Raw genomic sequence first — 72,089 nt, forward strand, 5'->3', positions numbered from 1 at the left:
AATTCATGTTTACGTGTTCCAGTAACGCGGCCAGGGGACGTTTTTCGCAGCATAAGGACTATGGCGTTGGATAAAGGCACAAGCCGAAACCGGTCATGCCAAAGGTTCCTGAATAAATTTGTCAGCAAAGAGCCCCTGGTGTCCCTTGCATACTTCTTGACTGAGGAGATTTCGAATTCATATATATATATATATCAATGCTCAAAGGTGTCCACCTTTGAGTAGCACGCGAACAGCAACTTGGTTTATGTATAGGTGAGGACGGGGATCTACTCGTAGACGCCGCTCCGTACGGGATCTGCCCGATGCGTTTTGAAGCTCCATATGCTTCTCTTCAGGGGCTTTAACGGCAGCAGTATGCGCAACCGCCGACCCACTTCCCCATTTTATATATAACACACCCACCGATGGGAGGCTCAAATGAGACTGTGCATTCTGGGAAGTGTGGTCCGGGAAGCACACAATCAAGTCCTGTATGAACTCCACAAGTGGGCCCGTCCTCGATTCCAAGTACGACTGCTGCTTCACTTTCGTGACCCCCAGGGTACCGGGGTGGTGCATACTCCGCGGCTGGACAGCCGCGTATAAATCAATGCTCGAAGGTGTCCACCTTTGAGTAGCACGCGAACAGCAGCTTGGTTTATGTATAGGTGAGGACGGGGATCCACTCGTAGACGCCGCTCCGTACGGGATCTGCCCGACGCGTTTCGAAGCTCCATATGCTTCTCTTCAGGGGCTTTAATATATAAAATGGGGAAGTGGTTTGGCGGTTGCGCACACCGCTTCCGTTAAAGCCCCTGAAGAGAAGCATATGGAGCTTCGAAACGCGTCGAGCATTGATATATATATATATATTTATATATATATATGTTCGAGCAAATGAGCCCTTGAGCTCCGAGAGGGCACATCACACGCTCCCCACCATCCGGTTTTCATGCTCTGAAAGCACGCATTGCTGAACTTCATTATCGTTTTTAAAACTATTTCCGACGCGTTTCAGGGCTAAGACGCCCCTTTTTCATGGACTCTGCATAAGGAGAAAGAAGAGCTCACCATTAATATCTTTCCGACCTTTTATTGTGGGAAATAACACCCCCAGAGTGCGTGGCACAAATCAAGACACCCAGCAGCATGCTGGTAATTTCGGTCCTTAAGCGGCGAGTTTAGTGCGTTTGGTCTAGGGGCTCATTTGCTCGAACACATTTTGCACAACTACCCTTGGCTTCTTCGTGACCGGGAGAATAATGGCTCGTTTCCAGTTCGCTGGCAGTGTGTGTCTACTGAACGAGACATCGAGCACATGCCTAATAAAAGGCTCCAGGGAATGCAAGCTTTCTCCCAACACCTTGGGTGGAGCAGGATCTCTAGGGGAACCAGATTTAACACTAAGGCAAATACTCCTTAGGGTCCCAGAGGGGGGGGACCGTGAAATTATTCAGTCTCAACCCAGTCTTGCTTTCTCCCATCTGTTCTACAAATTACGCACCTTTCATAGCCGTCCCTGAGAAAGATGAGTAGATTACCTTCACCTTTTCTGAGAAGTAATTTGCCACCCAATTACATTCCTCAACCGAGCTCCTGACATATTTTAAAAAGTTCTTTAGTGGAGTTCTCCGTAGTACCAATTCTGGTCTTATAATGAGTGGCTTTAGCCCGTCTTAGCAGACCTTGATATTTCCTCTGTTCCTCCCTGTATGTCAGCCTATCCTGGATACGGAAACCTTTCCTCCACTGCCTCTCCAAACGTATGCATTCTGCTTTTACCCGATATAAGTGTAATAAGAAACAATGTCCCACTGGGTATCAATGAAGAAGGCAGTTCAAAATTATGCATACAGTACGTATTACAAAGGAAGGACAACAGGGAGTCTCAGTACATTTTGTGATAGGGTTATTAATTACCAATTGCATCAAACACGGGAAGCACAGTTAAAGGCAGCACTGTACATGAAAAGACATCATGAAACAACCCAAAGAACACTTGGTGAGAATGTGATGACGTAGGTGATGGTGACGACGCAAGTGAAAGTGAGAAAAACAGCGTGGTCGGCGCAAAGTGATAAAAACAATCAATTAAAGGCTTTCACATTAGGTATGTACAATCAGACAGGTTGAATTTGAGATAGTGATAAGCCTATTGGTAGTGCGCCGTGAAATTGCGCTGTTGTAGTCGACGGCGTTTCGATCCTCTGTAAATCGGGATCCTCTTCAGGACAGGGTTGGCGTTGAATTAAGGTGCTGCATGAGAAGATAATTTAAGATTAGGGGAAGGCAAGAACCGGAGGCTAAAATGGACGGTGGGAGTGTGCCGTGTGAATTGGCATTTTTATGGTTGTCACGAAATTAAAAGGAGAGGGGGGGGGGGGGGGGGGGGAGGGAAAAATTATATAAATTAATTAAATTGGTGAGGCCTGTGCGGGATAGCATGCTGTAATACGTGCTTAAGGAGGGTGATATTCGAGCGGAGGTAGTGTGGGGGACGGGAGGGAGGGGGGGGGGGGGGGCGGGGAGGAAATGGGGGGGACGAAGGTTAGATGAGACCAACCTGGTAGATAGGTGCATCGACAGGATCCAGAGATAAATAGTGGGTCCAGGACCTAATACACACTGAAGGTGTATAGTGATTGCAGCGCCTGAAATTACACAAGAGGGTGCATAGATCAGTCTTCGGGTTTTAGACCATCGGTTGGAACAGGATGACAAAGGGTGTCTGATGCCGGCGAGTTTAGGGTCGGTTTAATGAGTACCTGAATCGCTGGAGGCAGAGCGTTGTCCGTTAGAAATCGGGCCGTAACGCTGGGCGATTTGGAGATTCTATTCAGTTTGCTGAGCCTAAATGGTGGAGGGAAAGAGCGGTTAGACGCTGGGGTACGTGGCTCTAATCGGCGCTGACAATCGTAGCGTGGGGAGAACTAGGGGGCAATGAGTTACCTGGATGAGTCAGGCAGCGGTAGCCGGTTGGATCAAGGCATTGTCATCCCGTGCAGAGTAGCGGGTCGACTGTCGGTCGGCAGTCAAACCAGGAAGTAACCGATCCGAAGGGGGCGGGGCTGTATGGAGGTGAGGGCGGGAAGGGGTGGGGACGGGAGAGGTAGTGACGCCCATCGGCTGTGAACGATGGTGGGCGCTGGGGAACGGGGTGAGAGTGTTACATGTCTCGCACTGTTACACTTGCAATTACATGAATATTAACAGCTCATAGTCGAATGAATACAAGATAACAGTGAAAACATTTGTCAAGAAACACTCATAATTTACACGTTAGGTATGTGATACGTGCACTAGAACATTTGGTATGTAGCAAGTACTAGGAGTTTATGGAGGGATCATACAGGGTTTTTAATAACCATCGGAGTCTGGTTAATAGTGAGGACGGGTAAGGAAGACATATATGAACTTGCAAGTTCAGGTGATAACTGTGCTACTCCATTCATCAAGCGTGTTCAGGCCCCTATTTACGGAGTCTGTGAGTGAGATCCATTTGCATTCAGCTCGGTTTAGGATTGTATTTATATTGCCACCTCTGATGGGAAGTGTGGGATGTTCAATTACTTGCCACCTGATATCCGTGTCCCGGTGACCTTTTTCAATGAAGTGCGCAACAAGAGGGGCTGACAGCACTTGGCAGTTGATTCGGCTTTTATGTTGGATAATGCGCTGTTTTGCCATTTGTGTGGTCTGGCCAATGTACAGTAAGTTGCAGGGACATCGGATTGCATAAATCACGTTAGTGGTTTTGCAGTTGGTATGGCATGTAAGGTCGTATTTTTTCTCATTGTACAGAAACTCCTTGGTGTTGGTAGTGAGTTCGCATACACTGCAACTTTGGCACTTGAAATGTCCAAGAATGGGGGGCATGCCCCAGGAGGAGGTGATGGTGTTCTGGTTTCTGTTAGTTTCCGGCCAGGTAATCGCACGTACCAGATGATTCGCAATGTTGTTATTGCGTTGATAAGAGAACAAAGGTGGGTCTCGGAATTGTTCTTCAGATCTTAATACCGTCCAGTTTTTCTTGATGATGGAACTCACTTTGTTACTGTCTGGTCCAAATGTTGACACAAAGGGAATCCTAGTCATGGGTTCTCTGGTCTTGGGTATTAGTAGATTTTCACGATGGGAGTACCAGGCACGTTTTTTAGCTTGGGTAACCAATCTACGAGGGTGGCCTCTATGTATAAGCTTGTTCATCAGGACATCTGCTTCGCGGAAGTAGTCTTTTTTCCATTTACAGTTGCGCCTGATACGTAAAAATTGGCCAAAGGGCAATCCATCTTTGAGACCTCTTGGGTGATGACTTGAGTAGTGAAGGAGGGTGTTCCGTTCTGTGGGTTTACGATAGAGGCTGGTTCCCAATTTTCCATCCTCGGCATGTATGACCACATCTAGGAATGGTAAGTCATTAGTTTTTGATTCGCTGGTGAAGTTTAGATGTTCTTGACTGTTATTGAGCCACTCAATGAATGATGTTAAATCGTCGGAAGAACCATGCCAGAGGAGAAGGATGTCGTCGATGTAGCGACGCCACAGTCCCACATGTTGGAGGTGGGGGTTAATTGGGTTCAGGAATAGTGCTTTCTCCAGGTGATGTACATAGAGAATCGCAAAGTTGGGTGCGAAGCAAGCCCCCATTGAGACTCCTTTGACTTGTAAGTAGTAAGTCTCACGATACAAAAAGTAGTTGTTTTGTAAGGCAATTCGAAGTAAGTCCATGATAAATTCTGTTGGAATTCTCGCAGGTAATGGTCTGGTTTGTAGTAGGTCCTGAATGACTTGTAGACCTTCTCTGTGAGGGATATTTGTATACAATGATTCTATGTCCAGACTGACCATGAGTTGAACGGTAGTATCAAAATCTTTGTTCTCTATAGTGGTGATGAGATCCATAGTATCTCGAATGTAGGTGTCGGTTAGGGGTACGAATTCCTTTATGATGGCGTCGATGAATTTACCCAAGGGTTCAAGGATTGACCCGCATCCGGAGACAATAGGTCGACCCGGGGGATTGGTGATGTTTTTGTGAATTTTGGGTAGGACGTACAGGACGGGTGTCCTGGGGTGAGAATTGTTAAGGAAGGCATGTTCTTTTTTGGTAATGATGCCAAGTTCTCTGGCTGAAGATGTTGTCCTAAGTATTTTAGATTTGATATCTTGCAGAGGGTCTTTTGTAAGAGGTCGGTAATGTTCCAAGTTGCACAGTTGTCGTTTGATTTCAGTGTCATATTGATCAATGTCCATTATGACAATACCTCCGCCTTTATCGGCCGGCTTAATGATAATTTGGTTATTGTCTTTCAGAGACTGTAGAGCATTCTTTTCTGTTAGGGGTAAGTTATAGGGGACGAACTTCGACGAGGTTTTCAGGTCCAGTACTTCCTTCATAACTAGTTTTTCAAAGGTCAAAATTTCCGGCGACATCTGATTGGTGGGAGGATTGAAGGTGGAAGGAGGTCGAAATATTGATTGATTCTGATAATTGGACTCAGTTTTGTCTGCAAAGAAATGTTTAAGCCGTATCCTTCTAAAGAATTTGAGTAAGTCAGTTTGGAGATTTAGGAAGTTCGTACGTTCCGTTGGGACAAAGGACAGTCCCCTGGATAGTAAACGTGTTTCATCAGATGTCATGATGTGCTTAGACAAGTTAAATATAGGGATTGTAAGGTCCATCTCTTGGGTTGTACTTTCCGTGTTCACTGTTGTTGCCCCCATTGATAGAACCTGTTCCGGGTCCGTCGTTCTCCTGGGATTTGAGGTTGATATTGTCGATTTCTTGTTTGACGATTTTGTGGAGGGGGTTGCCCGCGGCCGCGGCCCCTGGCTAAAAAACCGGGTGGCAAGAGGGGTTGGGGCCTGTTGTTGGAGGTTGAGGCTCCTGAATCAAGTTCTTCTGCCGATGTGTTAGATGAGTCAGAGAATGTGACTCTTTGGTTGTTCCGGAATCTACCCCAATTCTGTGACCTTGGTGGATTGTATGGAGTGTTGAAGAACTCCTCGTTGAGGTAGGGGTAAGTATTTTCCACTTTGTAGAATTTGATATCCTTCTCTATTTTGTTTACTTTTTTGTTGGTTTCAAAGGTGCAGAAGGTTTCAATTGTTTTGTTAATCTTTTCAAGGAGACTTTTTGCATCGGCTAGCGAGTCGTCCGCTGCGATGAGTTTTTCCAGTTCCTCGATTTCCTGGAGTTCCAAACGGCTGTGTTCTATAGCGGTGTCAATTCCTAGAACCATCCAGTGGCGTGAGCATGTGGTGGCGAAGTGGCTGAAGCTGGATCTGAATTTTTGGTCTTGAGTGAAGATAGCAGGGACGTTCCTTATTTGTAGGCCTACCGGTATTACACCAGATCTTAAATAGTCTGTAAGCATTCGTGCATGGAGATCCGTGCGGATTTGTTTTTTCTTTAATTTTTCAAGTTTATCAAGTAAAACTTTGGAGGAATTAGGGGTGGAAGTGGTTGAGGTTGAAGCCGCAGAGCCTGAAAGGAGTGAAGGCCCTGTGAGCTTCGACTGAATGTACTCTTCAGAGTAAGTGAGAGACTCCTTGGACATAGTGTGTATCTAAAAACTACTACACAACTAGAGGCTTAAATGAATGAAGCACAAATGGTTAGTACCGTGTGGTACTACTCTCGCAGCTCAGCAGCTGCTCACTAATGAGTGAAAGAAACAGGAGTATAACCCATAGACCAAAATGGGACTGGGTACGTTAATTGTAATAAGAAACAATGTCCCACTGGGTATCAATGAAGAAGGCAGTTCAAAATTATGCATACAGTACGTATTACAAAGGAAGGACAACAGGGAGTCTCAGTACATTTTGTGATAGGGTTATTAATTACCAATTGCATCAAACACGGGAAGCACAGTTAAAGGCAGCACTGTACATGAAAAGACATCATGAAACAACCCAAAGAACACTTGGTGAGAATGTGATGACGTAGGTGATGGTGACGACGCAAGTGAAAGTGAGAAAAACAGCGTGGTCGGCGCAAAGTGATAAAAACAATCAATTAAAGGCTTTCACATTAGGTATGTACAATCAGACAGGTTGAATTTGAGATAGTGATAAGCCTATTGGTAGTGCGCCGTGAAATTGCGCTGTTGTAGTCGACGGCGTTTCGATCCTCTGTAAATCGGGATCCTCTTCAGGACAGGGTTGGCGTTGAATTAAGGTGCTGCATGAGAAGATAATTTAAGATTAGGGGAAGGCAAGAACCGGAGGCTAAAATGGACGGTGGGAGTGTGCCGTGTGAATTGGCATTTTTATGGTTGTCACGAAATTAAAAGGAGAGGGGGGGGGGGGGGGGGGGAGGGAAAAATTATATAAATTAATTAAATTGGTGAGGCCTGTGCGGGATAGCATGCTGTAATACGTGCTTAAGGAGGGTGATATTCGAGCGGAGGTAGTGTGGGGGACGGGAGGGGGGGGGGGGGGCGGGGAGGAAATGGGGGGGACGAAGGTTAGATGAGACCAACCTGGTAGATAGGTGCATCGACAGGATCCAGAGATAAATAGTGGGTCCAGGACCTAATACACACTGAAGGTGTATAGTGATTGCAGCGCCTGAAATTACACAAGAGGGTGCATAGATCAGTCTTCGGGTTTTAGACCATCGGTTGGAACAGGATGACAAAGGGTGTCTGATGCCGGCGAGTTTAGGGTCGGTTTAATGAGTACCTGAATCGCTGGAGGCAGAGCGTTGTCCGTTAGAAATCGGGCCGTAACGCTGGGCGATTTGGAGATTCTATTCAGTTTGCTGAGCCTAAATGGTGGAGGGAAAGAGCGGTTAGACGCTGGGGTACGTGGCTCTAATCGGCGCTGACAATCGTAGCGTGGGGAGAACTAGGGGGCAATGAGTTACCTGGATGAGTCAGGCAGCGGTAGCCGGTTGGATCAAGGCATTGTCATCCCGTGCAGAGTAGCGGGTCGACTGTCGGTCGGCAGTCAAACCAGGAAGTAACCAATCCGAAGGGGGCGGGGCTGTATGGAGGTGAGGGCGGGAAGGGGTGGGGACGGGAGAGGTAGTGACGCCCATCGGCTGTGAACGATGGTGGGCGCTGGGGAACGGGGTGAGAGTGTTACATGTCTCGCACTGTTACACTTGCAATTACATGAATATTAACAGCTCATAGTCGAATGAATACAAGATAACAGTGAAAACATTTGTCAAGAAACACTCATAATTTACACGTTAGGTATGTGATACGTGCACTAGAACATTTGGTATGTAGCAAGTACTAGGAGTTTATGGAGGGATCATACAGGGTTTTTAATAACCATCGGAGTCTGGTTAATAGTGAGGACGGGTAAGGAAGACATATATGAACTTGCAAGTTCAGGTGATAACTGTGCTACTCCATTCATCAAGCGTGTTCAGGCCCCTATTTACGGAGTCTGTGAGTGAGATCCATTTGCATTCAGCTCGGTTTAGGATTGTATTTATATTGCCACCTCTGATGGGAAGTGTGGGATGTTCAATTACTTGCCACCTGATATAAGGCAGGGGTAAACCAAGGGGCCGTTTTCTGCCCTCTGCCCCTACTTTTGTTCAGGAGCAGCGGAGCCGGCTGGCTTTGTCTAAAAAGGAATATTAAATAAACATTGAAATATACACCAAGACTCAGCGTATATATATAAGGACACTAAGAGAGTCATTTATCTCTCTCATTTGATTGGATTGACTCACCAAGCGGTGCTTTTCCAAACTGGAAGCAAAATTGACATTCACGCTATGTTTGAGGTGGTGCCCTTAGGACAGTGGGCACTTGGAAATAGCACGCTAAGCGTCAAAAATACTTTGGTTTGTGAAAACGTAGGGTTGGTGCCCCTTCTCTTGATTTTCCTATAGGTCCACTGTCCAAAGTGTAAATGTATAAATATGATCGGCATACTGTGTCTGCAAGCATTATCCGTAGGGGGGCAGCAAGCCAACAGTTCTGCCCTATCATAGTGTATTTTCCCCGTAAAACGACCAGGGGTTGTGGTACCGGTCCCCGTACGGCCGCAGACGGGCGCATGGCCATTTAAGCATTCGCCTTATATCCCTAAGGACTAATGAGGGTATGGCGACTAGTGCGCTAACCAACCCCCCAGCCAACCAGAAGTGCCTGTCTCTACTCTTCCATGCCCTCTGCGCAACGGTGCTGTTCACCGCGTCGGACCGGGGCGGGAAGGAGGAGATTGAGATCAGGCCCTGGTTGAGATAAGCAAAGCCCCCCAAACAGTGAGTGAAGCGCAATTCCGAAATAAAAAAGAATAGTTCTATCTTGCGTTTAAAAGCAGTTAAAAAAGATCTCGAGTCACTGTTCACAGCAGTATGAATAGTTTAGCAAAGCGGTAAGAGGCCCTGCCACATCCCACTCACCACATCGCGGCCCAGCTCTGAGTGCCTTAAATCCCTAAGGACTAATGAGGGTATGGCGACTAGAGCGCTAACCAAACCCCCTAGCCAACCGGAAGTGCCTGTCTCTACCCTTCCACACCCTCCGCACAATGGTGCTGTTCACCACTTCGGACAGGCCCTGGTTGAGCTAAGCAAAGCCCCCCAAAACAGTGAGTGAAAGCGCAATTCCGAAATTTTAAAAATACAATAGTTACATCTTTAGGATATTTTAATAAGCATGCCTGTTTACATATGACTGAATTGCCTGCGTCATTGGGCAGGCTGCCTTGGAGGCAAGATAAAGAGTGACCGGCGTGGGACAATATAAGTAAAGGTCTGGGTGCAGGTACGAGGGGTGAAGTACCGGAAGATTGAGACTGGGTAGCAGGGTTCCAAGGTGACGATAGTTCAAGTTGGAGAAAGCCGCTTGTGCAGACTGCAAGTCAGATTCTTGCGCCAGTGTGGTTAGGGAAGATACAGAATGTAAATTTAGCAATGTAAACCAAGCCACGGATGAGGTCACAAGTAGGGTCCGGAGCCATGCGTCTCCAGTCTTCAGTCTGTCACGACATGAGTGTTACCGGTCAAAAGCTTTGGACACTTTGCCACAGCTAAACAGTGTCAAAGTGCAAGTGCTCCCTGCATAAAGTATAATGGTAATTGGTTGTCCATGATTGGTATGTTTGCCTTACTGGTAAAGTCCATAGTAAAGTGCACTATGTGTGCCAGGGCTGGTAATGCAAATGCTACTATTGGGCCTGCAGCACTAATTGTGCCACCCACACAAGTAGCCTTAAAAAGGGAACACAGGCCTGCCATTGTGGTGCCTAAGCGCAGTTTGTTAAACAGTCATGTTGTTCTGGAAAGTGCAACCACTTGCCAGCCCTTCCCCTTCCCTTTCTATGCACATCAGACACCCCTATGGTTGGTCCAGGGTATCCCTTGGGCAGGGTACAGTGCATATGAAAGGTAGGACATGTACTAAGGTGTGTTCCATGTCCTGACAATAAAATAATATCCATTTCGTTTTTCACTGTTGAATGGCATTCTTGCCCATAGGATAGAATGGGAGGGCTGTGTAATATGTTTTCCAGCCTATCTTCCCAAAGGCTTAAGATGGAGAGGTGAAGTTTAGTATACCTGGACTCACAATTTAATAACAAATCTTTCTATGAAGGTGGATTTTGCATTGTGTGTTTATAAGCCACTCTTTTAGAAGTGGCTGGGTTTTTCTACTTTAACATTTCTGTGTGTCTCTGCCTGGTTGTGGATTGATTGTCTGGATTTGAAAGCAATAGGATCTGGGGAATGTCTTGACCCGGGGGGGGGGGGGGAGGTGAGACAGCAACAGGCTGCCCTACATCTGGAGTGTAGGGGGAGGAGTAGCCCCTAGAGGTGAAGAGGCCTGGGTTGCTGCTATAAAACAATTGTCCCATCTCCTGCTGAGTGATTGAGAATCCAGACCCCACTAATCAAAGGAAGAAGGTGTCACTGGTAGGGAGGCACCCAGAACTGGTTTGAACAGGGGTCAGTGCCCCCTGAACACAAAGACTTCAAAGACATTTAGGGGTATAACTATGAGAGCTGAAGCCACTGAACTTTGGAGAAATGGATTGATGAAGATTGGACAAAACTGAAGCTTATACGTGGTCAAGAGGAACCTTTGCCAAGGAAGTTACAACTGAAGAGACTGAAGGAAAGGACTGACCCTTGCTGAGTGTTCTGGGGATGGCCTTCAGTTTGCTGTTTTAACTAAGGAGAGGTTAAAGGGACTTTTGCTGTGTGCTGTGTCCAGCTGCTTGAAAGGACTTTGCTGTGCTATGTCCTGAAGTAACTTATCCTCAAGGGCCCGAGGTGAGCTGGCTCCCTGTTGTGGAAATTCGGAACACAAAAGTTTTCAGGAGAGTCTCAGTGACGCTGTATGTGTGTGCTTTGTGCAGCCTGAGACCCTCGTAAGGAGAGCCCTGTGATCGTGTGCATCTGGAGTCCAAGTGAGTCTCAGCTACGCTGTGTGCATGTGCTTTTTGCAGCCTGAGCCCTTCATTAGGATTGTCCTGTGATCGTGCGCACGGAGTCCAAGTGAGTCTCAGCGAGGCTGTGTTTGTGTGCTTTTTGCAGCCTGAGCACTTCGTGAGAATTGTCCTGTGATTGTGTGCACCGGAGTCCAAGTGGATCTTGGGGACACTGTGTGCATGTGCTTTGTGTAGCCTGAGACCTTTGTAAGGATTGCCTTGTTATCGTGCACCCGGAGTTCAAGTGAGTCTCAGCGACTCTGTTTGTGCTTCATGTAGCCTGAGATCTTCGTGAGGAGCGCCCTGTGACAGTGCACCCGAAGCTGAAGTGAGTCTCAGCAAAGCTGTGTGTCCTGTGGCAGCCTGAGATCTTCATAGTAGTAGCGGCCCCGACCGGCAGCCCCGGGGGAGCTGAGCTGCTGGCTCATGGAGGGAGGGCCCAAAACCCACTGCCCGGAATTCACAAAGATTGCATCAGAGGCCCAAGTCGCTGTATGAGGAGAGGTGAGTGAGGTTGCACCCCCCCAGGTAACATTTGTCGGCGCCTGGGGCGGGGTGCAGGCTCGGAGGGAGATGCTCTCAGCCTCTTTCATCCCAGCAGCTCAAGACTCTGCTTCAGCTCGTATCATGGCCCGTACTTGCCAAGGGAGTGGCAGTACCAGGGCCAGAGTGCCAAGCTGCACTTTCTGTTACACCATACCCATGTTGGGGGCAACTATTGACAGAGGCTGACTGCAAGTCAGCAGGAGTAGCGGAGAGACGCCTAAGGCACCGTGATCGGTGCTGGAGTGTATTATGCATTGCATTATTTCTGCATAACGAAGTACCTGATTGTCTTATTATACATTGCTTCATTTCTGCATAACGAACTACCTGATTAGTGTATAACGCATTGCATTATTCCTGCATAACGAACTACCTGATTAGTGTATTACGCATGGAATTATTTATGCATAACGAACTACCTGATTGTCGAATGACGCATTGCATTATTCCTGCATAATGAACTACCTAATTAGTGAGTTACACATTGCATTATTTCTGCATAACGTAGTACCTGATTGTTGTGTTATGCATTGCATTATTATTACATTGCAGAGTGCCTGATTGTTGTGTTACGCATTCCATTATTCTTACATTGCAAAGTGCCTGATAGTTGCGTTACGCATTGCATTTATATTACATTGCAAAGTGCCTGATTCAAGCATTACGAACTGCATAACATTGTATTAGGACTACAGTGGAACATTTAGAAGTGCTCATTAATATCGCCAGACCTTACAAGGATTGGCTGGCCTAACAACCGGCCAGGAGGAATATCACAAATACGCATATGTTGGATTTATATTGTGTGGTCTTATCGTATAACTTTTTATATAAATTTATACTTGTTTTTATGAAACTTGTGTGGAGTCTGATCAGTGCTCCTAATGAAAAACTGTCTCACAAGCGCTACTTATTTCAACAATACTCACCATTAATCATGAATCACTACCAAGGCCCATCAACTAACGAGACAATTTTTGAGCAACTGAATCACGTGACCTAATTAATCAGATCTAATCACAAACTATTTACAAAATGATATACAACTGCAGTTTATCATTTCTTACCATGGTTTTTTAATCATATGACATTTAATTAAGTCACTTAAGGCGAATGGATCTAATAATGATAACTAGACCATGAATAAACAAGACCAGCTTGTCATTCAAAAATCACATTTTATTCGCTTTATTTATTCAAAGAAAGAGCATTTTTATTCAAAAATCAATATTTTATTAGCAAAGTGAAAGCATCATTCAAGGAAAAGGCTTATTAGACTGACATTTTAAAGGCAAATCAATTAGCATGAATTAAAGCAAAATATGTTTCCATTCCCTAAATTCTATCTCCCTGACTAAAACTCTCTTCACTTAAAAGAATATTTGTTAAAGACTGCTGTCCCTACGTGCGCCAAGGAGTCCAACAGCACGTCACGCCCTTCCGGAATCAGAAATGAGGAGAGAGATTCCCTCCTCTTCGTGAGCCAGGTTTTATACCTTTCTAGCTAGCTAAAGTAACTCGAATCTGCATTCTTCTCCATAAATCTAAACTTGTCATTGGCTGAGCCGTGTCAGTCCACCAGCATGTCGTAATCATCTCCAGACCAAGAACGGGCTATTCTTTAGCCCTATTGTGCTTTGCTTTCGTGTCATTTCGCTTACTCGAAAATGTAACCAAGTTCGAGCTACAGTTCATGACTTCCTTGCCTTGGCAATCCTGCCGCTTCCTGTCCTTGGACAATGAGCACATTATGCACAACTTATTCAACAGTATTTTCTGACAAAATTGTTGACGTGGTAAAACTTTCCACTTGTTCTGTGTGCAAGGCTCCTCTCTGGAGAGGTTTCAAAAACCCCATCTTTTGTAGGCCTGAAGGCCTCTCACGAAAACTAGTATTTAAAAAAAACACAAAACAATAATTAATTAGAGAATTGAAACCCATTCTGTTACCCACCCCCTTTGCTAATTATTACCCCGTTAATTTATGTTACCTAGCTAAGCACAAAAAGCAGCATTTATATTAACCTTCTTCTTTTTGGCCATAAGGATTCTCCACGAGCTTTTGCCACAGAAAAGACATAACATAAAATAAGCACACCAATAGCCACATGCCATTAATTAAACAGCCACATTTAATACTGACAAAGACAATAGACAAGGTTAGTTTATTATTTTTCCACACACTTGCATTTGCAACATAGAGCATAAAAATTTGTCTCACATGTTTTTCTGTGTATATGCATTTTAAAAATAATGTTGGTTAATAAATTTAACACATGCTATTAGTACTATTACATTTGTTATGGCGAGTTTGAACAAAATTTCATTCAACATCTTGCTCCTTCAACTCCCTCATCTGGTGATTTCATAATCACCAAACTACACCCAAAAATTTCAGCAAAATTTTAACCTCACGAACATGTTTTGAACATTCACTGTATTAGTTTTTCTAAACCTTTGATTCAGCTGTTTGTCTGCAACTCTCATATTGGGCTCTACAAAACTCTTCTAGTTCTATTTCCTTTTCTCGTTCTTTTCTGAGCTTATAAATTCTTTTCTTTTCCTTTACATATTTCTTTCTCTTGTGTATCATGCAACTAATTTTTAGAAAAAATGTCACTATAACTATAACTATTAAAGGATAAAGTATTTTACCAATGATTGAACTACCAATCTCATGAAACCAGTTTCTGATTGCTGCAAATCTTTTGCTCAAATGTTCTGAAAAAATATAATCTTCTAAGGGTTCTATCTCAGTATGTAATTCAGTAATATTTCTGATAAACATCTCTATGTTCTGGCTCTTATCTGGAATATATGTACAGCAATGCTGGACATTTAAAATTCCACAAACTCCTCCTTCTATGGCAAGCAGAATGTCTAGAGCAAGACGGTTCTGCATAACCATTGATCTCAAACACTGGTACGGCCAATCCGCGGTGTAAGACACTGCCACTTGTCACTCGCTTTGCTTCTGCTTCTGAAACCTGCCCGGGCTGTAATTTCAAAATCCCTTCTCCCTTTTCATTCACCAGTCCCTCTGCCAATCTCCAGGTGTCCAGGCCCCCGTATCGTATGGCACTGATCAATGCTCGCTCCCTTCCTAAACACTATTTGGAAATTAGGGAGTGCATCATCAACCAGGAACTCGATATTCTCTTCATCACAGAATCATATGGGGATGCGGCCTCTGGTCCAGACTTCTGCGCTGCCACCCCGATGGTTTCTGTGTGGCAAGACATGACAGAGCCTTAGGTAAAGGCGGCGGCCTAGCTATTCTTTATAAAGCTACATATCCTTTTAAAATAGAACCCATTCGTTGTTCTGACTGTGAGGCTTTTGCTTATTCTATCTCCCTTAATAACAACCAAGCCTTTAAAGGCATCCTGCTATATCGTCCCCCCGGCCCACGCACACTCTTTCTCTCCTCTCTGGACCAATTTACTGAATTGTCATTAGGACCCTCAGATTATACCATTCTAGGAGATTTTAACTTTCATTTGGAAGCCACCCGTGATAAAGACACTATCCAATTAATCACTGATCTCCAGTCTGTTGGACTACAGCAACTAGTCGTTGGTCCCACTCATCAAGCAGGGCACACGCTCGATGGTCTGTTCACCAATAACCAGGACATCTTGCTGCTCACTGCCCTCCCTCTAGCATGGTCGGACCACTTCGCAGTTATTTTCACCTTGGGAGCCCACAATCCTAACCCCCCTCAGGCTAAAACCTGCTTTCCCAAGAGCACTAGAGTCTGGAAAAACCTTGATATCCCACTCCTTTCCACCACCCTCACCAAATCTCCCTACGAGGCCTCCTTCCGCCCAGGTTTAGGGTCCAATAGGTACCAGGACTGGATTCAGGAGGCGGTCAATCAGGTAGCCCCGACCAAATCCATTTTTCCTAATCGTGCAGCGCCATCCGCGCCATGGTTCACCAAGGACCTCAGACTTCATAGACAGCACTGTAGGAACCTCGAAAGACATTGGCGCAAACACTATAGTCCTATAGACAAACTAACTTACAAAAATGCTTTCGCGATATACAAGAGATCCATCATCACACACAAGAGTGCCTTCTTCTTATCGCAAATCGAGTCTGCTCAGAATTCAGCCAAGAAGCTGTTCCAAGTTGTTAACACCCTCTCCAATCCCCCCACAGGTTCTTCTATTGAGGCATCTCAAGATCTTTGCAATTCGGTAGCCACTTTTTTTGCAACCAAGGTCACCAATATATACTCCACTTTCTCCCCCCCTAAATGTCCTGAAATTTCTGACTCCCACCCCCCATCTCCATCTCCTAGACCGACCTTCTCCATTTTCCATGCGGTCTCAGCACAACAGATCAGTAAACTCACCACATCCATCAGGTCAGGCACCCCCTAGACCCATGTCCACCTTCCATATCTAACTCCATCACAGAGGTTATTACGCCTCCCCTGTAATACCATCTTACAGACTGGGATCTATCCAGAAATTTGGAAAAAAGCAGTTATCAAACCACTGCTAAAAAAACCCTCTCTTGACCCCGGTGAGTCAGCTAATTACAGACCCATTGCCTGCCTCCCCTTCCCTGCCCAAATTTTTGAATCTCTTATGAACCAGCAGCTTTCAGAGTTCATCGACAATCATCAACTCCTAGATGACACTCAATTTGGGTTCAGGAAGGGCCACGGCACAGGGCCACGGCACAGAAACCGCCCTGATAAAGGCCTCTGATGAAAGAAGGGCCATCCTAGACCAAGGTAGGGCGGCGGTCCTTATACTCTTAGATCTGTCCGCAGCCTTCGACACAGTCGATCATTCCATCCTGATCGACCATGTCACATCCTTAGGGGTCAACCATTTAGCCAAAAATCTCCACGCCTCATTTTTGGCCAACCGCACGCAGGCGGTTAGGCTGGGCGAATTCTACTCACCCTTCTTCACCTTACCTTGCGGGGTGCCCCAGGGCTCCTCGCTAATCCCTACACTATTTAATATATATGTGGCGGACTTGGCGAGGGTCATAAAAGCACACGGGTTGCGTCTAAACACCTACTCAGATGACACCCAGTTGGTGCTGGATGTACATAGGGATGGACCAGCAGTTGCCTTGAGATTCCAGAAAGGGATGTTAGCCATCTGCTCCTGGATGTCGAGTAACTGTTTGAAATTAAACTCTGACAAAACCGAGGTTATGACCTTTGGTAACCTCTCTCCAGACTGGTCCTCCATTTGGTGGCCAAAGGAAATGGGGCCTCCGCCAGTCCCTGTGGCCAAAGTCAGAAACCTTGGAGTCATGTTTGATGACAAGTTGTCATTTAAACAATAGTGAACACAGTGGTCTCATCCTCCTTCTACATGTTGAGGAAAATTAAGAAGCTGCTTCCATATCTGCCAGCATCAGCAGATAAAACACTGATTACCACCCTGGTCTTTTCCAAAATGGATTATGGTAACGCGCTTTTCCTCAACACACAAGAACAAATCCTAAACAAGCTGCAATCTATACAAAACGTGGCCGCCAGAGTCCTGCTTGGCATCCCAAAACACCACTCAACCTCCTTGGCCATACGCCACCTGCATTGGCTATGAGTCAGGAGCCGGATTAAGTTTAACAATGAACAAAAGTGGGGTGCCAGTGCTGATGTGAATGATTTAAATAAACAAATAACCAAACAGAACTTGAAAAATTATTCAAGAACGGGAATTACTAATTAATAGCTTTTTATTTTGACATTTTTTTAAAGAAACTTCTATTTTTTAATACAACATCCAGAAGAACATATTCAAAAAGGACACATGAAAATTGGGGAACTGACTACTACTCATCAATCATTCAATGTTACAGGCGTATCACAGGCGTACAAGCGCATTCAACCACTAGGGGAAAGGGACTACAAAAACATATGATACAGTCTTAAAATATATACAGTCTATACTTCGAAAGAAACAAGAAGCCACAGTCTGCAACCACAGTTTTACAATAGTATTCAAAAAAAGATGATTTCTATTATGTACATTCCTATATATTAGATGAAATGATCAAACAAAACTTTTTTAAACTAATGGTTCTCGGTAATGTACGAGCGGCAGGAAGGAAATCATTTGATAGCCAGTCGCTCTCGCAGACAATATGTGGCAAGAGCCTACGCGTTTCTAATCCCACTGATTCTTTTGGGATTCTCTTCAGGGCCTCATGTAGTATCTGAACAAGGGAAAAGAAAATATAAAGACAGAAAAACAAGTGAGGACAAAAAATTAATTAAAGCATTTCATCGCAGAAAAATGACAAGACCAAACATCAATGAGCCTGCCTGTACTGCCCAAACATATTCCCAGCAGCTTACCAATAAGTAAGGATGCCAGATTTTAGGGAAACATCAAGGTGATTGGAGAAACCTGTTATCCGGATCTGGAATTGAAAAACATGCATCAGAGTCAAACGGGTTGGAAAAAAGTTGAACAGACCGCTCCTATAAAGTAAAAGTCTTCGTCCGCATGAGTGGCAGTAAGTCCTGTTCCTTTGAACATAAACTAAGTTTGATTGCACATATGTCTCCGCTCTGTTAATGTTTCTACATGAAATTCCTGTTTTAGGAATTAAAATTATGCTTTCATCCTCACCCGTCTCCGTCGCCTAGACTCATACAAAAGCGGTAAGCCGAGTAACCCTTTAGCTCTTTTTTTCTGAAGCCGGTTATCATGATTTGTCCTTTAACTCTTTTTCAAGCATATTTCTTATCCTTGTTATTTTCAGAATATAAACACTTTCTATTCCGTGATATTTATCACACTTCTGACCATCGGACACGTACCAACTTAGGTAAGATATCGATATGCTGTCTTGTTTTATTAATAAAACACGTTACTTCTTGCGGTGTAATAACCCCCATCTCATGTTCGTTTAGACGGCTCTTTTTCAAATGATTCCCTCATCTCGCTCACCCATTGAAACCCGCAACTCCCCACCCATGGTAAGAACTATTTTGAACTTCGTCATTTGAACAGATGACAAGTCAAGCCTAGTCTAAAAAGACTTTTCTATTTCTATAAACAGGCAGATGTTCATACTGCCCCCGTCTTTTTGATATATTGACCTCCCTTCTGGCATCTTACTCAAAGAGAAACACCTTCACGATCCATATACAAGGCAAGTAATATGAAAAGATCCCCCACTTAAAAAATCCCCCCTTTTTTTCAACTTTTTTCCAACCCGTTTGACTCTGATGCATGTTTTTCAATTCCAGATCCGGATAACAGGTTCCTCCAATCACCTTGATGTTTCCCTAAAATCTGGCATCCTTACTTATTTTTAAGCTGCTGGGGATATGTTTGGGCACTACAGGCAGGCTCCTTGATGTTTGGTCTTGTCATTTTTCTGCGATTAAATGCTTTAATTAATTTTTTGTCCTCACTTGTTTTTTTGTCTTTATATTTTCTTTTCCCTTGTTTAGATACTACATGAGGCCCTGAAGAGAATCCCAAAAGAATCAGTGGGATTCGAAACGCGTAGGCTCTTGCCACATATTGTCTGCGAGAGCGACAGGCTATCAAATGATTTCCTTCCTGAAGCTCGTACATTACCGAGAACCATTAGTTCAAAAAAGTTTTGTTTGATCATTTGATCTAATATATAGGAATGTACATAATAGAAATCATCTTTTTTTTAATACAATTGTAAAACTGTGGTTGCAGACTGTGGCTTCTTGTTTCTTTCGTAGTATAGACTGTATATATTTTAAGACTGTATCATATGTTTTTGTAGTCCCTTTCCCCTAGTGGTTGAATGCGCTTGTACGCCTGTGATATGCCTGTAACATTGAATGATTGATGAGTAGTAGGCAGTTCCTTAATTTTCATGTGTCCTTTTTGAATATGTTCTTCTGGATGATGTATTAAAAAATATAAGTTTCTTTAAAAAAATGTCAAAATAAAAAGCTATTAATTAGTAATTCCCGTTCTTGAATAATTTTTCAAGTTCTGTTTGGTTATTTGTTTATTTAAATCATTCACATCAGCACTGGCACCCCACTTTTGTTCATTGCTAGTCTGGCTCAGCCTTGCTGATTAGAGCCAACCCTTAGTTGTTTTCTCGGATTAAGTTTAAGGCACTTTGTATCGCCTATAAGGCCATACATGAGACTGGGCCCCATTTCCTTAGGAACGCCTTTCGGATCTATGCCCCTAAAAGATCCCTGCGCTCAGCCTCTACCCTCCTCCTACCAGTCCATCGCACCATAACCTCCACCTGGGGAGATAGACGTTTTCTGGTGGCAACTCCCAGACTTTGGAACTCCCTGCCAATTTCCATCATAACCAGTCCCACTCTCATTGCTTTCCGCAGATCTTTGAAAACCTGGCTATTTGATTAATGATTTCATCAGTTGGTCTTGCCCCATGAAGTTCTTTAGGTGCCGAGACACCTCAGGGTATTTGTCGCGCAATACAAATCACGTAAACATAAACATAAACATAAACAATGAGCTCTGTATCAACTAATTGAAATCCACTTGCAGTATCTGTTGACAATCTGTCCACAAGTGTAGACACTTTTCTGATTTTATTTGCATTCAGGGTTATTCCCACCATAGGTATAATTGCACCAAATATATCTCCCAATATTTCTGAAAAAACTTCCCTCCTGAACCTATTCAGGTGTTTGCCAATTTCAAATGAGCCTTCTAATTTTCTATCTGTGAAAAATCTTTGGAAAAACTAAACCAATATAGCAAGACCTATACCAGGGATCTGGGAGACTGAAGTAAGCTTTGTTCCCACAAACAAATTAAATTCCAGGAAAAGTTGGATCTTTGCCTCCTTTAAATCCCCACCCTCTTAAGATACAATAGGTATCTTCACATTGACTCGCACATACGAAATAGTTATCGAATTGAGTATTATCTCTCCTTATGCACAGTTTTCCACTAACAGGTTTATCTATGTGTATAGCAACATTTTCATTTCTACCATTAAGCTTTTAATCCTTACTCTGCCAAAACTTAGATTTGGTTTGTTTCAGCATCTCTTTTCTTTTATAAATCGCTCTTCTCTCTTCGACCATGTTTAAGAGAGACTTTTCTTCCGTTCTCAATTTACATGTTAAATTGTTTCTAAAAGCGTATTCGTATGTGAGTTCATTAGTCACTATAAAAAATTCCCTCATCTGTTTAGCATGTTTCAGTTCATGTAAGCTATTGTCAATCTTTAAATTTGCAAAAATCTCATCATAATCAGGGTAATAATACTCCAGACGTCCAGTTTTATAAAACAAACTAGCTATTACACTACAAGTAATGCCATAAGTAAGAGGAAGCATATTATACGTTACCCCTTCCGAAACAGAAGCAGGTAGTTTCACACAGATGTAACAATCTTTCACATTCATCACCTTAACATATTTAGATAAAAGTCTAGAAAAGGTATTACTAGAAAAATCACCAACAGATCTATCTTGGTGGATCTCTGGTTTTTGCTCAATGACTCTATCAGTCTTACCTACTACATCATGAATAACTTGTTTAGCCTCAACCTTACTAGTCATATTAGCTTTGTTCCTTTCTTTGTCAATTCCAAAAGGAAAAATGACAGCTAAAATTAACCAAACCAAAATTATTTGAATCACACAAATAGAAGACATTTTGCAACATCTTCTTAAAATAAAGCATCTTGAATTATTGTTAGAATTAGGCATCTTTTACTTGAGACAAGAGCCTTTCAGAAAAAACAAAAACAAAAATTTTACATTTAAAAATCACTAAATATATACCCCCCTTTTTACTTTTTTTTTAATTAAAGAATCCTCTAACAGCTTTTCTTCGACCTTACGTCTTATATCAATGTGTTTTTCCAGCTAACACAAATTTCTTCGACCTTGTGTCACCTAACACAATTTTTTTGAACTTATGTCACCTACAACTTTCAACTTCATATGAAAACAAATTTAATCATTGTCACTTGTGTCATCTATATCTTCTTGGCTACTACTGCTCACTGCCACTACTGGTGGAATAATTATGTAGGTCCACTAAGGTGACTTATACTTTTGATTAGGCTTTAACACTCTCTTTGCTGTACTTTTAATCACTTCTATTTTCTTTCCTGCTTAATTTTTCTTTTCTAAATCATTTTTCTGACTTGAAATCTCATTAATCTGTTCTTTTGATTTGTTCACTAATTTGAATTTCAGGCCCTCATTTTCATTTGGCCAATTATCTCCTTTTCTTGAGAGTTTCTTCTTTGGCTCAGTTTGATTGCACTCAACTCTCCAAGCTCTTTTTCTTGATCTTTTCACATTGAATTCATCATCACTTTCATCTGTTTCACTCTCTGTGATATCAGCTTTAGATTCAGGCACTTCTTTACTCTGCAGCTTCACTCTGTTAGGAACATCATCCTTATAGCTGGTACTTGGTAATTCGTCTTTTTCTTCTTGGATTACTTCCAATCCACTAGTTTCAGAATTTTCGTTCCTTCTTCCAGAGCTTCCAGTCCGCTTTTCAATACTCTCCTGATCTTGATTCACTTCTTGATCAGACTTTTTTTCTGCTTCTTTTTCTAGCAGATCTTCTTCATTTTCAGAGTCTACTATCACAATTTCTAGATCTTTTTCATTCAATGCTTCATTCGCATTTGAATCTTTCAGATGTCGACTTTCTTGTCGATCTTCAGGATCTGGATTTCTTTCAGGTTCTTCTTCAGAATCTGAATCAGTTGTTGTATCACCTTCTTCGTCAGGATTCTCAGGTGGTGGTACTCGAATGGTATGACTTGCATGTATCCACCTTTTCAGACCTCTACACTTTACTGCATTTGTTGTGACAAGAATCACCTGTCTTGCCTTCTGCCACCTGGGTGCCAGACAATTTCTCCTTCAAAGAACTTTTGTCCTCACCCAATCTCCTGGCAAAATATAATGAGCCTGTTCTTTTTCCTTTGTAAGAACTTCAGATCCTACCTGATGGAGCACAGAAGTCACCACGTCAGAAAGGTTTTTACAGTAGTCCATAATTGCATCATTTATACTTAGTACTTTATCAACTGGAACAAATGCTTGTCTCATTACTCTGCCCATCAATATTTCATGTGGGCTTAAACCAGTTTTTCTATCTGGAGTACTTCTCAAAGACATCATGACAAGTGGAAGTGCATCTGTCCACTTCATTCCTGTAGCCAAACCCATTTTCGCGAGCCTATTCCTCATTGTACCATTGACTTGCTCAACAACACCTGATGCTTCTGGTCTGTAAGCACAGTGTAGCTTTTGTTTTATATCAAGTGCTTCACAAATCATTTGTAACAGTCTGTTTTCAAAATGTGTGCCACGATCAGTTTCAACCGTCACCAGAAATCCATACCTAGGTATGATTTCTCTCAAAAGCAATTTTGCCACAGTATTGAATCATTGTGACGAGTCGGGAATGCTTACACCCATCTTGAAAACAGACAGATTATCACTAAGACATATCCTAATCTGTTATGAGGAGGCATATCAATGAAATCCATCTGTAACCTGGTAAAAGGACCATCCTCCCATCCTATGGTTCCCAAGCTTACAACTGTTTTTCTGTTCGGATTGATCTGTTGACAGATCAAGCATCTCTGACAAAAAGATTCTGCGATTATCCTGAATTTTGGATTATACCATGTCTGTCTAAACAACCTAATCATTGAATCTCTTCCTAAATGTCCTGGACCATGATATATTCGGACCATGTCAGCAATCATGCAGTTTGGCATTACTGGTCTGTCATCTTTGTAAACCCAAATTTAATCTTCTTCTTGCTGTCTGCAACCTGCTTTTAACCATGTGTCTTTTTCCTCATCATCTGCCTCATCTTGTAAATCTTTTACTCCTTGCCATGTCTCAATTACAGATGTTAGCATAAGTGAGTTCAAAACATGTTCATTGTCTTTTTCCCGATTAATGGACATACTATTCTTCGCACAAAATTTACGATTTCATCAGCATATGCATTTCCCTTCGTCATATAGTCATCCCCCTTCTTGTGTGCTGTACATTTTACCACAGCAATTTTCTCTGGCAGCTGAATGCCGTCGATCAACCTTTTGATCAATTTTGCATTTCTGATAGGTGTTCCCGCAGAAGTTAAATATCCTCTTTGAGAGCAGAGCTGGCCATAGTCATGGACTACGCCATACCCATACTGACTATCAATCACTATGGTCATTTTCAACCCTGTTGCTCTTTCACATGCACAAATCAAACCAATCAATTCCGCTATTTGAGCTGAACGAATTCCCTTGAGACAAGAAGCTTCAACCACATCTGCAACTGTACAGACAGAATATGCTGCACTCAGAATGCCTTCATCTGTTCTCAAGCATGAACCATCAACAAAATAAACAAAATCTGATTCTGTCAGCGGAACATCTTTAATGTTCTGCCTAGGTTTGGTGCAATATTCTAAAACATCCAGGCATTCATGATCAATGTCATTTTCATTTCTGATTTCTGTCACAGTACCATCAGGCAACAATGTGGAAGGATTTAAATTCATACATCTCGCAATAGATACGTTATCTGATCCCAGAATAACTTTTTCATATTTTGTCAATCTGTTACTCGTCAAATGTTGAGTTTTGCTTCTGGTAAGGAGAATCTCAACTGAATGGGGCACATATACTTTTACAGGAAACCCCATTATTATCCCTTCACTTTGTTCCAGACTCACACTTGTTGCAGCCACTGCTTTTAAGCAACCTGGTAATGCTTTTGTAACAGGATCAAGAACAGCTGAGAAATAGGCTATAGGCTTTCTCAGTTTCCCATGTCTTTGAATCAAAACTGATAATGCACATCCTTCCCTTTCACTGCAAAACAGCTCAAATTCCTTCTCATAGCCTGGCATTCCTAATGCTGGAGCTTCACACAAACATCTTTTTAACTGCTCAAAAGCCTCTAACTCAGTTTCTGTTAGGGTAATCGGGTCTTTTATGTCTGCTTTTGTCAGTCTCTGCAATGGTTTTGCAATCACTGAAAATCCGCTAATCCATTGACGGCAATAACCTACCATGCCTAGAAACATTCTGACCTGTCTCTGTGTTTTTGGAGGTTGCATTGCTTGGATAATTTTTATTCTTTCAATTGTCACTTGTCTACTTCCTTTTGCAATCCTGTGCCCAAGATATTTTACTTCCTGTTTACAAAACTGTAATTTTGCAGGAGACACTTTATATCCCTCAGCTGCCAAATGATTCAAAAGAGTAATGGTATCTGTCACACAGTTGTCTCGTGTTTTTGCAGCAACAAGGAGATCATCAATGTATTGCACTAATGTTGATTTTCCAGGCAAATCTAGATTTTCCAAGGATTTCTTTAGCAACTAGTTAAAAATAGATGGACTTTCTGTATACGCTTGAGGGATACGACACCATGCTAGAATACGCTCTTGGAATCTGAACGCCAAAATTTGTTGGCTCTCTGGATGCAGTGAAGTAAAGAATGCATTACAAAGGTCTATAACTGTATACCATTCTGCATCATGCGGAATCTGATATAGAATTACTGCTGGGTTTGGTACAACTGGGCAACATGGGACAACTATTTGATTAACCTTTCTCAGGTCCTGAACAATCCTGAAAGTTCCGTTTGGCTTTTTGATTCCCATAATTGGTGAATTACATGGACTGCTCTCAATTTCTTTTAAAACACCTTGCTTTATGAATTTTTCAATTACAGGTATGACACCTTCAATAACTTCGGCTTTCATTTTATACTGAGGAATGTTTGGATAATTTGCTCCTGGTCTCACTGGTATTTTTACTGGGTCTACATGTTTCATCAAACCCATTTCGTCGCCAGATAAATCCCAAATTTTTGTATTGATTGTTTCTTTTAATTCTTCAGGTAAATTATTTTTGTCAAAAGCAGGAAATAATTTATTTTCTTCTGCCTCAACCATTAACATTGTTAATTTATAAAGGCCATCCTCTTCTTCTGGAGTTTGAAGCTCAATACCATCCGGTGAGCAATATATTTTGCAATTCATCTTACAAAGGGTGTCCCTTCCTAATAAGTTTACAGGACTGCTATCACAGACTAACTTTAACTGGTTCTGTTAAATCTGTTTTAATCTGTTGATTAGCTACGCCAACTACTTGGATGGTGTCCCCAGAGAGAGGTAGGTTTTCTATTTCCACTGATCTAACAGTAGAACGGGTAGCACCTGTGTCCACTAGACAAGTGATTTCTACATCATTCACTTTACCATTAACAAATGGACCAGATTGATCTACCTCAAGAGTGGCTCCAAGCACACACTCTTCCTCCTCTCTCAGGCACCTTCATAAGTAATCCTCAGATTCACTTCCATAATTTTCTTTCAACAAATATTGTTGAGAAACATTTGACACATTCACTCTTGGCGATCTGTTTACCTGTTCACCTCCGCAGAATCCTGTTTCTGTATTGTATCTCTGCACATTAACACAATTTGGAAGTGGCGGTTGTGGAATCTGACTCTGCTGATTCACTACCTGTCGCTGTAGCTGTTGCTGCTGATTTATTTCATTTAACTGTCGCTGTAGCTGTTGCTGCTGATTTATCTCATTCTACATCTGTGGATTTAATGATGTATTTTTAAAATTTCTGGGCGGATTCTTACATTCACGCTTCCAGTGTCCAATTTCGCTGCAATTAAAACATGGCAGTTTCTGCTTTAGTTCTTCAATATTTCCCATCAATTTCGGCTTATTAAAATTACCCTTAAATTTTCCTTGATTCTGGTGAACATTTCTGTTTTCTAAAGTTGAAATCTGTTGTTCAGCCACTTTTACCTGTGCCCACATTGCTTTTTCTTTCAGCTTCTTTTGTTTAGCATCTATCTCATCACTGCAGTATTTTGCTTTTCTCAGAATGTCATCAACTGTGAGTGATTGCCAACCAACTATTCCTGATGTAATCATCTCACAATTTCAGGTCTCAAGCCATAAACAAATCTGTATATAAAATGGCTCATATCCTTCTCACTCAACTTCTCGTAACCACTGTAATGTTTAAATACCAGCAGTAGTCTTTCATAGAATGAATGTACTGATTCTTTTGGTTCCTGATTTGTTCTGTCTATTTTAACCCAATCTACTTCTTTTGGGGGAATCTTGTTTTTCAACCACACAATCATCTTATTATACAGATTTATAACATCAGGTGAAGGTGCACCTGTTATTTTATCTCGAGCAGGTTCTTCTTTGGGCCAATCTATAGAGATTTTACATTCTGTCCAAAGATCTGAAGGGACAACAATGTCAAAGAATCCATCAAGATCAATCCACAGAACTTTTGAAACCTTAACAAATCTTTCTACCTGTCAATACCATTCCACAGGTTTTTCTCTCAGTCGGGGAAAATCATTTGTAAACAGCAAAATGTCCTGTCTTGTCCATGGAACATGAACATACCCTCCGCCAGCTATTTCTCTCATAGGAAACTCAGTTGCAATTTCCCCTCTTTCTCTTTTGTCTTCCTCTCTTTTCTTCGTCCATTTCACTCTTCATTTGCTTAATTCACCTAATCTTTTTAGAAACACTATCAATGCTTTTATATGAATTATCCTTCCTGTGGTGTTCATGTTGTCAATATCTTTTTCAGAGAAATCCACTCTGTAATGGTTCTGCAAATGTTTCTGTCTACTCAAATCTATTTCTAATTCAGCAGCCATTTCTTCTAACTGATCATATTTGGTTTTCGTTTTCCATTGTATACTTTTACAAATAAACAATAATTCATCATCCTGATATAGCTTTAAACTGTCAGGTCCAATTGTGCCAATAATCAATTCCTCTAAATCCGCTTTCAATTTTGCAACATCAAGTAATTTAAATTCTGGGGGCTGTGGAGTCTGTGTTAAATCTATTTTATTTATGCTCTTTTCTGGAGTTCCAGAATCAGATCCTGCAACAGATGGAGTTTGACCATTTGAAAAACTTTGATTAAAAGTTAAGTCTGGCATCTTTTTCTCTCTGTGAATTTCTGTTAAATCTGAGTAAAATTTTTCAGCCACTTTCTGAATTTCTGTATTTAATGGAACAGTCAGAGCTGAATGTCTAATTTCTTTTTGATCAAAAACTGGAACAACAGGTCCAATTGTTACTGGTACCGTTACTGCTTCCATGCCTTTAGTTAACTGCTGTATTAATTCTTCTTTTGATCTTAAATATTCTGAAATATCTGGTATATCCCCAAGTCTTTCTGTTCTCTTTACATTTCTTAGGATTTCATTTCTCTGAACTGGAGTTTCAGCATAATTTCTACTTTCTCTAGATGTACTAGAATTAGTTCTTGTTTCTACTCTCTCAGGAAATTTTACATTATTCTGATTTAATCTAAGTGGAGACTCATCATTAATTTCTCTAGGAGGAGCAGTTCCTGGAAGAATTCTCGGAGTTGACCATGAACAAACTGGTTGATAAGGTGGCGGTTTCGATTTTGTGATGTAAATCTCTTCTAAAACCGAATATTCTAATTCACTATCTTCACCAATATTATTTTTCTTTGCAGAACTCTTTTGACCTGTTTCCTCAGTAAATTTTGCTGGATACAAACCACTGCACATTTCTGCTCGTCTCCAATGACGCATTCTATCTTCATGAGTTTCTCGATTAATGTCTAATTTAGTGCCTCTTGTTACACTTCTGTTTTCACGTTCTAATTCAAACATCTCATCCTCCCATTCAGCTAAAGCCTCAAATTGTGTAGGTCTAGGTTTTGGCACAAGAGTCATCATTTTTTCTCTCAAGTTTTTCAACACCTTAATGTTAAATGACCCATCTTCCGGCCATGCCAATACACCATCATTTGCGGTATATTTCCTCCAATTCTCCATCCAAAGGCAAGTATGATAACCATATTCACCTGACATGTAAGCTGCGGGTGTTTTGTACTTATGAAGTAATCTTCCACCTCGCGTTTCAATTTCCATGTCACTTTTGAAAATATGGTTCAATTTCTGAAACCATGAAGGCTTCTTTTCCTCTTTTATGTAATAATAATCCATGTTTTTAGACAATTCCGCTTACTACGAAAAGATCGTATATATTTTCTTGTGTTCCGCTACACCAGCCAATCCGTGCGCGAAACTCACCAACATGCCAATCAGGTTAAGCCACGTCACTACTCTGTTCAGCCAATGGGATTACTGAATTTCAGAATGAGCCAATCAGATACAAGCCTGCCTAGTCACATGAGCCAATCAGTGCGCAAATACTGTGACATATGCGAGCCAATCACAGCGTGAACCCAGTGACGTATGCTGCCACTGTAGCTTCACTGTCCTTGCTCTGCTCTGACACTGACACCTCCTTTACAAAATATTTTCACAGCCCCATTTTTTATAAAACTCTCAAAGGAATTTAGTTAGTTACTTCACATAAACAAACCATTTGTCTGTTTCGCTAAAATAAAGCGATAGCTTTTTCAATCATTCAAGTATTCTCTTTCGTGAAATAGACGACGCTATTTTCATAGAATATTTAAATTTGTTGATAAAACAAGTAGCCTTGTTCTACACTTCTAGCACACGCAATCATACGGAAGGAATCCCTAACCATTCATTCATGAAATTTTTGGTAGGAATTTAACCCGCCAATAAAAATCCTCACTTGCCAGTAAGAATAGACGACGCTTCCTTACCCTTCGCTCAAGCTTGGATAAATTCTATTACTCTTTTCACAGTGAGTTTTAAAACAGGACAGATGTCCCTATACTCAAAATCTACAATTTCATAGACAATCCTCACTATACATTCTACCAAACACACCTAAAATCCCTAAACTTGTGCTGTACGTCCACAAAACTAGTGATATATGACAATACCACTATTTTAAAACAGAACAAATGCACTGTGTAACTTCACTTGTCACACTACTCATGCCGGCACAACCAGGAATTTTCACACTGCTGGAAAAAACCTTTCGACTACATGTAACAACTGAACAAACTTAACAAGTTTTTGACATGTATCCTATGTACTTATCATGTAACATGTCAGTTACCATAGTAACCGTAACTCTGCTACCAAGTAATTGATCCAGCGCTCCTAATGAAAAACTGTCTCACAAACTCATTTCCACAATACTCACCATTAATCATGAACACTACCAAGGCCCATCAACTAACGAGACAATTTTTGAGCAACTGAATCATGTGACCTAATTAATCAGATCTAATCACAAACTATTTACAAAATTATATACAACTGCAGTTTATCATTTCTTACCATTGTTTTTTAATATTATGACATTTAATTAAGTCACTTAAGGCGAATGGATCTAATAATGATAACTAGACCATGAATAAACAAGACCAGCTTGTCGTTTCAAACATCTAATTTTATTAGCTTTATTTATTCAAAGAAAGAGCATTTTTATTCAAAAATCATTATTTTATTAGCAAAGTGAAAGCATCATTCAAGGAAAAGGCTTATTAGACTGACAGTTTAAAGGCAAATGAATTAAAGCAAAATAAAAACTATAACTGGTGTGAAACCTATGGTTTTTTCAGTGAATATATATATATATATATATATATATATTCAATGAAAGAACCATAGGTTTCAAACCAGTTATAGTTAGGAATTAGCATTTAAAAAACCTATGAAATTCACTGAAAAACCCATAGGTTTCACACCGGTTATAGTTAGCTGGAAATTTTACTGACATAAAACCATTGAAATTCCACGTTATAGTTAGTTGGACTCACTATAACCTGCGCGTGTAATGCACTGCTGATGACGTCATATATTACATCACTCATGACATGGTCAGTGACATCACTCATGACATCACTGATGACACCATCCAGTGAATGTGTGCCTTTCTGAAAAATAAATAAGTTTTATATATGTATATGTAAAGGTCAATGGAAGAATAAATGTTTAAATAAGTGTCTTAATGGATGTTTTTTTTTTAAAAACAAAATTGATTGGTTAACTGGCTTATTAAGTGTATTTTAGTGAATACATATATTAGCGAATATTGTTTAAATATTTAAATGTTTGTATCAGTGTTTCACTTTGTGTATAAGTGGCTGCATGGGTTGGTGAGTAGCTACATGTGTGTGTATATGGGTTATTAGATGTTTTTTTTAGTATCAGTATGAGTGTCTGTATGGTTTGGTGGGGGTATTACTTAGCACATAGATGCATCAATGACTGGCTCACTGTTTGTATGTGTTTGGAAGACAGCTTATGTGCAGGACTGTATGGATGGATGAGTGTGTATATGTGTGTCTTAGTGAGTGAATGACTGTCTCACTAGTGTCTTTATCAGTAACTACATATGTTTTAATCTAGTATATGTGAGTATTGATGTATATAAGTGAGTATATGTGAGAGTGAGAGATTGTAGGAGTTCCTGTTTAAATAAGTATGTGTTTCGATAAGTGATTGTTTAAGAGAGTAAGTATGTGAAAGTTTCCTTAGAAGTAAGGTGGTAGTGTGTGTATAGCTGTATATGCAAAGAAATGGATGGTAAATAGTTTATTTGCATGTGTGAGTATGTGTGTGAGCAACTTTTGGAAGACTGTCGATGTGTTACAGGATGTATAGGTGTATCACTACATATGATGAGTGAGTATATGTATGAGTGACTACATAGAACTGTTGGTGAATTAGTGGATGTGTATATAAATGGTGGAATTATTGAATTGGTTGTTATAACTGGTATGGGTATCTCCTTTTTTTGAAAATGTTAGTTTCTATTTTTGAATATGTGTTTCAAGGGTTACAGTGAAAGGTGGTCTGTCACTCAGTCACAAGGATGGTGTCATCAGTGATGTCATCAGTGATGTCACTGACCATGTCATGAGTGATGTAATATATGACGTCATCAGCAGTACATTACACGCGCAAGTTATAGTGAGTCCAACTAACTATAACGTGGAATTTCAATAGTTTTATGTCAGTAAAATTTCCAGCTAACTATAACTGGTGTGAAACCTATGTTTTTTTCAGTGAATTTCATAGGTTTTTTAAATGCTAATTCCTAACTATAACGGATGCGAAACCTATGGTTTTTTCAGTGAATTTCATAGGTTTTTTAAATGCTAATTCCTAACTATATATAAGGCCCCACACTTATATTTTTTTCTATGAATTTCAAAATGTTGTTAATAGCAAATGTTTATAGTTATAAAATGTAATATTTTTGAAAAAGAATGAATCCTATATTTTATTTGTATTTAAACAATTATTTTTTTTTACCCTGGAGCGCTCCCTGGGCGCGCCCCAGTGAGCGCCCCGGAAAGCGTAGTCTTTTTAAGCGCCCCAGGGCGGGCTCCGGAGAGCGCCCCATTAGCGCTATTGCCGCGAACGAAAACATCATCGTGACGTATCGCGTAGCTGTGTCCACGTGATACGCACAGCGTAAGCGCACCCGGAAGCACTCGAGCAAATATGATCGCGCAACGTAAACATGTGACGCGCTTATGCAACGCGCCCGGGGGCGCGCCGCGTAAGCGCGTCGGTCATGTGACCTGAAAATAACACTTTTTATTGGTGCAGAACAGTTTTGGTTTCATAATGATGAAATCCCTGGTCTTGTGACCTGAAAATAACACTTCTCATTGGTTAAGGCCTTTTTTTTTCCAAATGATGAAAGACCCCACCTTTTTTCCTTATTCTGACTTTGTCCCTTGACTTAGGAAGACCTGTTTGGCAATCTTTCAGATATATTTTGTACTTTCAAATGGCTTCATACCAGCAGCAGCTGGAGCATCTGCACCACCACCACCACCACAACCACCAAGAGGACCACCACAAGATTACATTGGTAGTCAACAAGAGGAGGAGGAGGAGGAGGAGGAGGCGGGGAGGAGAAGATGGCTGCAAGAACACAATACCCCATACCGCCAAAACCACACATTGTATGGGAGGTTTTTTTCGATCCCAGAGGGAAAGAAAAAAGTAAGTGCGGCCAAGGTGACCTGCCTAATCTGTGGTGTGGAACTTTCCAGGGGAAACCCTAATAAGAAATACTATTTCGGAAACAACACCATGATTCGCCACATGCAGCGCAGGCATCCAATCAACTATTCTGCTGCAGAGATTAGGGAACTGGCCAGTAACCTTCAACAATCTTCAAGCTCCACCTCCCAAAAAAATCAACCCACTCCAACGGGACCAGAGGCAAGGGAGACGATCCTTAACATTCAGCCACGGTGTGGGGATTTCCGTATAACATGTATATATTGTGGTAAGACCATCTCCTATGGTGAACTGAGCATAAAGCTCATCGTCCTTGCTGGGGACAACCACAAATGCCCCAAAAAACCCTAATTTTTTTTTCTGCTCCAGTTGAGCCATTTTCAATTCCCTGTTTTTTTGTTTATCCCCATAAAAATACCAAAAAAAAATAAAATAGTTCGTAAAAGCCAAAAATAGTACAAAACGTTCCAAAAACACAAACAAAATAAAACAACAAAAAGAAGAAAAAAAACAGTTCTTTTTAGAACTACCTCCAATTTATAAAAAAAGCTACATTTTTTAATAACTCTGTCATTCTTCTTTCCCCATGGGCCGCTCCCCGGTCCGCTCCCCGGTGCGCGTACCGGGCGCTCCCCCGCGCAAATAAAAAAAAATATATATAAATATTTTGCACCGTGGGGTCCTTTTATAGCCCCCACATCAAACCTAGGGGATCAGGGGGGGTCTACCCTGCCCCCTTATGGTCATTTCCCCCTTGGTTTGTTCCACCTCTTGTGTCTCTATCCTACCGAGACACAAGATGGCGGCCAGTCCGGACTGTTTTGAATGTTTACAGACACCCGAGAGCCAATCAGCTTTCCGTGCGCACCTCGCGTGTCGCGCCCGCTGCGATCCCCGGTGCGCGGCCATAGATATATATATTTTTTTGAACCTAAATTACTCAAAATCCACTGGAGCACATATCTTGAGACATAGCAAAGGCACATCGGGCTACCAGTCCCTACAATTTTACCAAGTTTGGTGGAAATCCATTCAGCCGTTCGGGCTAAAAGTGAGTTCGACCGCCCTACGGAAATTAACATGGGGAAAACACGTTTTTGGACCCCCTTTTATCTCGGCCCCCGCTTGACGAATCCCCCCCAAACTTTCAAGGAAGGACCGGAGCTCCGCGAGGCAAATTTGAGGAAATTTTCAGGCAGATTCGTCAACCGGCGCCAAAGTAATTCCAAATAGAATTTTGAGATTTTGCATTGAAAAAAATCCTAACTATAACTACCTACTGGCGACCGCCAGTAGGTAATATATATATATATATTATCAACAAATCAACTGCAAAACATTAAATAAATTACCAAATGAATGAACAGAGAATAGACTTTTACTAAAAATAATATTAAAACAATTATAAAAATGTGAAATATATAAATAAATAATGTAAAATTAAATAAATAACAAAATATATAAATTTAAACAATATTAAGAGTAGTATTGAAGTCTGGAAATAATAGATTCCCAGACTCTTCTCCCCTCTGATACTTGCCTTATACATGGAGCTCCTTGCCCAAAAAGTAAGGGCTAATCCAGCCATTACCGGAATCCCCTTTGGAGGAGACCTCATTAGCCTTTAATCAGATGATGTTATTTTCGCCCTCACCATCCCAATGTTGTCCCTTTCAGCTCTGGTATCGGAAGTAGATTCCTTTGGAGAAATGTCCAGGTTCAAGGCTAATATACAGTGTACCAAATACTGAACCTATCATTTGCCCCATCACATGAGGCCAATCTCTGTTCAGTGTTCTCTTTCAAATGGGCAGGAGAGTACATACTTTACCCGGCATTAAGCTGGTCCGATCGGTGCTAAGCCTGTGGTGCACAATCACAATACTCTCACCTCACAGGTTCTGTCAGAGATGGCTAACTGGTGTAAGCTGTTATCCTGGCTAAGAAGGATAGCAGTCGTAAAAATGATAGTCCTTCCCTGGATCCTCTAAGTCTACCAGGCCCTACCATTGGAACCACCAAAACACAAGCTTCGGTCCCTGCAGCTGGGATCAATAAATCCATCTGGGATGGGAAAAAACTATGGCTCAACAGGCAGTTGCTTTGTCGCCCGACATGAGAGGGAGGGTTAGCTGTCCCCATAATTGCACGCTACTACAAGCCTCTCAGCCTTACTCCCTGGTGGAGTGGAGTCGCCCTGCTTCTGAGAAACACTGGTGTTTTATGGACCAGTCCATGCCGGTTTCCTACATATTGAGCCTTGCTCTCTTGCAGACATAGAACGTGGGCTCTCCATTCATCCCCAGTGAGTGACTCCACACTCAGGGTTTGGGACGCTGTGGCAATCTGGGCATGGTTAACCTTCCCATCTACTATGACTCCTATCTTTGCTAACGCTGACTTTTCAGCGATGTGAGAGGGAGGCTGTAAGTGGATATGTTTCCTATTTGACACTCAGGGGTTAATTCCCTTTGACCAACTGAAGACAGATTACTGCCTGGGGGAGGCAGACCGCATCAAGTTCTTACTAGGCCTGGGCAAAGTGACCAAAACTCCACAGTGCTACGTGCAGTTCTGCAAATGACAGAGTGTGTTAGGGTGCACGGTTTGTGCAGATTTGTAGCCCCGGGTGTTTGCTCTGTGCTTGAAAATCACCATGAACGTCAAGGTGTGCAGTGCAAGAGGATTTTACTTCTTTCTGCCACTCGAGTAGATTTTCCACTTGAGCAGCAGCTTAATCATTGTGAATGGATCTTTTCTTAGCGGTGAAGAAAGCACTAAGAGATAAAGAGGTAAAGTACTCAATGCTCTTCCCCGCACGGTTATGAATTGAATCATAAGGTAAGGTTTGCTTTTCTACGACACCTGAGGCAGCATGGGAATGGCTTGAGGGCTGGAGGACAGTGGATGGCCCCAGCGCTGGGGAGCGCCACAGGAGACAAAGGAAAAACAATGACGATGCCAGGAGATTGACTAGCTGATGATACCTCCCTGGGAGAAGCTGCATCGGTGGGTTTACTACCTACGTACTGACTTTCACTGATGGGGACAATAGGAACGGGATGCCTTCTTATGGACTTGCTTGAATACTTCCATACAGATTGACTTTGGCCTCCGTGGGGTGCTCAGGTTTACCAAGATAAGATAGGGCCTATTCTTTAATTTAATCCCACAATTGACTTAAGCCAAAAATGACCTAGAAAGGAAAATACTTATTTAACCATTGCTGCACCACCTACGTATTCTTTGTATTGAGATCAAACTTAGGGACAAAAGGGGAGGGAGGGAGAGATGGGTGGTAAGCCTACGTTCCCTATGTTTTTTAAATTGGGATAGGCCAACAGGCACTCTGCTGAGTTAGGCGAGCGGGCAGTTCAGGGTCCGTCAGGCAGGGATTTAGGGTGGGAGGGTGGATCTGGAAAGGGAAGGGAGGGAGGGAGTTAAAAAAAATTCAATGGTTTTGTTTTGTATTTTTCTGTGTTCCATGAGACAAGCAGTAGATGTCCACCACCATGTTTCATAAATCATGATTATGATCTTTTGTTTGACAGTGACTCACTGGGCCAAAAATCCTGAGAGGCCACAGAACAGGGTCAGAGCAGATATAACACTGGTCTCCATATGACAGGACAATCCCCCACAGAGGTTTTTTTATTGTGAGACACCCCACACAGTTCCTGTATACCCGAATTTCCAAAGAATGCGAAACACAAGTAACTACGGATGGACTCCCTTATCTTGGAATCTATGTCACTGATGATCCGGCTCTCTTCCAGGCCCGCAATCTGCAAGGTCCCCTGACCTAAAAATGATGTCCAACACTGGCGATCACTTCCCCTCTCTCTACTGGGAAGAGCGCCACTACAGCGATTTCTCTATATATTACAAAATACATCATTACCGATTCTAGATACATATTTTAAATTAATAGAGAGTGCTATTCGAACCCTCCTATCGGATGGGGGCTACGCACAAATTGCACTCAGCAAATTGACCCAGAGCTGGTATGAGGAAGTAACTGCACTGCCCAACATCCAAACTTATTATAGAATGGCTCAGCTAGCAACTATAAATCAATGGGTTCAATAACCGCTTTCCAAACCGGCCTATTAGATGGATCAGTTGGTTCTCCAACCGAGGGATTGCCTCCGAGCGTTATATACCGACCGGCGGTGCCTCCCACTGGAGGGGCCCAAGGCTCTAACATTCCGGGTATGGCATTCAACTTTTTCAAAGCTAGGCTCGAAGAACAAAAGTACCATGGTAACGCCTTATGGGAATCTCAACAACTGGGCGCAATGGGAATAAGAAAAGGATTTGACAAATGGGACCTGATTGGAGTTTCGCAAGTGGGTAACCTCCATACCGGGACAGACATAATACCATTCACAGAGCTACAAAGAACTCATGGTCTGGTCCCCACTGAAACCTTCCATTATATACTAATTCGCAGTGCCATACAGACAGTGGTGCCCCGTGGGACGACTCTGCCAGAATCGTCACCATTAGAATGTAGACTCCTAGAGGAACCGTTAACCCACAGGGCAGTTTCACTCACATATCAGAAACTCATTAACAACTCCCCCGACACTCTTACAACCATGTGGGAACGCTGGAGAAATGACATCACAGACCTACAGGAAGATGTCTAACCAGAAGCTCTGGCTACTCCAAGAGAGGTAGCCATTAGAGCCAGCCTTGGGTTAGTTCAGCTCAAACTCCTACACAGAGCTTACATCTCCTGTGTAATTATGGTAAAAATGGGTAGAAAGGCAGATTCACTTTGTTATAGAAGATGAAGGGAGGAAGGATCGTTTTACCATACCCTGTGGTTTTGTCCCAAAGTGTGCTCATACTGGCATGCCGCAGTATCCTACATGTCAGGGATATGTGGGGTGGAATTAATACTTTCTGCCATATGGTGTCTCCTTAACATTTGGGAAAGTACGGATATGGGATGAGCAAATCAATCATGGATCACCCTATGTCTGATGTTAGCGAAACGCAACATAGTCCAATATTGGGGGGCAGAAGCCCCAAAAACCCTTCGGGACTGGAAGAGAGACATCGATTGGTGTATGGTGGCAGAAAAATCTGTCTATATGAAATATGAAATAGTGAAATATGAAGGTTGCCCAAGGAAATGGAGAAATATGTGACACATGGAATTCATATAGAGGGAATCCATGCACTGCTCCCATGGGCAGGACAATATATCCCCTGATAAATCCATAAAATGACTTGAAGGTGTCCCAGACGAGATGAAGGTGGGAGGGTTACTCTCTAGATCCCAGCGAGCTGATGTTAAACAATATAATATTGTTGAACTCTTTTGTCATGCTGTTCATAACTGTGATGTGATACTTATTTTACTGTCTTGTCTTAATAAAAAGATAATGTAAAAGAATCTTGTTTTATAAAATATTCCACAAAATGCTCCCAAATATATCAATTGCGTAAAATGATTGTAGAAAATGTAAATACATTTCAAAAGTATATTTCAAGATGTAGTAAATAAATAAATTATCATTTCATAACATAATTATACATTTAAACAATTTTATTAAAATATAGAATTAAATAATTACATGAAATGTAACATTCGATCAAATTATTATTAATATTTTTAAAAAATCTCCCCACCCTTTCCCCCTAAAAACTCAATATCTGGCTCTGAACAAATAATTGCTTATACATTAAAGATAATCATTATTCAAGTTTATAAGATTTTTTCAATTTATAAAAATAAATTAAAATATTTAACAAAACCTATTAATACTAAAATGAGTGTCTAAAAGACCTATAAACATATAAAACACATAAATTGACCCATAAAAACGACAATATTTACAATTATATTTCCTAAAATGGTTTTTCTGACCACAAGATTTAAAATATTACTTAAAATGCTATTCTTACCTTTTATATTTTTGTTGTCTATAAACTGGTCATCACAATATTCTTTACATGATATTTTTGCAACACAATATTTTTTATTCACTATTTTGTCCAAATACCAATTACATGTGATGGAGCAAGGTGGAAACAAACAATGTTCTATACCCCTTGTGAGATTAACTTTCCATAACAGTAATAAGTATTAAATGTGTGGTTTTGAAATTACCTAACATAGAGTAAAATGCACACACAAATACACGTGGGATACCAATTTGCATGGATTTGCAAAGCAAAATTTACTAATTTGTTGTATATTATGTCATAAAGAGAATGCATTTATTATAATGTAATTGAGAATTGCATAAATGTGCTTTTGTCCGTTTATTTGTGGCATATGTCATGAAGATTGGTAAGTCAAATCACGTATATATGTTGCTTAAAGCTAGGTAAATACTAACTGGGTTATCATTAGAAAGAGGGAGGTAAACAGAAAGGGCTTTATTTGGGAAATTTACACTTATTTGTGTTTGTTTTCATAATAGTTCCTAAATTGAGGCCTATGCGAGTAAAAGAAAAATGGACGCTGACTGAAATTCCGAGATGGCGATAGAAGTGGGCAGGTGCAAAATTGGAGATGCGAGCTGTCTGTGACTGAGCAGTATGGGTTAAGTATGGGCAAATTTTGCGAATCTGGCGTTCGCGAATTTTGCGAATTTGCGAACTAGCAATCCGCAAAATCCGCGAATTCTCGCGAATTTGCAGATTTTTTTTTTTGTGTTCGCAAAGGTTTCTGCCAGTTCGCGAGGGTTCGGTACTAGTTCGCAATTGCGAACTTACTTGTCGACTCGCAACGGTCGTGTCTATGTTGTTTCTACGTCTGGTTCATCATCACAGCCTCCCAGCACCCTCTGTTTCACCACTGCCACCCTCTGTTTCACCCATGCCACCCTCTGTTACATCAATGCCACCCTCTGGTTCATCATCACTGTAGATTATGGGGGGGAAAAGCAAGCACACCTGCCCTGCTTCAACTGACATGAATTAATTTGGGGTTAGTTTATTAATGTGTCACTGTTTTAAAATTCCAGGTCTGGCACCTGCTTCCTTATCAGTAATTTGCTTTCTGTTGCAGTGCAATTTTTTTTTCCAGGACCTTTGTGTCCTACTTCTAGCTATTCTATGAGCCTGCTTGAGGGTTAGAGCAGGGTCATACAATTGTTGCAACTAGCAACTGAACTCTGGAGGGTCCCTAGTCAGGAAGCACTACAGGGAATGGTTACTAATGATGAGTTTGAACTCTTGCACCTGTCGAGTGCTTTCAGTTTTGCAAAACTCGTTTTTCTGCAATTTCGCGGGATTCGCGGGGCGCGAACAGTGCGAGATCGGATTCGGAAGCAGCGAATTCGTGCGAATATGCGATTTCTTTTTTTGCGGCGTGTTAGTTCGCAAGATTTTGTGTGTTTTCGCGAGCCGCTTGTAGCGCAAGGCGCGAAGTTACCCACGCGGTCGTTCAAGGGCGCGGCCATCTTGTTTGCATGACGTATTTCCGTTTCCGGGCACGAAGTGTAATCTCGCAAAGTGTGCAGCTCCCCAGTACAATTTCGCGAGTGTTCGCAAGGAACATCTCACGCGAACTTACCCGCGCGATCGTGAACGGGCGCGGCCATCTTGTTTCTCATTCATTGCTATGGTTCTGGGCATGCTTCTTGTATCCTCTCTAAATCTCTGCCATCCTTTGCTTCTTTGAAGTTTTTTTTAATCTATTTTACTTATTATCTAAACTCTTTTCTTTTCTTCTCTTCCCTATTCTATTTCCTTTATTCCTTTCCGCCCCGACCATGGTGAAGGAAGCCGGGAAGCATCCCTAGAAGGGGAAGGGTCCCGCACCCCGTGCCCGGCTCCCGTGCGGGCATTTGAGGGGGGAGCAGGTCGTACCCAGGGAGATCTTTAGCCCGGAGGAGGTGGGCGCACTCATTTTTTATGTTGAGCGCCGCCTCCCCAGGACCATCATGGCAGGCGGCAAGATCGGAGGCGTGTACGGGATGCGGGAGCGCCGGAAGCGGTGGGATAAGGTGTACCACCACTCTCGGGTCCAGCGCACCTACAAGCAGGCCACCCACCGCTGGACGGATGTCCTGACCCGTGAACGAGATCTGCTCGACCTGCTTGGCCTCGAGATCTCCGGGCTTGGTGAGTAGTAGTAGTAGCTATTTCTTTACTACTCTGTTTTCTCCTGCTGTGTTATTATATTACAATTTTTTTTTACCAAGAGCAATAATGCTGCTCATTACACTGTAGGTAAATTATATTTCAAAATCTTCTGTGCATTTCAGGTGCACTGCTCTCCTTCTCAGTAGTGCTGCTACTATGCTTATTTGTTTTAGATTTTGTGTTCATTTCATTGGCCTGTAAAATTATGTATGAGTGTAGTTTAAAGAACTGCGTAATGCTACACACTAAGGTTCAGATTTTTAATTACCGGCGCATCCCTGCAAAGTAGCAGGGATGCGCCAGTAATTGTGCGCCACGCCACAATCACCCATGGTGCGCGGTATTTACAATGCGGCGCACCATGGGCCCAAAACGTCACCAAAGCGTTACGCATCTGTGCCGTAAGGGCGGCGCATTGCTGGAGTTGCGTCGCAACAATGGCGCAGCTCCATCAATGCTCTGGGGTGCCCTATCTCCCCAATGCTGTGTCAAGCCGTACGTCTGCTTCAAGCAGGCGCAGGGTTTGAGTCACGCATCATTGTCGTTAAAGTGAGTGATTGAAATCTTGTAGATTTCCCTCAGCCACTTTTAGGATGCGTTCCTGCGCAGGAACGCCCTCCCTTGCGCCGGAACGCCCCCTGATGGCGCAGGGCTTTACAACGTGATGCATCTCCCATATGCGTCACGTTGTTAATATACGCCGCACCATTGCGCCTCTTTTGTGCTGCCGCTGCGTCACAAAAGTCACGCAACAATGGAGCAAAAGAGCCGCAAGGGGCTTCTAAATCAGCCCCTACAGACTCAAGTCCAGTCCTTCCTTTGTACACATGGCGATAAGAAGAAATAGTGGTGGTGGATTGATAGTTTGAGTATTTTAATGACTGGTTAATGTAGTAGGAAACTTTAGTGTTGTCGCTGATCTGCAATCACGATGGACTTTGGCTGTCACTTCGCGTGCTGCGGACTGCTGCCTGCCAATCCTAGGCAAACCTTTTTAGTACTTTGTTTTGTGAGTTACATAAGAAGTTTCCAATTCGACGGTCCGCAAATCAAGCAATACTAATAACGTAGTAGACCACATGAGATTGGTCAATAATATATCCCGTGGAATAGTTGTCTATTTGCTATTTCGCCAAAATATTTTGTTAGTTCTTTAGAAATGTATAATTTGGTTGACAAATATCATCCATGTTTTCTGTTTTTCTTTCTGTCATGTTGTACATCAGCTTCCCCCAGAGGCAAGAGGAGGACACAGGAGGAGGAGGAGGGTGCTGTTGAGGATACAGGCCAGTATCGGGCAGGCGAGAGCTCCTTTGCTGGCCCCAGTAAGTTTTAATTTTAATATAGAGTACTTATTTTTTCCGAGCTTTCCTCATTCGATTTTTTCTAAATCGTCTTTGATCTTCTTGTAGACTGGATCTAAATTCTTATCCTGCCTCGACTATGACTCTGTGTGGTATTACTAGATTATTCTTATTAGTCTGTCTGTGTAGCTAACTAAGATTGCACATTTGGCAATTCCATTGGACTCCCATTCTAGTCAGCAATAGCTCTATGCACTGAGTGCAGTCCTCTGGGATTGTCCATAATGTCTTTTCAAGTCTTCTAAATGTTTATGCTTTGACAATTGCCAACAATAAAAAGGTGAATGAACACCAAGAAAGAAATTGAATAAGATACTACTTTACTTTTGGTTTGGACAGGACGACAATCCATTCTACTACTGTTGCAGGGACAAATCTGCACAAACAGAACTATGAACACTAAATAATGCATTGCTTAGCTTATCAATTGTAATAGGTGCTGTTAGACTTTCCACATACCTCAGTGATAACAGACTTTGTAGTTGAACCCCCAATCTCCTTACTGACTAGATAGTGTGGCAGAGTCATTTAGCTCCCAAAGTCACCGATGATTATTCCCCAATGATGTCAGAGGCACGGACTCATGCTTGCAAAAATTGCAAAACCTTTAGCTAATCCACTCTAGTCTGGAGGACCAAAAACCACAGAGTCTATTTAAGTTTAAAAGCTTTATTAAAAGTAAACACATTTATTAAAATCAAGTTTGTCATAAAAGTAAACGTTTAACTGAAAATGGAAAAGTGCTTAGTGCTGACGATTAATTGGACACATTTCTTGTGGTCGAGCCGAGCTCTCACCTGGTTTGAACTTGATCCTGCTCGTGTTCTCAGAAGTCAAGCTTCTGTCTGTTAGGAGAAAAAGTGGTGCGTGTTAAAAATAAAAAGCAAGCATTCATCAGTTGTGCCAAAAAGTGCAGCAAGACAGCAGCCTTCCCTGGAAAAAGGGAAATTTTTACTTTAGAGTAGACAGTCACAAATTATTAAATTGTATACTGTTTTTTTCACATTTCTTTCTTCCTCCTAGACCAAATATTATATAGTAGTGAGTGGTGTATTCTAACATTATTAAATGTACTTTGTAGGTGGAACATCTGGAGGCTGGGCCAGCGCGGAGGTGGTGGTGGCATTGGACGAGGAGAACTCTGGGGAGGAGGCGGTGGAAGGGCCTGACAATTCTGTGGGGGATGACACGGTGGTGGAGGGCAGAGGTAAGCTATATATTCCTTACTTATTGAGATTGAAGACTGCAGAGTGTGCTTTTTGCACGGGTGTATTATAAATAAACCAGGTAGTAGCCTCCTCTAAATGTACTTCGACTTAGCTGTGAAGTTTTTGGCGAGAAGAATCCCAATCAGATCTGAGATGAACTTGATGGATGGGATGAACAAAAAGCGAAAGAAGGGTGTAAGTAAGTGTGGAAGGACGAGAAATGTAATGATGACTGGCAAAGAAGAATGATATGTGTTTGCTTGGTCCCCGAGGTGGCTGGGAAGGAAAGAATATGGTATGGTGCATGTCTGGTTGAATGATGAAGCAAGGATGGGTGGAAGGAGAACAGCCTGGGTGGGTGAAACAGAAACTGTATGTGTGCATATACTTTGAATGGATGGATGCCTGGATCATTCATGGTACTATCTGACTCTTAGATAGCATATGTGTATCTAGAGAGAGTAGACAGTCACTGGATGAACTAAGTGTTACTTTGAAGAGCATGTAACACCGCACCCGCACGTCCGTTCCAGTGTAGGAAAGGCAAGGAGAAGAAGTTGTAATTTTGTCCAAATACTACCATGAATAGTAGCAGTAGTTTGTATTGCAACTGCAAGCACAGCATATATCCGGTTATTACGGTGGACACTCCCTGCCTCTCTTAATAACTTTAGTTTAGTAGTAGTACGTCATTCATGTGTGGGTGTATCACTGTTCACTCAATAATAAGTAAAGCACCTAAAGTCATCCTATATGTCATCAAATACATCCCATGTGAAGTGATAGATAATCAGATTATTTAGCTTCTTCATTTTCCTTTTCTAATACTCATTTGCACTGTAGGGTGAAAGCTAAATTAATTAAGCAGTAGCCCTTTTAACAGAGTATTCGCAGTGCCACCCGTAATAGAAAAGTAAGAGCTTCACCACCTGCATGTACTGGACCGGTACAGTAACGCAAGTCTGTCTCACTCACCATGGTGTGCGTCGGTTTTTCTCGGGTGCAAGTTCACTGCGCTGGCATTATGCCGGCTTGCATACGATAACGTACCAATTTTCCTAAACAAGAGAGAAGAAGAAGAATAAGACTGGTGTACTGTCATAGTCGACTGTAATGGAAGTCCATAGTGCTCGTAAAATTTGTTCCTTAAACTCCCACTAATGTTAGAGCAAGGATGAAGAAGTCGGAGGTTACATAGATACTGTCCTCAATAGTTATGTACTGTGCTTTCAATTTGCTACTTGTACTGTGACACAACTTTCTGCTCAATCATTTTGTGTTAATCTTAAGGAGCATTGGCTACAGACTATGTCTTTCTTTCTTCATATAGTTGCTCCTTCCAAATCCAAGAGACCATCAAGGAGGAGGGAGCTGGCTCGAATGGCCCGGCAACGGAGGCTGGATGCCACTGTCGCTGAATATCGGCGGCTGGTGGCCCTGGAGGAGGAGACGCAGTCTGGTACTACAACAACGTCCACTGGGACAGCTGCATCCTCCTCCGTGCGGGCTGCCAGCCATCGCACTGCTCCAGCGGTACGGAGCCGGGCTACCAAAGCCAAACGCCACCGCCGAGCAGCAAAGACAGCAGCTGCCCCCCACAGGATTTGCAAGGCACGCCGGCGCCGTTTATCCCTCAGACTGTCCTACCTGGAGCAGGAGGTCCTGAACTATAAGAACTTGGTGGGGGGGCTCCGCTTCAAACATGCCACCCTCCGCAAGGAGCATGATGCCCTTGCTGCTAAAGTCAACAGCACCCTGCCGTAGTGTCCCTTGCCCCTTTTTTAGAGACTTTTGGGGGGTGGGAATTGGGAGTTGGGTTTTTTGGGGACTTTTGAAGGACAATCGTTGGGGTTAGGGAGGGTCTTGCAGGAGATTATTTTGTTAGGGCTATAAAAATATACTTTTTGAAACTTTATCTGACCATACCTGTTTTTTACTGCTTTTGAGTCTGGTGGGTGGGGGTTTAACAGTAAGTTTGTTTTCCTGAATAGTCCTAGGACTTTAGTAGTACTACCGTCAATCTCTCGTCTCTCCTAATACTCCATTATACTACCTCCAACCAAACTCTTATCTTACCTGTAATTTCTGTTTGAAAGTAGGGCTATGCCCAGGGCTGGCTCCACGGGAAATGGCGATTAAGGTTGCAATCCAGGGCGGCTGAAATTTCCTCCTCATTGCGGTGGTACTAGTGGTGTGACACAGTGGCAGTTGCATGGCTTTGGAAAAAAAGAAAATGAAACCTGGTTTGTCCTTACTGTAGCATTACAACGGTATGATAGAGAATATAGCAGGTGACAGTACACTAGACTACAACAGTGCCACAATGTAGCCTAACAAATGGTAAAGTATTGATAGTATAACTTGTACTTGTGTAGGATTTCTTTGACATTGGCTACTACTACAAGAATTAGTACTGAAGCTGAGTAAGTCTAGAATATATCCTCGGAATCCTTCACCAGCCTGTTGCTATGACCTTATCCTCCCCAGCAATTGTGTGGAATTATTGATGTCATTTAGTCACACATCAAGCAAAACCACACAACCCGGGGGAAGAGGGTTAGGGTTTGTAAAATGGATGGGAATGGGGGTTTCTTTTTGGGTAGGTTTTGTTGAGAGAAAAAAAAAAAGCACAGCATGGACAAACAATAATTGAACATAAAGCAATTTTTGGGTACAAAGCTAACCATAAATCTTTTATGTGACATAAAGGAAGTGCATGCACTACTGAATGCATTGTTACAGAAAAGTAAGTAGTACTTTCGACAACCGTGAATGACAGAATGCGACAGTACAGGGCTACATTAAATTAGGTTTAAAAAATAGCCGAAGTAAAACCTACAGAATGGCTGTAGGGATCAATTTAGAAGCAGAGAGAGATCCAAGAAATGCAGTCACACACACTCATTGAAGAAAAGAATGGAAACTGTGGGCCCGATTCACAGAATGAACTTACTACTTTTGGCATTCACAGAATGCACTTACTACTTTTGGTATTCACAGAATGAACTTACTCATTTCGGTATTCACAGAAGTTAGGACTACTAACTTTAGGACTCCTAAATGCCTTCTGTGAATACCGAAAGTCTTAAAATTAGGATTTTTCTCAATTTAGTAGTAGTAAAGTTAGGACTCCTAACTTTAGGATGCCTAAATGCCTTCTGTGAATACCGAAAGTCTTAAAATTAGGATTTTTCTCTATTTAGTAGTAGTAAAGTTAGGACTACTAACTTTAGGACGCCTAAATGCCTTCTGTGAATACCGAAAGTCTACAAATTACGATTTTTCTCAATTTAGTAGTAGTAAAGTTAGGACTACTAACTTTAGGATGCCTAAATGCCTTCTGTGAATACCGAAAGTCTTAAAATTACGATTTTTTTCAATTTAGTAGTAGTAAAGTTAGTAGTCCTAACTTTACTACTACTAAATAGAGAAAAATCCTAATTTTAAGACTTTCGGTATTCACAGAAGGCATTTAGGCATCCTAAAGTTAGGAGTCCTAACTTTACTACTACTAAATTGAGAAAAATCCTAATTTTAAGACTTTCGGTATTCACAGAAGGCATTTAGGAGTCCTAAAGTTAGTAGTCCTAACTTCTGTGAATTCCGAAATGAGTAAGTTCATTCTGTGAATACCAAAAGTAGTAAGTGCATTCTGTGAATGCCAAAAGTAGTAAGTTCATTCTGTGAATCGGGTCCTGTATCTGTATTGCTGTAGTTGTCCTGTTGAATTTGGTAAGTAAGTTGCATGCAGCAAACAATTCCTCTTATTAGCGGCACTCCTCCATTCCAGCTGACACTTCGTCCATCAATGTTGGTGACCAGAAGACACCCTGTCCACTGCCTGCCCAGCGGATGCTGAATTGCGGCTCGCTAATGTGAAGCCTGACTCCATCCTTTTTTCCCCATTGCACAGACTGAAACCCGGCCTGTAATTATTGAACGAAAAACAGCACTGATAAATAAATATAAGGTATGTAAGCTGTGTAGTGCAAAAAGTCACACTTTGATTTTCCTAATAGACAGTACAACATTTTTGAAAGTGCGTACTCTGTCTGAGTCACCTTTTGAAGGATTAATAAGTATGGGCAAATTAATTTAGCGGATCTTCCCCTCAAGCTAGGTGTACTGTAAACTGTGTTTTAGAACAAAATTAGACCTTCCCAGCAGTGCTTCCACCCAGACCCTTACTAAAGCCAGTTGCAAAAATGTAGAAGACCCCCAATCAGATCTCAAAAAACGAGGCCTAGCAGAAAACTGGTGACAAAACGTACTTCGAAAGTAAAAGTAGGCCCAAATACCCCCTTACCCACCGTGGATTGTATTCAAACCACTTGCATGCAAGCAAAAGTATCCATAGCCAGCATCGCTCCAAGACTCGAAACCCCCCCACCCAAACACATGCAGTAGAAATACTGCTAACTCTAACGAGCCCTAAGTTAACCCCTTCCATGCTGATGACAGACGGTTCCGTTATCAGCGTCGGTTGAGCTGTGCTGATGACGGAACCGTTCCGTCATGACTCCGCCCGCGCAAGGCGGAGTCAGCACAGGCGGGGAATACGCCCCGCACGCAAGGGGTTAAGAATAGTGGCAGAGGCTTTCTTTAACGATGCCAAATCCCCCCTTTCCCACCATGGATTTTCTTCAAATGACTTGCAACCAAAATTACACATTCTCACGAGTGCTCTAAGACCCCAGAACTCAGTTGCAAAAACTCTAGAACACCCCAAAACACATGCAATCCTGCTGCTAGGGCTAACCCTAACGAACCCTAAGTTACAAAAAGTGCCAAAAGGCTTTTCCTTATGGATTTTGTCCCAACCAGTTCTATCCGGTATTAGACCTTCCCAGGAATGCCCCAAGACCCGCCAACCCACCCGCCAAACAGCACAACACCCCCAAACAGCCCAAAAGCAAAATCTGATACTTACAATATTTCTCGGCCTTCGGTCCAAACGCGCTGTGCAGCTAGGCCATAACTCCAGTTTTCCACCACAGATTTCCTGAAAAGCAAATGCAAACAAGATTAGAGTGTCCCAGCAGTGCTCCCAGACCCTGAAACCCACCCACAAACAGCCGAAACCCCCCCAAAGAGCTCCTCAAAGGCAAGCAAGTCAGCAAAAACACAAAAGAAATTCTGCCTCCGATTTGGTTCAAACCACTTTTATCCGGTATTAGAGCTTCCCAGCATAGGCCCCAGAGCCGTCAACCCAGGAGAAAACGAGTAGAAGACCCCCAAACAGCCAAAGAGCAAAAGTACAAAAATGGGGACTTAGTCATTTTTTTGCCAATTTCCCAAATCACTCCGCGCGCGCTCTGCAGCTAGGCCCTAACTCCCCTCTGCCACCATGGATTTGCTTCAAACCTCTTGCAAACTAAAGTATCCATAGCCAGCAGTGCTCCCAGACCCCGAAACCCACCCACAAACACCAGGAAACCGCCCCAAACAGGCCCCGGAAAACGCTACATTGAGCAAAATGTCAGAAATAGCAACAAACAAAAATCAGCATGGATTTTGTCCCAACCACTTCTATCTGGTATTAGACCTTCCCAGGAATGCCCCAAGACCCACCAACCCACCCGCCAAAAAGCACAACACCCCCAAACAGCCCAAAAGCAAAATCTCATGCTTACAATATTTCTTGGCCTTCGGTCCAAACGCGCTGTGTAGCTAGGCCATAACTCCAGTTTACCACCACGGATTTCCTGAAAAGCAAATGCAATCAAGATTAGAATGTCCCAGAAGTGCTCCCAGACCCCGAAACTCACCAACAAACAGTCGGAACCCCCCAAAGAGCACCTCAAAGGCAAGCAAGTCAGCAAAAACACAAAATAATTTCTGCCTCCGATTTGGTCCAAACCACTTTTATCCGGTATTAGAGCTTCACAGCAATGGCCCCAGAGCCGTCAACCAAGGAGAAAACGAGTAGAAGACCCCCAAACAGCCAAAGAGCAAAAGTACAAAAATGGGGACTTAGTCATTTTTTTGCCAATTTCCCAAATCATTCCGCGCGCGCTCTGCAACTAGGCCCTAACTCCCCTTTGCCACCATGGATTTGCTTCAAACCTCTTGCAAACTAAAGTATCCATAGCCAGCAGTGCTCCCAGACACCGAAACCCACCCACAAACACCAGGAAGCCCCCCAAACAGGCCCCCGAAAACGCTACATTGAGCAAAATGTCAGAAATAGCAACAAAAAAATCAGCGTGGATTTTGTCCCAACCACTTCTATCCGGTATTAGACCTTCCCAGGAATGCCCCAAGACCCGCCAGCCCACCCGCCAAAAAGCACAACACCCCCAAACAGCCCAAAAGCAAAATCCGATACTTACAATATTTCTCGGCCTTCGGTCCAAACGCACTGTGCAGCTAGGCCATAACTCCAGTTTTCCACCACGGATTTCCTGAAAAGCAAATGCAATCAAGATTAGAGTGTCCCAGCAGTGCTCCCAGACCCCAAAACCCACCCACAAACAGCCGGAACCCCCCCCAAAGAGCTCCTCAAAGGCAAGCAAGTCAGCAAAAACACAAAATAAATTCCGCCTCCGATTTGGTCCAAACCACTTTTATCCGGTATTAGAGCTTCCCAGCAATGGCCCCAGAGCCGTCAACTCACCCGCAAAGAAGTAGAACACCCCCACAAGTGCTGAGTCTTTCTTCATTGGGCGTAAACCAGCCCTCTGCTTTGATGGAAATAGGAGTCTGGAGGAGGAGGATAGAGGAGCATGTTCTTCTGAACTTGTGAACCTGAGGAATGCAGACTGCGGCACCTTCAAATCAATAAGCAAACAAGTGAAGACAGTTCTGCTGATGGGCTTGTTTTTGTGATTAGGTGATTAAAGTTTGAATTATATTAACTGTGCACAATAAAGAAAGACAGACACACAGGAATAAAAGTGAATAAGGACGAAAAAGAAAGTTATTGACTCATTTTCTCATTTTCAGGGCTCGGTGTCACGGTCCACGAATAAGAATAAGGCTTCGTCATCATACTCTGCGAATTCAGGCAGGGTGAGCTCAGTGTCACCTGACAGAAAAGAAATTCCCTTGTCTATGTTGCTTTCCACCTCGTCTTCATCAGGCGTGCTTTCTCGTACTCTGTAATCTGGTGGTATGAGGTGCTGATTCATCTTGATCATTGTTAACCTCTCCACATTTTTGGGCAAGAGGCGGCTCCGTTTGGAAGTTACAATGCCACCAGCAGCACTGAAAATACGTTCAGAAGACACGCTTGCGAGTGGGCAAGACAAGTAGTTTAAAGCCAGGTTGGAGAGCTGTGGCCACAATTCTATTTTCCCATGCCAATACGCCAATGAGACAGCATTAACATAGACCTCTGTTGAGTCATTCAGATAGTCCTTCACCATCGACTCAAGGTCCTCCTCCAAGGTTCCTCCACTTTGCTTAGCTGTTGCTGTGACCTTTTGAGAACCAAACCCAAGCCGAGCTAGCCAATCCTCTTCAGCCTCCAATGTTACTGTTGTGTCTGGTGCAGATGATCCGGTTGCCGGTGTCTTTAACGGCTGAGAGGTCACTTGTGCCGCAGCCACAGGTGCAGAAGTGGATTGTTTTGACTGGGGATGGCCTGCTGATGCTGATGTACTACCTTTTCCTTCAATTTTCTGCCGTTCTCTTTCAAACCTCTTGGCTGAGAAGGCTAGCCACTGTTTGTACTTTGTAACATCTTCATCAGCAAAAGGAAAGAATGCTCGGCCTGCCAGCGCCTTTTTGTAGCGTGGATCCAAAATAGTAGCACAAATGTAATGCTGGTTTGAGTGGATCATTTTAAGACGTTCATCACCTTGTAGGCGCTCTAATAATTTCTCCGCCAAAACAAAAGGGTCTTGGTTTTTTTCATCTTTTTGAAACACAATACACACACCCTTCAGTTGGTGCTCCAGCATGTACAACAATGGGATAGCTTTTCCCAAATTACAGTCCTCCTTGCTGACTGCAGGCGTGAAGACCTCAAAAGGACGAAGCATGCGTGTCAGGCTTTTAACTATGTCCCATTGCGCCACACCCATCCTCAGGTCCTCCTTCTGAGCTGTACCCTGTGTTAAGAAATAGTGATCGAGTACCGTATACTGCTCATACAGACGCTCAAGCATGTAGAAGGTTGAGTTCCAACGTGTTGCAACCTCCTGGATGAATGCTTTCACTGGCATTCGACGTTCATATAGCAGGCTCCTCAGATGCTTCCGGGCCTTAACAGAATGGCTGAAATGCTTGCACATTTTTCGGCAGGTGTCCACTACCCTGTACGCTGCACTGTCTTTATCACTCAAGAATTTTTTGACAACCAGGTTTATACAGTGCGCCAAACACGGCACTCTGAAATAGTCACCCAGCTCCATGGCCTTAACTACATTGGCGCCATTACCCGTGGAAACATAACCAATCTGGCGTTTTTTTGGGGACAGACAGTCAAGGACCTTTGTGTTAAACTCATCCAAAATGTTTTCTGCTGTGTGACGTTTCTCCAAACCAAACATGGCTAGTGTTGCATGATTCCGAGCAGCTTTAAAAACTTGGTCCGGGTCAACACCTGCGTTTAGCTTTGCTTTAACCCCTGAAAAAGAGACCCAGTGTGCAGTGATGCACATGTAATCAGCACCTGCGCCACTGGTCCACATGTCTGTTGTCAGATGTATAGAGTGAACAGCACTCTTCTGCAAAGCTGCCCCAATCATCTCCAGAACATCTTCATGTAGTGCTGGAACCGCAACTCGGGCAAAATAGAACCGGCTAGGAACCTTCCATTTAGGGCAGAGCGCTGCCACTAATTCTAGAAAACCAACCCCTTCTACAAAAGAAAAAGGGAGAAGGTCCAGAGCTAGCATTTTAGCCAGCTTAGTGTTATACAGACTCGTCAGTGGGTGGTTACGTTCATATTGCGCTTCTGTAAACAACATCTTTTTAATGTTGCCCTGGACCAAGCATTTACGGGATAATGATGATGATGATATCTTTGACCCAGTTACGCTCGCTGATGAACTTTTTCGCATTGGTGTCTCACTCTCTCCCACACTCTTAGTGTGGCTCACATGGGGTGTGCTGCTGACAGGGTTACTGGGTGTAAGAGAAGTGTTTGACACGTCTTCTTCCTCCTCGTCATCATTGATGAAAAATCAACGTTTTCATTACGTGCAATTAGGGCTTCCTTGATCACCTGTAGGTGCGCAAACCATTGGACAGGGTGCTGTATCTTAAGATGACCTCTCTGGCCTCCGGTACCATAGTTGGTACCAAACTTACCACGACTAACTGCAACCTTACAAATGCTACAAATGGCAAAGTTTTCCCTTTTTGGGCAAACACTAAAGAAGTCCCAAGCTGGGGACGTGAATTGTCTGTGGGGGCCGGAGGAGGTGGCGATACTGGTGGCGGTGGTCTTGCTGCTAATGCCAGATGAAGTGGAGGATGTGGATTGCCGAACTTTAGTACGTTGTGCACTTTCACCACCACTAATTGAGGTCGAAGTGGATGGAGGTCCCTTCTTGCGAGGAAGAAATATGGAAGTGGTAAGTGTTGGTGTACTAGTTAACTCCAATGATTGTTGTGTTTCCATTGCCTCCTCATCGACATCATCATCACGCTCAGCAGCTTCTCGGGCTAGGGTCAAAATGTCTCTTTGCTGCCTGCCCGCTGGGGCTGCAGTGACCTTTATGATGACTGGCTCGTCATCGTGAGAGGCTTCATCAGCAGCAGTATCCGCCACTTCTTGTTGAGCCTCATCACACTCCATAACTATGAGTTTTTTGACGACCTTCCTTTTACGCTTAAGTACCTTTGTCAGATCATGGTGTGCCTCACTCTCAGATGACCGTGATGGTTCCCAATCTTCATCCAGATCATCAGAAGGAGGTGGGCTTGAAGAAGATGTAGACACCCCCCTTGATCTTTTCCTCGCTAGGGATGTGGAAGACAATGAATGATCATCAGGAGGAGTGGCTTCCTCAAATGATACCTCGGTTTGATTGTCGATTTCCTGATGTGCCCCTACTTCGGGAGGAACAACTATTGTGGGCACTTGTGACCCTCCATGCACCTCTGCTTGCGCATCTCCTTGCGCTGCCTCTCCTTCCACATGTACTTGGGCTTGTACTTGCACATGTGGTTGTTGTTGCGGCTGTGGTTGTTCAACACTTGTCAGATGAGTTACAACAACCTGTGTTGATTCAGGGACATTGCTGCTACTTTCTTGCGATGAGCCAACATCACTGGTCGATGGTGATTGAAGAAGTACACTGACTGCCTCTGCAGCACTCAAGGGCTTGGACTTAAGTTGGCGTGGTGGTGGCGGCACTGAGCCCAATGGAGCGGGGGTGCTGCTCCCAGCTTGGTCCCCAGCAGATCCCACTGCTGCTGCAGGCGTACTTTTTTTTTTACTCCCAAAAAACGTGGCGGCCGGCACACCAGCCTCCTTGGTAACTTGCTTCTTCTGCTCCTTACTGGCAACTTTCTTGCTAGAGGAGCTACGGGGAACTCTTTTTGGGGCCATCTTTTTCAGAGGAGGTCATAACAGCAGGCCGCAGTTGCACGAGTTGCAGAGTTGTCTGTGGCCAGACGTGACGTCGCGTGACGTTATGCTGCACACACACACCGCTGCAGGACTTCTTTCTGGCACTGGTGGTTCTCTTGAGTCTTGTGCACCTAAAAGCAATGGAAGACAGAGGAACATCAGTTCAGTTATATACCCCAAAAAAATTTGAAAAAAACACAGAAAAATCAGCAAAATCCCATGCCCTCCATGATGTTTAAATTTAGGACACCCCACAGAAAGACTAGGCACATGCACCACTCACTATCCCTGGTGAAAAGGCCACAACAACAGGCCAAAAAAACGAAAATCACAGAAAAATCAGCATAATCCCAAACCATCCAGGCCCTCCATGATGTTTAAATTCAAGACACCCCACAGAAAGACTAGGCCCATGCAACACTCACTACCCCTGGGCATAAAGGTTGAAAAGTAGGCAAAATGGCTGCAGGCCTAACAACACTGACTGCATTCAAAATGGCCAATTGCCTCCCAGCACATGGCTTGCCTGTACCAGCACTCAAAAAGGCCCCCACCCACATGGCCTGTCCCCATGAACACCCCAAAAAATTGAAAAACACAGAAAAATCAGCACAATCCCAAGCCATCTAGGCCCTCCATGATGTTTAAATTCAAGACACCCCACAGAAAGACTAGGCCCATGCAACACTCACTACCCCTGGGCATAAAGGTTGAAAACTAGGCAAAATGGTTGCAGGCCTAACAACACTGACTGCATTCAAAATGGCCACTTGCCTCCCAGCACATGGCCTGCCTGTACCAGCACTCAAAATGGCCCCCACCCACATGGCCTGTCCCCATGAACACCACAAAAAATCAAAAAACACAGAAAAATCAGCACAATCCCAAGCCATCTAGGCCCTCCATGATGTTTAAATTCAAGACACCCCACAGAAGGACTAGGCCCATGCAACACTCACTACCCCTGGTGAAAAGGCCACAACAACAGGCCAAAAAAACGAAAATCACAGAAAAATCTGCACAATCCCAAACCATACAGGCCCTCCATGATGTTTAAATTCAAGACACCCCACAGAAAGACTAGGCCCATGCAACACTCACTACACCTGGTGAAAAGGCCACAACAACAGGCCAAAAAAACGAAAACCACAGAAAAATCAGCACAATCCCAAACCATACAGGCCCTCCATGATGTTTAAATTCAAGACACCCCACAGAAAGACTAGGCCCATGCAACACTCACTACCCCTGGGCATAAAGGTTGAAAACTAGGCAAAATGGTTGCAGGCCTAACAACACTGACTGCATTCAAAATGGCCACTTGCCTCCCAGCACATGGCCTGCCTGTACCAGCACTCAAAATGGCCCCCACCCACATGGCCTGTCCCCATGAACACCCCAAAAAATCAAAAAACACAGAAAAATCAGCACAATCCCAAGCCATCCAGGCCCTCCATGATGTTTAAATCCAAGACACCCCACAGAAAGACTAGGCCCATGCAACACTCACTACCCCTGGTGAAAAGACCACAACAACAGGCCAAAAAAACGAAAACCACAGAAAAATCAGCACAATCCCAAACCATACAGGCCCTCCATGATGTTTAAATTCAAGGCACCCCACAGAAAGACTAGGTCCATGCAACACTCACTACCCCTGGTGAAAAGGCCACAACAACAGGCCAAAAAAACGCAAATCACGGAAAAATCAGCACAATCCCAAACCATCCAGGCCCTCCATGATGTTTAAATTCAAGACACCCCACAGAAAGACTAGGCCCATGCAACACTCACTACCCCTGGTGAAAAGGCCACAACAACAGGCCAAAAAAACGAAAACCACAGAAAAAGCAGCACAATCCCAAACCATACAGGCCCTCCATGATGTTTAAATTCAAGACACCCCACAGAAAGACTAGGCCCATGCAACACTTACTACCCCTGGTGAAAAGGCCACAACAACAGGCCAAAAAACACGAAAATCACAGAAAAATCTGCACAATCCCAAACCATCCAGGCCCTCCATGATGTTTAAATTCAAGACACCCCACAGAAAGACTAGGCCCATGCAACACTCACTCCTCCTGGACATAAAGGTTGAAAACTAGGCAAAATGGTTGCAGGCCTAACAACACTGACTGCATTCAAAATGGCCACTTGCCTCCCAGCACATGGCCTGCCTGTACCAGCACTCATAATGGCCCCCACCCATATGGCCTGTCCCCATGAACACCCCAAAAAATCGAAAAAATCAGCACAATCCCAAGCCATCTAGGCCCTCCATGATGTTTAAATTCAAGACACCCCACAGAAAGACTAGGCCCATTGCAACACTCACTACCCCTGGTGAAAAGGCCACAACAACAGGCCAAAAAAACGAAAATCACAGAAAAATCAGCACAATCCCAAACCATACAGGCCCTCAATGATGTTTAAATTCAAGACACCCCACAGAAAGACTAGGCCCATGCAACACTCACTACCCCTGGTGAAAAGGCCACAACAACAGGCCAAAAAAACGAAAACCACAGAAAAATCAGCACAATCACAAACCATCCAGGCCCTCCATGATGTTTAAATTCAAGACACCCCACAGAAAGACTAGGCACATGCAACACTCACTACCCCTGGGCATAAAGGTTGAAAAGTAGGCAAAATGGTTGCAGGCCTAACAACACTGACTGCATTCAAAATGGCCACTTGCCTCCCAGCACATGGCCTGCCTGTACCAGCACTAAAAATGGCCCCCACCCACATGGCCTGTCCCTATGAACAACCCAAAAAATCGAAAAACACAGAAAAATCAGCACAATCCCAAACCATCCAGGCCCTCCATGATGTTTAAATTCAAGACACCCCACAGAAAGACTAGGCCCATGCAACACTCACTACCCCTGGTGAAAAGGCCACAACAACAGGCCAAAAAAACGAAAATCACAGAAAAATCAGCACAATCCCAAACCATCCAGGCCCTCCATGATGTTTAAATTGAAGACACCCCTTAGAAAGACTAGGCCCATGCAACACTCACTACCCCTGGTGAAAAGGCCACAACAACAGGCCAAAAAAAACGAAAATCACAGAAAAATCAGCACCATCCCAAACCATCCAGGCCCTCCATGATGTTTAAATTCAAAACACCCCACAGAAAGACTCAGTGCACCCACCACTGAGTACCTCTGGGCAAAAGGCCCCAAAACAGCCCAAAAACCGAAAATTCCAAAATTGTAGTTGCAGCAACTGTAATGCCCCAAACAAACTTACTTGTGAAATTTCTAATCCAAAAGTGATCCAAAGAAAGTCAAAAAGGCCTCAAATCCAAATATCCATCAGCATCCACAAAAAGTAATCCTTCCAGCTCCAGATCCAAATGAAAAGTGACCAGGAGATGGACAAAGCACTGGGAGGAGCCTGCTGGACACAGGAACAGGAAGTTGAAGACTGTGGGGCACTTCCTTCCTCTCACCCCCCCTCCCCAAAATGGACTCCTCGCAAAAAAAGTGCAGGCAAATGTCAACCTGAGGAGTTATTCAGATAAAAATCATAATTTCCAGAAGGTTTATGCTGCTTGCTGGTGGATTTCTTGTGCAGAATTGCAAAGTTTGTATTTTCGCGAGTGCGAGATTGTTGCTGCTCGCCGCATCTACAAGCTCGCAATTGCGAAGTCCCGCGATACGTGATCACGGCGTACTCGCGTTGACAAACTCTCGCTGTGCAAGTTGGCAAGCCGCGATTACGTAATCGCGCTCGCCAAATTCCAGCGGGATCCCGCAGCAAGATCCAAAATGGCGCAGCACTGGCAAAATATCAAGAAAAACAACTCGGCAAACGCTGAATGACGGTAAGTAAACGCCGCGCGCCGCAAAATTGTATCACCAAGAAAAGAAAATCCGCTGCGTGCGAATTTGCGGATTTTCGGTAAATTCGAGAGCGATCGCGGATTGCGAATTTACCGAAAATCCGCAAAATCCGCGAGCGTAACGGATTTTCCGCCCATGCTTAGTATGGGTCAAGGACAGTGTGGCCATTTTGTAGGGCCTAAGCCAAACGACAGTGAAGTCAGCAAGTGGTCCGTGGGAAAAGAGCGCCAAATAACAATTTAAAGGACACTTTGAAGGAAGGTAATGTTTGGACAATAACACCATAGTTTGCCGCAATGTGCAGATGTCTGCACAAAATTATAATGAAAGACGATGAGGTGAAGCTCATCCGACTCTAAATTGACCAATCACGGACATTCAAGAACTTAAGAGTTACACATTTAGATAGATAAAAGAGGACATTTGGGACATTGAAGTGAGCTTTCCTTTTGACTTGATCTTTGCACCTCGAGATGCTGTTGGTCTGCGGAATTTTTCTATGGTGCAGGGACTTTGAAATTTTTCTCGACTTTAACTTTTGAATAGGTGCGAAGTCCAGAGAGAGAGAGAGAGGGGAGAAAAACAGAGAGGTTTTCGTTTGGAATTATTGCATTCTATACTGATGTCTTCGCTTCTATGTTTGGGTAATATGCCTTTTATTTTCTATAAAGTCTGTCATGCTAATAAATCAATGCTATTGAAATGTAACTTTTATAAGTTGCATAATTGAATAATTTCCATTTTAATAAAACGTAGAGGTCATGCTAGGAGACTAAGGGCCATAAGTATCAACATTTTTTCGTTTTGCGATTCCTAAATAGCGATTTTTAAGGAATCGCTATTTAGAAATCGCAAAATGGTATGTATGTAGAAATTAGCTTCTTTTTAGCGATTTCTTAAAATTCCTTAATTGCGATTAGCAAATTGCTAATCGCAATTAAGGAATAATTTCCCATTCATTTCTATGGGCCAGGAGGCCCATAGGAATGAAGGGGAAATTTGCGATTCGAAATTTGCTATTCGCAAATTGTGAATACTTTCAAGGGTGCAGGGGTGTCCAGAGGACACCCTGTTGCACCCCTGAAATCGGCATTGGTGGGCATGTGGCACACATACATGCCCTAAGGGCATGTATGTGCATCACATGGCACTTAGAAAATAGAAAAAATATGCATTTTGAAAGGAATTCGCAACTTACCACCAACTAGAAGTTGGTGGTAAATTGCGATTCCTTAAGGCCAATTTCCTATTTTTTTTGGTTTCTTGCATTGCATTTAAGGAATCACAAAATTTGTGATTCCTTAAATGCAATTGCAAGATAAGGAATCGCATATTTTGCGATTTATTATTTTGAAAGAAGATTTCCTTGATTCATACCAATCGTCCAAATTGCATTCGCAAACGCCAAAATTCTGCGAATTTCCGCGTTTGTGAATTCAATTTGGTTTGATACATATGGCCCTAGATCTTTAAATAAAAATTAAATACATGGAGAATTAAGCTGGTTTTGGTACCCATAGTTAACTTTTACTAGCAGATCAAATAAAATAAATAAATAGTAGGGTGTTTCTAAAATCTCTTCCTACAGAAACCATGGTATTAGAAATAAAACTGCAGTTGTAAATAATATATAAACTTAGTCTAGGCACTCCACTACAGCACCGCGACTCCTCTTTTGGATTTTTTACTGAACCCTCAGAGCAAACTAAATATGTGTATGAATGAAAGGTAAGAATGATGGGCCCAGTTGTAAGAGGATAGTGAATAGCTCCGTGGGATGAAGTGATGGTTTTATGAAGAATTTTTGGAGCTGTGCTGTGCCAGTAATTCTTGGTAGCAGATCATTGGTTGCTATAGGTTAACTAGGATATATGATGTGCAGAATAGAATATATAGAATCGTGATGTACAGAATTCTTTTCTTTTTGATTAACATCTGTTGAGTCCGTATTGCATTATATGTAGTCTGGAAAAGGCTTCTGGATAGTGTGGGAAGCTGGTCACTCTGTCTGCAGGCAGAGAAAGTGTGGCAAGTGAAGTCGCACATCGCATAGTCTGTTTCAAAGTGATGACATCGTCGTGTGTTACAAGTTTAGGGACTTTCACGTGTAAAAGTGGTGAATGTATAGCGAGGGCAGCCTGTGAAATCTTGGGTTTTGAGTACAGGGATCATTGCGTATTCTGTCTTAAAACTGTAACTGAGAGAGTAATAAAGCTTAACCTAAGCTCGAGAGAAGGGTAAGGTAGAGGGAAGTGCTACTTTATCGGCAAAAGTAAAAAGTTCTGTGGTAGAGAAGAGGTAAGCGCTGTCTACTGGAAATACATAATTCTTGTATAATTGAGGAAACTATCCTTTTGGTTTTAGCGAAACAGATCAATGGAGTTGTTTTATGTAGTTACTAACTGATTTTGCTGTATAGAAGTGTAAATACAGTGTGCCGATAAATTTTGGAAAGGAGGGGTCAGTCGAAGCTGCAGAAGCCGGAGCAGGACTGACGTCAAAAAATTTGCGCTGGGATTGGTCCGTGTGACCAAGACAGAGTAAGGGCTGATTGGTGCATCAGTGAAAGCAGCAAAATATTTGGTTGAGCACTAACGAAACGTACCTTGTTCTAATTGGTTGGGTAGTGTGAACCGCGGTGCTATAGGCTGTTGTTACGAAGCACTTTACGGATGAGAGAGCGATCTTTTGAAAACAAGATGGAATTTTATTACGGAATGGAGAAAGAGAAACCTTCCTGGTTCCAAAAATTGAAAAATGTATTTTAAAAAGACAAAGTAATTGAAACTAGAGAGGGAAAAATAATTCCTCAGCCGAAAACGCCTGCATCATACTAGATGACAAAATATGGCTACCATACATGTATATGGTTGGAAAATTGGGCGAGATATACCAGAAATTATGATGCGCTAGCTTTCCCAGAAGAAGGATCATTTAGTCTTGCAATATTAAGAAACTTGACAGACAAAATGATGAAGCTTGAACCAAGACCTAGACCAACACAGTTTGAAGCTTTGGCTGAGTGGGAAGATGAATTGCATTATTAGAGCAGGAAAGGTTTGGAGCCTACCTAGGAACAAGGAATAGAGGTCATAGATTTTGGAGGGAGACACACAAGACTAGAATGCAAAGATGGAGAGATGCTAACATGTGTGATGGGATGTATCCAGTTAGATTGGTAGATGAGGAAAAGGGGCGGAAATGCATAGAAAAGTGAAATAATATAGAAACAGGAAAAAGGAGTTTGAAGATTGTGGATCTGATGTTGTAGTATTGGAAGATATCCTAAATAGGAGACCACTGCCCTATCAAGCAAATTCTATGGGTACAAATCCAAGTGCTCTGCAGTTAGAGGATAGATTAGCAGAAACTCCTAAACGATTCTCAATTTTTTGAGATCTCCTCGAAAGTAGAATTGAGATATGAACCAGATGTTCCATTAATCGGAACAAGATATACAGGGACACCTAAACAAGGTAGTGGAATGTAAAATATGGGAAATAGAGTAGAGCAACAAGTTGAAGCACAACAGAGTACAGCTGAATATATACGTTCAACAAAAGAATTAACTGAAAAGATACAGGAGCTTACTAAGAATATAGAAGCTTAACTGTTCCGGTAACAATAGGTCCAGTAATCCCACTGTTTGAAAACCAGAAAATAAAAGAGCCATCTTTAACTATTCCTTTAAACAGAGTTTACAGAAAGTAAAAGAAAAGGTTTATCCAGATTTGTCAGAAATTAAACGCACTAACCAAATGACACCGTCCAAATTAATTTTTAATCAGAGTCTTCCGTATAAATTTCCAACAGGAGCAGAATCAGATTTGGTAACTCCTGAGAAGAGTCTAGAGAAAATCGATTTAACACAAACTCCAGTAGGGACAACAGAGCAAGAAATAATCAATTGGATCAAAACCTTAAAACTGAAAGAGACAGAATCAAAATTGCTGCATGTAGCTAGATTAAAAGTTGATATGGAAGAACTAATAATTGGAACAATTGGTACAGATAGATGTAACAATTATCAGGATGATGAGATCACATTTATGTGTAAAAGTATTACGTGGAAAACAAAAAGCATGCATGAAAGGTATGAAAGCCTACTGAATGAGATGGATGCGGATTTTATGAAATGTAAAATTTAGCAAAAATCGTATAGAGTGGATGTTACTGACATGATATAGAAAACATGAATACAGCAGGAAGAATTACTCAAATAAAAGAATTAATTGTGTTATAGAGGAAATGGGGCGATATGGATAAGTGGAAAATGATTTGGACTAAGAAAAGAGAGGAAAACAGTGATAAATCCACATTAGCATTCCCAGGGAGAGAAAAGGAAGAAGTGGTAAAATAATTTTCTATGAGTGAAATACCTTGAGGAAGATATGTTCATGTACCTTGGAGCAGACAAGACATTTTAATATTCACAAATGATTTTCCATGATTGAGAGAGAAACCAGTTGAGTGGTAAAGACAAGTAGATCGATTTGTGAAGGTTTCAAAAGTCTTACAGGAAGATTTAGATGGGTTGTTCGACATAGTAGTACCAGCAGATTTATGGTCAGAGTGTAAGATTACAGTGGGTTGGCCAAAAGAGGAATATCCACAAGATAAAGTGACAGGTGCTCCTGGACCTGAAGTGATGTGAAAATATGAACAAGTTATAGTGTTTTTGAAGAATAAAATTCTACCAAAAGAAACAGATTGGGGAAAAATAGGCAGGACAATACAGGAGGCCAAAGAGTCAGTTCATGCATTTTATGAAAGACTGGTATTGGTATTTAAACAGTACAGTGGATATGAAGAATTAAATGAAAAAGATATGAGTCATTTTGTATTTCGCTTTGTGTGTCGATTGAGACCAGAAATAGGGGATATGAGTAAACATAATTTAATGGGATGGCAGTCATGTTCCGTGGACGAAGTCCTGAGACATGCAAAATATTGTAGTGATGAAATTGAGGTAAAACAGAGAAAACTCAAAGATAAAGCAATGTGGGCACAAGTAAAGGTTGCAGAACATCAAGTAGTTCAGTTAGACAATAAGAATGCAGAAGGTAATCAAAATAGAGTGAAAGGAAATTCTAGCAAACAAAGTTAACTGGAAATATATAAGAATTAAAGAAGAAATATCTGTATCATAATTGCAGTAGGATGGGACTTTGGAGAAAAGAGTGTAAGTATCCACCGAAAGTTAATCCGGAAAATACATCATTGAATCCACAGCTGCAGAATGAGATAATTCAGCAACCATCGCCACCGCGGTAGTTAATCCACAGTGTCAGGTGCCACAACCTCCACTTCCTCACAATGTAAACCTACAGAGATACAGTACAGAGACAGGATTCTGCGCAGAAGACCAGGTAACGAGAAATAATAGAGTGCATGTGAGTCCACAATATCGGCTGAAAGAGGACGGAAGCGAGTCGGATGATAGTTTCTGATGGTGCCTGAGAGAGGGAGAAGAGTGCGTGCTTGGCGCTACTCTAGAGGTAGGTCAGTCTGGTCCATATGTGAATGGAAAGGTGAATGATGTAGACGTAACTTTCCTAGTGGACACAGGTGCTACCCGTTCTACTGTTAGATCAGTGGCAATTCAAAATCTTCCTCTCTCGGGTGAACATATTCAAATGGTAGGTGTAGCAAATCAGCAGATTAATACGTCCTTAACAAAATCAATTGAAATAGAGATTGGAAATTTCAAAGACATGCATCAACTTGTCGTGTGTGATAGTAGTCCGGTAAATCTCCTTGGAAGGGACAAACTGTGTAAAATGAACTGTGCCATTTATTGCTCACCAGATGGCATAGAGCTCCAAACTCCAGATGAAGATAGTCTGTATAAAAATACAATGACACTAATTGAAGCAGAAAAGAATAAAATGTTTCCTGTGTTTGATCGAGAGAAAATACCCAAAGAACTGAAAGAGATAGTAAAAGAGCAAATGCGGAATTTTGCTGCAGAAGATATTGGTTTGATGAAAAATGTAGATCCTGTAAAAGTTTCTGTAAAAGAAGGAGTAAGCTATTCGAATACACCTCAATACAAGATGACAGTTGAGACAATTGAAGGAATAACACCATTGATTGAAAAAATGATTGAGCAAGGGATTTTGAGAGAAATAGAAAGCAGTTCTTGTAATTCACCGATAATGGGATTGAAAAAGCCAAATGGAACGTTCAGAATAGTGCAGGACCTGAGAAAGGTAAATAAGATAGTCGTTCCATGTTTTCCAAGTGTGCCAAACCCAGCAGCAATTTTATATCAAATTCCACATGATGCAGAATGGTATACAGTCATTGATCTATGTAATGCGTTCTTCACAGTACCATTACACCCTGAAAGCCAGTCAATATTTGCCTTCCAATTCAAAAATCGTATTTTAGCATGGTGTTGAATTCCTCAGGAGCATACTGAAAGTGCCTCAATCTTTAATCAATTGTTAAAGAAATCATTAGAATATCTGAGTGTACCTGGAGAATCAGTTGTAGTGCAGTACATTGACGATCTGTTAGGGGTGTCAAAAACAAAAGAAGCATGTGTTACAGACACTGTTACATTGTTAAATTATCTGGCAGATGAAGGACATAAAGTGTCACCATCAAAATTACAGTTTTGTCAAAAGGATGTACAATATTTTGGACACAAGATTGCTAAGGGAATTAGACAGGTCACCTTAGAAAGGATCAAAATGATACAGGGAATGAAACCTCTAAAGACACAGAGACAGGTGAGAATGTTTCTTGGAATGGTTGGATATTGTCGACAATGGATTAGTGGATTTTCACTAATAGCTAAACCTTTGAAAATATTGACAAAAGCAGATATAAAAGACCCAATAACTCTGAATAAGGCAGAACTGGAAGCTTTTAAGCAACTAAAAACAACTATATGTGAAGCACCAGCTTTAGGAATGCCAGATTATGAAAAAGAGTTTGAGCTATATTGCAGTGAGAGATAAGGATGTGCTTTGTCAGTCTTACTACAGAGACATGGAAAGCTGAGAAAGCCAATTGCATATTTTTCTGCTGTTCTGGATCCCACTGCAAAGGCATTGCTGGGATGTTTGAAGGCAGTAGCTGCTACAAGCATGAGTATTGAACAAAGTGAAGGTATAGTGATGGGATTTCCGTTGAGAGTGTATGTACCTCACTTGGTGGAGATTTTCTTCACTAGAACTAAGACACAGTATCTTACCAATAACAAAATGACAAAATATGAGAAGACAATTCTAGGTACAGACAATGTTACAATTTCAAGATGTATAAATGTGAATCCATCTACATTATTACCTGATGCCATGAATGTGTAAGAGATGAAGTGGATCACAAATGTCTGGATGTACTAGAATATTGCACTAAACCAAGGTCTGACATCAAAGATGTACCTTTACCTGAATCTGACTACGTGATGTTTGTGGACGGATCATGTCTGAGAACAGATTAAGGTGTATTGAGCGCTGCATATGCTGTTTGTACAGTAGCAGATGTCTTGGAAGCATTTTGTCTGAAAGGAATCCATTCATCTCAAATTGCAGAATTGATTGCTTTGACTCGAGCATGTGAGTTGGGAAAAGAAATCAGGATCTCCATGGTGACTGACAGTCAAAATGGATTTGGGGTTGTCCATGATTATGGTCAACTGTGGTCCCAAAGAGGTTATATGACGTCGGCAGGATCCCCCATCAGAAATGCTGAATTCGTGAAAATGTTGATTGATGCCATACAATTGCCAGATAAGCTAGCATTAGTTAAATGTGGAGCCCATAAAAAAGGAGATGATTATATAACTATAGGTAATAAATATGTTGATTCAATTGCAAAATACTGTGCCAAAAATCAAGCATCCATTAATCGGGATAGACAAACTGAACATGTTTCAAGTCCTTTGATGCTAACAACTGTAGTGGAGACATGGCAGGAGGTAAAACAAATGTAAGAAGAGGCTAGTGAAGAAGAAAAGGATAACTGGTTAAAGGCAGGATGTAGACAAAGAGAAGAGGATGAAATCTGGGTTTATAAAGATGAAAGACCAGTAATGCCAAATAACATGATTTCAAATATGGCCCGAAAGTATCATGGCCAAGTGCATTTTGGAAGAGACGCTATGATTAGGTTGTTTAGACAGACATGGTATAATCCAACGTTTAGAATGATTACTGAAAGCCTTTGTCAAAGATGCCTTGTTTGTCAACAACTGAACCCAAGAAGAAAAACTGTTGTGAGTCTGGGAACCATAGGACGGGAGGGAGGTCCATTCACTAGAATGCAATTGGATTTCATTGAGCTTCTTCCATGTAACAGACTTAGGTATGTGCTTGTGATCATTTGTCTATTCTCACAATGGGTTGAAGCATTTCCCACTAGGAGAAATGATGGAGTAACTGTTGCCAAACTTCTGTTATGTGAGATAATACCAAGCTACGGTTTCCCAGTAACTATTGAAACAGATCATGGAACTCCTTTCCACAATGAACTAATGCAAATGATTTGTGAAGCACTGGACATTCATCAAAAGTTGCATTGTGCTTACAGACCAGAAGCTTCAGGGGTGGTTGAACAAGTAAATTGAACGATAAAAAACTGAATTGCCAAAATGCGTTTGGCCACAGGACTAAAACTGCCAGATGCCCTGCCACCTGTTCTAGTGACTCTGAGGAGTACTCCTGACAAGAGAACAGAGTTAAGCCCACATGAGATTTTGATGGGAAGAGTAATGAGACAAGCATTTGTACCCGTTGATAAGCTGTTGAGCATAAATGATGATATCATTCTGGATTACTGCAAAAATCTGTCTGACGTAGTAACTTCTGTGTTCCATTAGGTGGGTACTGAGTCACAAACGAAAGAAAAACATCCATCTCATGATCTAGTACCAGGAGATTGGGTACAGATAAAAGTTCGCAGGACGAGACATTGTTTGGTGCCTCGATGGCAAGTCATTCTTGTTAGTACAACCGCAGTTAAGTGTGCTGGACTCAAAAGATGGTGGCACGCTAGTCACACTATTCGTGTGCCAGAGCCTGAATATCTGCAGGAAGAAAGTGAAAGCACCACTGATTCAGATACTGAAGGTGAACCAGAAAGAGATCCAGATACTGAAGCTCGACCTGTATGCCGACATCAGGAGATATCAGATACTAGCTCTGTCTCAGAACGAGAAAATGAAATTATTGAGATACCAAATATTGAAGATCGACCTGTAAGTCGAGACTTGGTAGAGACTGATACCAGCAAGGACACTGAGCAAAGTGGAAAGAAAGTTGGTAATTCAGAAAATACTGAAGGACAGTCTGAAAGCTTTGAAAGCAGGAACCGAAATCTCGAAACTGGTGAAAAGGAAATAACTCACAATGAGGATGAGCTTCCAGGTACCAGCTATGGAGAAGTTCCTAACAGAGTGAAAGAACTGACCAAAGACAATTTAAATTCAGAAAAAGAATCAGATACTGTGAAATTCATTATAAATGAAACTATAGAAAGATCTGAAACAGAGACAGATGACAGTGATGATGAAACTGAATTGAGGACAAGTTCGAGAAAACAAATTTGGAGAGTGGAGGGAAACACTACTGAACCTGAAATAAAAAGAGTAAGAAAAGGAGATAATTGGCCTAAAGAAATTGATGGACTGAAAATTAAACTGGTTAATAAAGCAAAAGAGCAAGAGGGTCAAGTAAATGAAATAACCAGTCAAAAGGAGTCGTTAGGAAAGAAAATAGAAGTTGAACAAAGGCCAAAAAGAGTGAGAAGACCAAATCAAAAATACAAATCACCTGAGTGGACCTACATAATGCTGCCTCCAATAAGAGAAGAAAACAGCAGCCAAGAGAACTTATATAGCCAAGGTCTTGAAAAGGAAAGTGAGTAAACTGTAACATAAAGAAAGCAAAAGGATTTTCTAAATGCAACAGTGAAAAGAAAGGGATACATATATATCCAAATGAAAGCTGTAATTGAATTTGAAGGAACATTGTAAGTGGAATAAGGTTGTAAAGAGACAATTGAAAGTAAAATGTTTGACATTTTTGCTGTATAAAAAAATAAATGGCTACTAATGAAGTGATTAAATCTAAATGTTTTATTTTTAGAAAATGGTGTAGAATGTGCTTAATTTGTACTGGAATATTGATGTTGATATGGTTAGTTCTTGCTATTTTTTTTCCTTTTACTCCTGACATTGAAAGACTGAAAACAAATGAGAGTTTTAAAGATAAAAATAATGATTTGAAAATTAGAAATTTCATGTATATAGGCCTGAAATTCATCAAGATAATTCGATTAGCTATTTTTCTAAAAATACCTTTTCAAAATTGTTTTCTGAATATGTGAGAACTATGGATGCCAGCGAGCTCTATGTTTGTGTAAAGTTGCCTGCATCTGTCTCGGAAGGTGTTACCTACCACCATTTGCCCTTGACATATGGTGTGACTTGTAGTGTTATATCAAGTCTATTTTATAGATCTGGAAAATTAGAATACTAGCAGAACTAAACAAAATTAAGCCTGCTAAAGTTTTTGGTGAATATTTTTTGGAAAACCAAGAATTGACTCATGTTTATGCTTTTAAACAGAATTTGACTTGAAAAATGAGAAATGAAGAAAAAGCTTTCTTGAATATGGTAGTAGAAAACAGACTAAATCTACAAAATGGGTATTTTCAAATGATCATAATTAAGGACACAATGTAAATGTGGCTTTAAGGATAGATGCACCAATGTAAGGGAAATGATGTATTTAAAGAAACAACACTGTGTATGGCAATTATTTTGTGGGTGCAAGTCAATGTGAAGATGCATATATTATCAAAGGGGAATGGGGATGAGGATTTTAAGGTGGAAATGACCCAGTTTTTCCAGGAATATATTTCCTGTGTGGGAACAAAGATTATTATAGGTTACCTGACCACTAGTATGGCTCATGTTAGATTGGATTGGTCTTTCCCATGTTGACAGAGGTACGAATGGAATTCATGAAGTAGGTAAACCCTTAAGTCATCGAAAAAGAGAAAGTGTAATTGAAATAATAGGTGAAGTTTTTGGAGAATTGATACCAGCAGTAGGCATATCATTTAATGCAAATAAAATCAGAAAATTGTCAACAATAGTAGATAGTCTGTCAACAGATACAGCTGGAGGATTTTTAATGGTTAACACTGAAATGTTTCCTATGAGAAGTATGGTAATTCAAAATTGACTTGCTTTAGACATAATATTGGCAAAAGAGGGAGGAGTCTGTGGAATTCTAAAGGTCCAACACTGCTGCACATACATTCCTTATAAGAGTCAGAACATTAATAGATACATTACAAATATTACACAATTGCATAAAGAAATAGAACCATTAGAAGTAGAAGGTGTTCTTGAGAAACTTAGTAGAAGTTTATCAGCAGTTAGAAATTAGTTTTTATAAATAAGTAGATCTATAATAGGTAAAATACTAATCCCAGTAACTATAGTAATAGTGGTGATCTTAGTTTTGAGACTAAGGGCCCCGTTAGGATGGCGGGCGGATTGCCCCCGCCAGGCTGGCGGTAGCCACCGCCAGCCTGGCGGGGGAAATCCACCCGCCATCCTTCCCTGTATTCCCCCCCGCCATATTAGAATGGCGGGGGGGACCACGGCGGAGCAAAACACCGCCCGCCACTTTTCCGCCCCGGTCGCCTTGCGGCCGGGGCAGAAAACAAGTAACATGCAGGCGGTGTCTGTCAGACACCGCCCGCATTATTACAATGGCCATTTTACAATGCCTTTCCGTGGCGGCATTGCCGCCACGGAAAGGCATGAGGTGTTCACTCTGGGGGCCCCCTGTGGGCCCCCAGAGTGAAGGCCAAAGGGGGGTGGCACACGGGGGGTACCTGTGGTACCCCCCTGCATTTACATAATCAAAGTGGTAGGCACCGCGCGGTGCCTGCCGCTTCGAATATGTAAATGCTCCACAGCATTTTTAGTATTGTGGCGGGCGGAGCACAGAGCTCCGCCCGCCACAATTCTAAAAATACAGGATGTGCCCGCCACAGTGGCGGGCACATCCTTATGCTGCGTACGGGACCCCCGCCCTTAGGGCGGGCGGTCCCGAATTCCGATAGGATGGCGGGCGGGCAAAGCCCGCCCGCCATCCTAAAGGGGCCCTAAGTTGTCAATGTAGGCAGAGAAGAAATATCAAAAGGTCTTTAAAGAAAAAGATTTAAGAAAAAAAAGATAGGGAAAGAGAAAAAGGTGATATTGAGATGGAGCAATATAAAGAAAAGATTTATCGAGATACGAAGAAATTAGAAGAGACAGAATTGTAGCAAGTACTAAAAATTTGAAACATGTTGAGTAACAAAATTTCTAAATTTTGGGAGATATTTGGTGATAAAATCACCAAAGGGGGAAGTTGATGGAGCAAGTGGAAACACAAATTTTTGTATACCCCTTGTGAGATTAACTTTCCCTAACAGTAATAAGTACTAAATGTGTGGTTTTGAAATTAACCAACATAGAGTAAAATGCACACACAAATACACATGGGATACTAATTTGCATTGTTTGCAAAGCATAACTTAATAATTTGTCGTATATTATGTCATAAAGAGTACATGTTTATTATAATCTAATTGAGAATTGCATGAATGTGCTTTTGTCCGTTTATTTGTGGCGGATCACTGAAATAATATCGATTGCCAAAATATCGAGTTGCAATAATATCGTTGACAAAATATCGACTGTCAAAATATTGAGTTTCTATGTACTAACAGGTAAGTACAAAAATATCGAGTTTTAAATATCGTTTACAAAAATATAGTTGTAAAAAATATCGACTTTAATAAAAACAATGTTAAATTACATTAATATTAATAATTAATTACTAAAATATATTTAAAAATACTTACATTAATTTATAATAATTAAATAATTAATGAAAGTCAAAATATTTTTTTTAAATCATATTTCTTAAAACATATATATAGAGTAACAAAATATAATTAAATAATAGCCAATATTATTAACGTACAATAACAAAAGTGTAAAAATTACTATTCCCACTGCAAAGAATGCAAGCATAGGGTAAGCGTTGGATAGTGTAGGGGTTAAAATTACTATTCCCACTCCAGTGGGTCCAATAGTAGGGAAAGCATTGGATCGCACAGGGGTAAAAATTACTATTCCCACTCCAAAGAGTGCAACAGTAGGGAAAGCGTTGGATAGCGTAGGGGTTAAAATTACTATTCCCACTCCAGTGAGTGCAACAGTAGGGAAAGCGTTGGATAGCGTAAGGGTATAAATTACTATTCCCACTCCAAAGAGTGCAACAGTAGGGAAAGCGTTGGATAGCGTAGGGGTTAAAATTACTATTCCCACTCCAGTGGGTTCAACAGTAGGGAAAGCGTTGGATAGCGTAGGGGTTAAAATTACTATTCCCACTCCAAAGAGTGCAACAGTAGGGAAAGCGTTGGATAGTATAGGGGTAAAATTTACTATGTCCACTCCAAAGTGTGAAACAGTGGGGAAAGCGTTGGATAGCGTAGGGGTTAAAATTACTATTCACACTCCAGTGGGTGCAACAGTAGGGAAAGCGTTGGATAGCGTAGGGGTTAAAATTACTATTCCCACTCCAGTGGGTGCAACAGTAGGGAAAGCGTTGGATAGCGTAGGGGTTAAAATTACTATTCTCACTCCAGTGTGTGCAACAGTAGGGATAGCGTTGGATATGGTAGGGGTAAAAATGACTATTCCCACTCCAGAGAATACAACATTAGGGAAAGTAAATATTTCATATATTATTCAAAATTCTAACAATGAATATCTAATAATAATTAATAAAAAATAAATAAAATTTTTATCTAATAGAATAAATAATATTTTAAAATTACTATTTAACAATAATTATTGTAATTAATCACCTATTAATACAAATTAATTATACATTAACAATTATTTTTTTATACCTAAAAATTATTTCACTATTATTTCCAAATAAATAACGTTCAATTATTTTTATTATTTAATTAATTATTAAAAAATTACTTTGCACCCTATGCACCTATAAACCCACAACCCACTACAGAAAATAAATTAGTAAAATTTACATAATTACCAATTAATCAATTAATATAAATAAATTAATAATTATAAGTAAATCAATAAACTAATATCAATTAATTAACAATTAATTA

Source organism: Lissotriton vulgaris, chromosome 8 (genome assembly GCF_964263255.1).
Source record: "Lissotriton vulgaris chromosome 8, aLisVul1.2, whole genome shotgun sequence".
Taxonomy (NCBI): Eukaryota; Metazoa; Chordata; class Amphibia; order Caudata; family Salamandridae; genus Lissotriton; species Lissotriton vulgaris.